At 49.2% G+C, this 71,247-nt stretch overlaps 2 protein-coding genes, 1 non-coding gene and 1 pseudogene across 5 annotated transcripts; 1 reads left to right on the top strand and 3 right to left on the bottom strand.

The window, feature by feature from the left end:
• The first annotated feature begins 31,805 nt into the window (after window positions 1-31,805).
• LOC123098874 (protein NLP1) lies at window positions 31,806-37,359 on the top strand. 2 transcript variants are annotated; one of them, XM_044520951.1, is made up of 6 exons: window positions 31,806-32,115; window positions 32,704-33,585; window positions 33,815-33,862; window positions 33,959-34,991; window positions 35,491-36,873; window positions 36,981-37,359. In XM_044520951.1, the coding sequence occupies exons 2-5, from the start codon at window positions 32,827-32,829 to the stop codon at window positions 36,360-36,362; spliced, it is 2,712 nt and encodes a 903-aa protein (XP_044376886.1). In that variant the 5' UTR covers window positions 31,806-32,115; window positions 32,704-32,826; the 3' UTR covers window positions 36,363-36,873; window positions 36,981-37,359. The 2 variants fall into 2 exon arrangements, with proteins under 2 accessions (XP_044376886.1, XP_044376887.1); XM_044520952.1 differs by lacking the exon at window positions 31,806-32,115 and having other exon boundaries at window positions 32,141-33,585.
• A 143-nt stretch (window positions 37,360-37,502) lies between these two features.
• On the bottom strand, window positions 37,503-41,083 carry LOC123098875 (uncharacterized; annotated as a pseudogene).
• A 557-nt stretch (window positions 41,084-41,640) lies between these two features.
• Window positions 41,641-41,721, bottom strand: TRNAL-AAG (transfer RNA leucine (anticodon AAG)). Its single transcript has one exon. It is a non-coding gene; the product is annotated as a tRNA-Leu (tRNA).
• Window positions 41,722-43,607: 1,886 nt separating this feature from the next.
• On the bottom strand, window positions 43,608-49,269 carry LOC123098872 (probable serine/threonine-protein kinase PBL21). 2 transcript variants are annotated; one of them, XM_044520949.1, is made up of 5 exons: window positions 48,493-49,269; window positions 48,206-48,375; window positions 47,900-48,107; window positions 44,555-44,946; window positions 43,608-44,231 (listed from the first exon to the last, which is right to left on the bottom strand). In XM_044520949.1, the coding sequence occupies exons 1-5, from the start codon at window positions 48,587-48,589 to the stop codon at window positions 43,920-43,922; spliced, it is 1,179 nt and encodes a 392-aa protein (XP_044376884.1). In that variant the 5' UTR covers window positions 48,590-49,269; the 3' UTR covers window positions 43,608-43,919. The 2 variants fall into 2 exon arrangements, with proteins under 2 accessions (XP_044376884.1, XP_044376885.1); XM_044520950.1 differs by having other exon boundaries at window positions 47,900-48,089.
• Between the last annotated feature and the right edge of the window lie 21,978 nt (window positions 49,270-71,247).

Below are 71,247 nucleotides of genomic sequence, written 5' to 3'. Positions count from 1 at the left end.
CTTGCCTCCCAAGTCAGGTGGAGGCGCCCCACCTCCCCAAGCAACGTGGGAAAGGGTGTGGGGGCGCACAGCCCCTTAGTGGGCTGGTTTCCCCCTCCCCTTGGCCCATGAGGCCCTGCAACACTTGCCGGGGGCCCCGAAACACCTTTCGGTCATGCTGGCAATAGCCTGGTACCCCCGGAACAATTCCGGACTCCAATACCCTTTGTCCAATATATCGATCTTCGCCTCCGGACCATTCCAGAGTTCCTCGTGATGTCCGGGATCTCATCCGGGACTCCGAACTACCTTCGGTGACCACATACTATTTCCCATAACAACTCTAGCGTCACCGAACCTCAAGTGTGTAGACCCTACGGGTTCGGGAACCATGCAGACATGACCGAGATACCTCTCCGGCGAATAACCAATAACGGGATCTGGATGCCCATATTGGCTCCCACATGTTCCACAATGATCTCATCGGATGAAGCATGATGTCGGGGATTCAATCAATCCTGTATACAATTCCCTTTGTCTATCGGTATGTTACTTGCCCGAGATTCGATCGTCGGTATTCCTATACCTTGTTCAATCTCGTTACCGGCAAGTCTCTTTACTCGTTCCGTAACGCATGATCCCGTGGCTAACTCCTTAGTCACATTGAGCTCATTATGATGATGCATTACCGAGTGGGCCCAGAGATACCTCTCCATCACACGGAGTGACAAATCCCAGTCTCGATTCGTGCCAACCCAACAGACACTTTCAAAGATACATGTAGTGCACCTTTATAGTCACCCAGTTACGTTGTGACGTTTGATACACCCAAAGCATTCCTACGGTATCCGGGAGTTGCACAATCTCATGGTCTAAGGAAACGATACTTGACATTAGAAAAGCTCTAGCAAACGAACTACACGATCTTGTGCTATACTTAGGATTGTGTCTTGTCCATCACATCATTCTCCTAATGATGTGATCCCGTTATCAATGACATCCAATGTCCATGGTCAGGAAACCACAACCATCTATTGATCAACGAGCTAGTCTACTAGAGGCTTACTAGGGACATATTATGGTCTATGTATTCACACATGTATTACGGTTTCCGGTTAATACAATTATAGCATGAACAACAGACAATTATCATGAACAAGGAAATATAATAATAACCATTTTATTATTGCCTCTAGGGCATATTCCAACACTGGCCCCCTGCAAGAGGGATCTGACAAAGTAAACCGGGTGCTGCATCATCTTCTTCTTCTGCACCACTTCATTTGGTTGCGTCACTTCTGCTCTAGTGGCGTCGGATTCTGTCGGGCACTCTGCCTCGCCATTGGCCAGCTCTGCCGTTGCTACTACTTCCGCATTGACCTCCCTCTACGCCACTAGCACAACACTGACCACTTGGTTTGTTGCCACTAAATACAGCAGCAATGGCTCTTGTGGTTTAGGCGCAACCAGTATTGGCGTAGAGGAGAGGTATTTCTTCAAATCCTGTAGCGCTGCTTCGGCCTCTGGGGTCCATTCCATTGGGCCCGCCTTTTTCAAGATTTTGAAAAAGGGAAGGGCGCGCTCAGCAGACTTGGAGATGAATCTGCTCATGCGCAACACAGCCAGCAAGCCGACGCACATCCTTGATCCGCCTAGGTGCCTCAATCTGCTCAATGGCTTTGATCTTGTCTGGATTCGCCTCGATCCCATGCTGTGACACAAAGAACCCGAGAAGTTTGCAGGACGGAACGCCGAAGACACACTTCTCAGGGTTCAGCTTGAGGTTGATCTTGCGCAAATTTGAAAACGTTTCTTCTAAGTCTTGTATGAGTGTTGCCCTGTCCTTGGTTTTGACCACTATGTCATCCATATAAGCTTCCATATTTCTATGTAGCTGAGGCTCAAAATCAATCTGGAATGCTCTTGCAAATGTTGAACCCGCACTCTTCAACCCGAAAGGCATTCGTATAAAACAATACGTACCACATTGGGTGATGAATGATGTCTTCTCTTCATCTTCTCTCGTCATGAAGATCTGGTGGTATCCTGAGTAAGCGTCAAGGAATGGCAGCAGGTCACACCCGGCCGTGGAGTCTACAATCTGGTCGATGCGCGTCAACGGGAAAGGATCCTTCGGACAAGCCTTATTGATGTCTGTGTAATCAATACACAGCCTCCACTTTCCATTTGCCTTGCGCACCACCATCGGATTGGCCAACCACGTCGGGTGGAGTACTCCTCTGACCAAACCTGCCGCTTCCAACTTCCTGATCTCCTCTGTGATGAATTCTTGTCGTTCCAAAGCTTGCTTCCTGACCTTCTGCTTGATGGGTCGCGCATGAGGGTAGACAGCAAGATGGTGCTCAATCACCTCCCTGGGGACGCCGGGGATGTCGGATGCTTGCCATGCAAACACATCGACATTCGCCCGCAGGAAGGTGACGAGCACCCCTTCCTATTTGCTGTCGAGGGTGGAGCTTATGGTGAAAGCTCCTCCCGTGCCATCCTCCTTGACGGATACCTTCTTGGTCTCTGGTGGTGCAGCTCTGGACTTCTTGCTCTTGCCGGTGGAGCGCTCTGGCACGTCCTCGATGGGAGCACAGCACTCTGAAGAGGCGCGCTTGCCAGAGTGGGTGCGAGAGGTCTTGTCGGTCTTCTTCCCTCCCGGTGCTTCGATGGCAGGAGCAAGTGCCTTGGTGGCAGTTGCTGCAACTGCCTCTCGGTAAAGCTGGTCGGAGCAGATCAGTGCATCCTTCTTGTCGGAGGGGACGGTGATGATGCTGGACAGCTCGTATTACGTTCGGCATCCCCATGGTGGCCAGCTTCGTGGTGATCCTGCCGGCGACATCGATGAGGCGGCTGATCCAACAGTCTATGCCCTCCTTGTACTCCTTGAGCTCGACGGCATCATTCTTCCGCAGCTGCCTCTCGTCCTCCAGGACTTTGTTCAGAGTCTCCTCACGAGCCCCGGCCTCCGAAAGCTTCCCCTCCAAGCCGTCCAGCTTCAACTTCAGATCGTTGATGGAGTCGTTGGCCTTGGAGAGTAGCTCGGCCTTGTTGAGGACCGCGGCCTGCGCATCTGCCAAGGCGCCGTTGGCCGTGTCCCTCTCCTTAGTCAGCTCCGAGGCCACCTTCTTCAGCTCCTCCCGCTCCAGCTCGAGCTCCTTCACCTTGTCGGCATGTACCAGATCCGGAGCATTGAGTGCCTCCTTGTGCCTCTGCTCCAGCTCTTGGGTCCGCTGTGCAACGAGCTTCTCGATCTCCTCATCCTTGCCGCGGAGTGTGGCGGCAAGCGCCTCCTCACGGGCGGCAAGGTCCTCCTCCTGAGAGTTCAGCAGAGCCTGGTGCTGTTGTCGAGCGGCCTCATCTTTGGCGGCCTGCTCCTTCGCCAGCTCTTGAGCCTTCTCGATGTCAGCTTGCTTCAGGATGAGTTCTTGTTTGCGCTCGGCCAGCTCGCCCTGGATAGCCTTCAGTTCTTGGTGGGCATCGCAGAACCAGGCCTGCGTCTCAGTGACACGCTCCTCAAGATCTGCCCCCGCTTTGTCCACCGCTGCCATCCTGGACTTTGCCTTGTCTAGGAGAGCACGGTGGAGCACCTGGAGCTTCTAGAAGTTTGCGCTCATGGCCCGGAGAAGTTGCTCCTCTTGGGAGCCGCCATTGCCAGGGCTCGGCTCGTCAACGACTTGAAGCCCAGCGGTGGCGAGCACCTCGTCCTCAAAAACCTCTCCCTCAGCCGGCGCCCTGATGCTCGCCGCCCATGGGAGGTGGATGAACAAGCCATTGCCCACCTTCAAGTACTTGCCCGGGGCGGGCCGGAGGGGAGGGAGGTTGGTTGTTGGCTACCTCCTCCTCGGCGACAGCCTTACCGGCCTCCCCAGCGGCGGCCTCGCCGGCCCCTTCAGCAGCAGTCTTGCCGGCCTCCCCGGCAGGCCCCTTGGCTGCCTCCTTAGCAGTAGTCTTGGCGGCCTCCTCGGCAGCGATCCTATCGGCCTCGGCCTCGGCATCCTTGGCGACCCCGTCGATGACGAGGTCGATATCTTCCTGGTCCATCAAGGAAGGATCTAAAGACCAGGAGAAAAGATGGAACAAGGTCAAGATCAAAACACAGAGAGGGAAAAGAAGAAAAGACAAGGACAGGAAGCCGGCCACTTATCCGTGCTGAGCTGGGAAGAAGTGTTCCCCTCTACACCAAAGTCCGTTGCCGGGATGGAGCCACCCAAGTTCGCCTCCTCCTCCTCCATGCGCATGGGTTCGGTGCTTGGTGCCCTTGCCGGGGACGCCCCTCGAGGCGACGTGGTCGATGGGGGCCGCGTGCTAGGGGTGGCCCTGAGCGGCTCCTCTTGCTGCCGTCCTCCTCCTGCAACCACGGCAAGGTCAGCACCAAAAAATCATACCCCGGCGCCTATCGACGAAAAGTGAGTAATGAACTCATGCCGGGGGCTGAAGCGGGGGCTGCGTCGGGGGCTACTATCCGAGCTGCTCTCCACCAACACCGGCGTATGCGGAGTGCCCGCCGGGGGCTTGTCGCCCGTCGAGGCTTTGATCCTCTTCGCCGCCCTCTGCGCCAGCGTCTCCGTATCCCTGTGAAGACAACGTCAAGTCAAAATAGGACAGCACAAGCGTGAGGTCAGGGGATGACGGGGGCGGAAAGCTTACTCGTCCTACACCTCCTCTTCCACTGTCCTCCTCCTCCTCTTTGGGCTGAAAGACCCAGGATCGAAGTCGGCCTCCAGGTCAACATCTGCGGAAGGAGGGGAGGGGATGGGGTCCGGCGATGTTTGGACAAAGAAGAGGCAGTCGCCTTCTTCTTCGCCACCATGACCTTCATCGCCTTCTTCGCTGTCGCGGCCCTTGTCTGGCGCACGGACTCCTCTTGGACATGCTGCCGCGGCACGGTCCTGCCGGGCCGGACCGGCTCGCCGGAACCCGCCCTGCACAAGACGCGTCTCTTCCCTGTGGCCGGGGGATCGTCGGCCTCGGCCTCCTCTTCGGTCGACTCCTCGACCACATCTTCGATGAGGGGAGCCCCAGCACCGGCACTGCTGGCTTCCCTAGCAGACTCTGCCCATCCGGCAAGCTCCTTGTCCTCTGCGGCCGCGCCGGCCTCATCCAGCACGGCGCCAGCGCTGCCGGCGTCCGCGGTGAGCGCCGCTTCCGCCGCCCTGGCAGCAATGTAATCCAGCTCTCCTTGGTGGTGTCCTGGATAAGTAGTGGCTCGTCACGGACGTACCTCTCTGACAGGTTGTCGAAGAACTCCTGCACCTGCTCCGCTTCCGGCTCGGCCTAGCTTGGGTCAAGGCCGTGCACGTTGAAGTCACGCATCATAGCAATGATGTCAGTCTGGCAAGATTTGTTGCTCAGCGGGACCACTCCCGCCGGCAACCCAAACAGGGGCCCCTTGACGGCCTTGCCGGCCTTCGCGGCCCTCCCGGACCTCTCGACCTTGCCACCATCGTCCACATTAAGATGGAAGAGCCTTTGGCAAAAGTGGGCATGCCCCATCACAGTGAAATTGTGATTCAGGCATGGGCGGAGCCTCATGATGTCAGCCGCGTTCCTGTAATCCCAGGCCGCTTCCCCTTGTTATGCAATGGGGCAATCCGGCGACGGATAAAATCAGCCCCAATCATTTTGAGAGTGAGCCCGGCCTTGGTGAGGCGAAGGATCCTGGTGGTGGCGATCGTGAGCTTCTCGTCATGGGCATCGACATCACCCCAGTCATTTCTGCGGACCGGCGGCGCCCGACGGACCCGGCAAAACTCCTGCGGATCCTTTTCTTCAATCCACCACCACCGCCCCCGCCACTCTTCCCACCTCTCCTTCTGAGCGCCATCCGGATATGCGCCCTTCTCCAGGCTCCTTGCGATCCAGGCGATACAGCCGGAGATGGCGCCTCCTGGCTGGATGCGAGGATAGAAATAGTGGCGGAAGAGCGCCGTGTTGGGATGCACTCCGGCGAAGCCCTCACAGAGATGGGCGAAGAGGGCCATGCACGCCACAGCATTTGGTGTCAAATCCATAAGGTGGAAGCCATAGGTGTGCATGACATCATTGAAGAAATCGGAGAAAGGGGGGCAGAGCCCACAAGAAAAGTAGTCAACGAAAAAGGGATACCGATTCAGGCCAGCCTTGGCAAAATCAGCAGGGACGATGCGCGTGGCGGGGTGCCCCGTCGTCTTGCACCCCCACAAAGGCTTGAAGTTGTCCCTAAGATAAACCGCATCGACCGTGGAGGGGAAGTAGGCGTGCTGCGTCCGGAGCGCCGCCAACACACTCTCGGGCGCCTCTTTCTCTCAAGCGTCCTTGGCCGCTTCCTTGCCCCTGCTTGTCTTGGGTGCCATAGCGACTGGGGAAGAAGGTGAGGAATCAAGAACAATGGAAGCGCGATGGCGGCGAGCAGAGGCGAGAGCTTCGATTTTTCGTTGGAGGAAGAAGAGGGGGACGGCGGTTCCGAGATTGGAAGAGGCGCAGAGGGTAAATGAGCAGCGTGCCCACGGTTTTCCTTGTTTTATGGGGAAGGCGTGGGCCGCATCTTTACCATTTACTGCGATGTGACACAGGCGTGCAGCAACCGCCCCACGCACGACCCCCACGTCACGCATTCAACGCAGATCATGGGGAAGCGCAACCAGCGGAGAAGTTACCGCGGTAGAAATTCGGCCCCGAATGCCCGCTCACCGTTCTGGGCCTAGCCCAACAACGCGTTGTGCTTATGTGTGGCCCAGGCCCGGGGGCTCCTGTCGGTGTACGAAAGTAGGGGTTCTCCTTTGTACCCCTTTACTTGTGCACGGGCAGTCAGAACCACGCCTGCGACCACACTTAGCAGGGCAGAGGAGGGAAGCAAAAGTGCAAGGCTACCAGAGCAGCACTCCAACCAAGGGCGCAGAAGACAAAACAACTAGATGGGCTTTCCCCCGGCAAGACCCTTGCCGGGGCGGCCTACACACCCCCGGCAAGAGCCTTGCCGGGGCAGGTCGCCCAACGCCAGCATCGCAGCCGCCCTTGAGCCTGAGAGTTCCGACACCATCGACAGCGCTGGAACCAAGGCTCGGGAAGTGCCTGCATGGTGGCATGCAGATCTTTGTGAAGACAAAGAGCCTACAAGTCCTAGATGAGAACCAGAAGACAAGACGACCGCAAGGCTCCTTGCCGAGGATGCCCACGAGGCCCCGGCAAGGCTCCTTGCCGAAGATACCCCCGAAGCCCCGGCAAGCCTCTTGCCGAGGGCGCTCACAAGGCCCCGGCAAGACCCTTGATGGGAATATACGCAAGACCATGGCAAGACCTTGCCGCCCCGTCGTCGCCCCAGCTCAGCGGCCGTCCCACCAGCAAAAGCAAGTACCCACGTGGCAGTACGTTGTTCCTAATCCAACTAGTCAAGCACCTGCGTGGTGGCATGCAGATCTTCGTGAAGACCCTGCCACCACGCCATCTCAGCAGCCTGTCATCCTACATGGAGATGCATGCCTTGTTGGCCTGGACGCGTGTCACAGCAAGACGGAGCGGCGACGGACGGGACGGGCCTCGTTACCGTCCCCGATAAAACTAGACCAGATTTCCATGCGTGCTTTATCGGGGACGGTAACGAGGCCCGTCCTGTCTGTCACCGCTCCGTCTTGCTGCGACACACGTCAAGGACAAAGAGGCATGCAGCGCCATGTAGGCTGGCAGGCTGCTGAGATGGCGTGGTTGCAGGGTCTTCACGAAGATCTGCATGCCACCACGCAGGTGCTTGACTAGTTGGATTAGGAACCACGTACTGCCACGTGGGTACTTGCTTTAGCTGGTGGGTCAGCCGCTGAGCTGGGGCGACGACGGGGCGGCAAGGTCTTGCCACGGTCTTATGTATATTCCCGGCAAGGGTCTTGCCGGGGCCTTGTGAGTGCCCTCGGCAAGAGGCTTACCGGGGCTTCGGGGATATCTTTGGCAAGGAGCCTTGCCGGGGCCTCGTGGGCATCCTCGGCAAGGAGCCTTGCAGTCGTCTTGTCTTCTGGTTCTCATCTAGGATTTGTAGGCTCTTTGTCTTCACAAAGATCTGCATGCCACCATGCAGGCACTTCCCGAGCCTTGGTTCGAACGCTGCCGATGGTGTCGGAACTCTTAGGCTCAAGGGCGGTTGCGATGCTGGCGTTGGGCGAGCTGCCCCGGCAAGGGTCTTGCCGGGGAAAAGCCTATCTAGTTGTTCTGTCTTCTGCGCCCTTGGTTGGAGTGCTGCTCTGGTAGCCTTGCACTTCTGCTTCCCTCCTCTGCCCAGCTAAGTGTTGACACAGGCGTGGTTGTGACTGCCCGTGCACAAGTAAAGGGGTACAAAGGAGAGCCCCTACTTTCGTACACCGACAGGAGCCCCCGGGCCTGGGCCACACATAAGCGCAACGCGTTGTTGGGCTAGGCCCAGAACAGTGCGCGGGCATTCGGGGCCGAATTTTTACCGTGCTAACTTCTCCGCTGGTTGCGCTTCCCCACGATCTGTGTTGAATGTGTGACGTGGGGGTCGTGCGTGGGGCGGTTGCTGCACGCTTGTGTCACATCGCGGTAAATGGTAAAGAGGCGGCCCACGCCTTCCCCATAAAACAGGGAAAATCATGGGCGCGCTGCTCATTTACCCTCTGGGCCTCTTCCAATCTCGGAACCGTCGTCCCCCTCTTCTTCCTCCAGCGAAAAATCGAAGCTATCGCCTCTGCTCGCCGTCGTCGTGCCTCCATTGTTCTTGATCCCTCACCTTCTTCCCCAGTCGCTATGGCGCCCAAGACAAGAAGGGGCAAGGAAGCGGCCAAGGACGCTTGAGAGAAAGAGGCGCCGGAGAGTGTGTTGACGGCGCTTCGGACGCAGCACGCCTACTTCCCCTCCACGGTCGATGCGGTTCATCTCAGGGACAACTTCAAGCCTTTGTGGGGGTAAAAGACGACGGGGCACCCCGCCACGCGCATCGTCCCTGCTGATTTTGCCAAGGCTGGCCCGAATCGGTATCCCTTTTTTGTTGACTACTTTTCTTGTGGGCTCTGCCCCCCTTTCTCCGATTTCTTCAATGATGTCATGGACACCTATGGCTTCCACCTTATGGATTTCACGCCGAATGCTGTGGCGTGCATGGCCCTCTTCGCCCATCTCTGTGAGGGCTTCGCCGGAGTGCATCCCAACACGGCGCTCTTCCGCCACTATTTCTATCCTCGCATATAGCTAGGAGGCGCCATCTCCGGCTGTATCGCCAGGATCCCAAGGAGCCAGGAGAAGGGCGCATATCCGGAGGGTGCTCAGAAGGAGAAGTGGGAAGAGTGGCGGGGCGGTGGTGGTGGATTGAAGAAAAGGATCCGCAGGATTTTTGCCGGGTTCGTCGGGTGCCGCAGGTCCGCAGAAATGACTGGGGTGATGTCGACGCCCATGAAGAGAAGCTCACGATCGCCACCACCAGGATCCTTCGCCTCACCAAGGCCGGGCTCACCCTCGAAATGATTGGGGCTGATTTTATCCATCGTCGGATTGCCCCATTGCATAACAAGGGGAGGCCGGCTTGGGATTACAGGAATGCGGGTGACATCATGACGCTCCGCCCTGGCCAGAATCACAATTTCATGGTGATGGGGCATGCCCACTTTTGCCAAAGGCTCTTCCAGCTTAATATGGACGATGGCGGCAAGGTCGAGAGGTCCGGGAGGGCCGGGAAGGCCGGCAAGGCTGTCAAGGGGCCCCTGTTTGGGTTGTCGGCGGGAGTGGTCTCGCTGAGCAACAATTCTCGCCAGACTGACATCATTGCTATGATGCCGGACTTCAACGCGCACGGCCTTGACCCAAGCTGGGCTGAGCCGGAAGCGGAGCGGGTGCAGGAGTTCTTCGACAACCTGTCGGAGAGGTACGTCCGTGATGAGCCACTGCTTATCCAGGACACCACCAAGGAGGAGCTGGATTACATTGCTGCCAGGGCGGCGGAAGCGGCGCTCGCCGCGGAGGCCGGCAGCGCTGGCGCCGTGCTAGACGAGGCTGGCGCGGCCACGGATGACAAGGAGCTTGCCGGATGGGCAGAGTCTGCTGGGAAGGCCAGCAGTGCCGGTGCTGGGGCTCCCCTCATCGAAGATGTGGTCGAGGAGTCGACCGAAGAGGAGGCCGAGGCCGATGATCCACCGGCCACAGGGAAGACACGCGTCTTGTGCCGGGCGGGCTCCAATGACGGACGGGACGGGCCTCGTTACCGTCCCCGATAAAGCACACATGGAAATATGGTCTAGTTTTATCGGGGACGGTAACGAGGCCCGTCCCGTCCGTCGTCACTCCGTCTTGCTGCGACACGCGTCTAGGCCAACAAGGCATGCAGCGCCATGTAGTCTGGCAGGCTGCTGAGATGGCGTGGTGGCAGGGTCTTCAAGAAGATCTGCATGCCACCACGCAGGTGCTTGACTAGTTGGATTAGGAACCGCGTACTGCCACGTGGGTACTTGCTTTAGCTGGTGGGTCGGCCGCTGAGCTCGGGCGACGACGGGGCGGCAAGGTCTTGCCGCGGTCTTGTGAGCGCCCTCGGCAAGAGGCTTGCCGGGTCTTTGGGGGTATCTTTGGCAAGGAGCCTTGCCGGGGCCTCATGGGCATCCTCGGCAAGGGGCTTTGCGGTCGTCTTATCTTCTGGTTCTCATCTAGGATTTGTAGGCTCTTTGTCTTCACAAAGATCTGCATGCCACCATGCAGGCACTTCCCGAGCCTTGGTTCCAATGCTGCCAATGGTGTCGGAACTCTTAGGCTCAAGGGTGGCTGCGATGCTGGCGTTGGGCGAGCTGCCCCGGCAAGGGTCTTGCCGGGGCTGTGTAGGCCGCCCCGGCAAGGGTCTTGCCGGGGGAAAGCCCATCTAGTTGTTCTGTCTTCTGCGCCCTTGGTTGGAGTGCTGCTCTGGTAGCCTTGCACTTCTACTTCCCTCCTCTGCCCTGCTAAGTGTTGTCGCAGGCGTGGTTCTGACTTCCCGTGCAAAAGTAAAGGGGTACAAAGGAGAGCCCCTTCTTTCGTACACCGACAGGAGCCCCCGGGCCTGGTCCACTCATAAGCGCAACGCGTTGTTGGGCTAGGCCCCGAACGGTGCGCGGGCATACGGGAACGAATTTTTACCGTGGTAACTTCTCCACTGGTTGCGCTTCCCCACGATCTGCGTTGAATGCGTGATGTGGGGGTCATGCGTGGGGCGGTTGCTGCACGCCTGTGTCACATCGCAGTAAATGGTAAAGAGGCGGCCCACGCCTTCCTGATAAAACAGGGAAAACAGTGGGCGCGCTGCTCATTTACCCTCTCCTCCTCTTCCAATCTCGGAACCACCGTCCCCCTCTTCTTCCTCCAGCGAAAAATCGAAGCTCTCACCTTTGCTCGCTGTCGTCGCACCTCCATTGTTCTTGATCCCTCACCTTCTTCCCTAGTCGCTATGGCACCCAAGACAAGCAGGGGCAAGGAAGCGGCCAAGGACGCTAGAGAGAAAGAGGCACCGGAGAGTGTGTTGGCGACGCTTCGGACGCAGCACGCCTACTTCCCCTCCACGGTCGATGCGATTCATCTTAGGGACAACTTCAAGCCTTTGTGGGGGTGCAAGACGACGGGGCACCCCGCCACGCGCATCGTCCCTGCTGATTTTGCCAAGGCTGGCCCGAATCGGTATCCCTTTTTTGTTGACTACTTTTCTTGTGGGCTCTGCCCCCCTTTCTCCGATTTCTTCAATGATGTCATGCACACCTATGGCTTCCACCTTCTGGATTTCACGCCGAATGTTGTGGCGTGCATGGCCCTCTTCGCCCATCTCTGTGAGGGCTTCGCCGGAGTGCATCCCAACACGGCGCTCTTCCACCACTATTTCTATCCTCGCATCCAGCCAGGAGGCGCCATCTCCGGCTGTATCACCTGGATCTCCTGGAGAAGGGCGCATATCCGGAGGGCGCTCAGAAGGAGAAGTGGGAAGAGTGGCGGGGGCGGTGGTGCTGGATTGAAAAAAAGGATCCGCAGGAGTTTTGTCGGGTTCGTCGGGCGCCGCCGGTCCGCAGAAATGACTGGGGTGATGTCGACGCCCATGAAGAGAAGATCACGATCGCCACCACCAGGATCCTTCGCCTCACCAAGGCCGGGCTCACCCTCGAAATGATTGGGGCTGATTTTATCCGTCGCCGGATTGCCCCATTGCATAACAAGGGGAGGCCGTCTTGGGATTACAGGAATGCGGCTGACATCATGAGGCTCCGCCCTGGCCGAGATCACAATTTCACGATGATGGGGCATGCCCACTTTTGCCAAAGGCTCTTGCCGCTTAATGTGGACAATGGCGGCAAGGTCGAGAGGTCCGGGAGGGCCGGGAAGGCCGGCAAGGCCGTCAAGGGGGCCCTATTTGGGTTGCCGGCGGGAGTGGTCCCGCTGAGCAAAAATTCTCGCCAGACTGACATCATTTCTATGATGCCGGACTTCAACACGCACGGCCTTGACCCAAGCTGGGCCGAGCCGGAAGCAGAGCGGGTGCAGGAGTTCTTCGACAACCTGTCGGAGAGGTACATCCGTGACGAGCCACTGCTTATCCAGGACACCACCAAGGAGGAGCTGGATTACATTGTTGCCAGGGCGGCGGAAGCGGCGCTCGCCGCGGAGGCCGGCAGCGCTGGCGCCGTGCCGGACGAGGCCGGCGCGGCCGCGGAGGAGAAGGAGCTTGCCGGATGGGCAGAGTCTGCTGGGAAGGCCAGCAGTGCCGATGCTGGGGCTCCCCTCATTGAAGATGTGGTCGAGGATTCGACCGAAGAGGAGGCCGAGGCCGACGATCCCCCGGCCACAGGGAAGAGACGCGTCTTGTGCCGGGCGGGCTCCGATGACGGACGGGACGGGCCTCGTTACCGTCCCCGATAAAGCACGCATGGAAATCTGGTCTAGTTTTATCGGGGATGGTAACGAGGCCCGTCCCGTCCATCGTCGCTCCGTCTTGCTGCGACACCGTCCAGGCCAACGAGGCATGCAGCGCCATGTAGGCTGGCAGGCTGTTGAGATGGCGTGGTGGCAGGGTCTTCACGAAGATTTGCATGCCGCCATGCAGGTGCTTGACTAGTTGTATTAGGAACCACGTACTGCCATGTGGGTACTTGCTTTAGCTGGTGGGTCGGCCGCTGAGCTGGGGCGACGACGGGGCGGCAAGGTCTTGCCGCGGTCTTGCGTATATTCCCGGCAAGGGTCTTGCCGGGGCCTTGTGAGCGCCCTCGGCAAGAGGCTTGCCGGGGCTTCTGGGGTATCTTCGGCAAGGAGCCTTGCCGGGGCCTCGTGGGCATCCTCGGCAAGGAGCCTTGCAGTCGTCTTGTCTTCTGGTTCTCATCTAGAATTTATAGGCTCTTTGTCTTCACAAAAATCTGCATGCCACCATGCAGGCACTTCCCAAGCCTTGGTTCCAATGCTATCGATGGTGTCGGAACTCGCAGGCTCAAGGGCGGCTGCGATGCTAGCGTTGGGCAAGCTGCCCCGGCAACGCTCTTGCCGGGGCTGTGTAGGCCGCCCCGGCAAGGGTCTTGCCGGGGGAAAGCCCATCTAGTTGTTATGTCTTCTGCGCCCTTGGTTGGAGTGCTGCTTTGGTAGCCTTGCACTTCTGCTTCCCTCCTCTGCCCTGCTAAGTGTGGTCGCGGGCGTGGTTTTGACTGCCCGTGCACAAGTAAAGGGGTACAAAGGAGAGCCCCTACTTTCGTACACCGACACCTTTCAATAGTGTTGGCACCTCAATGTAATTTTTATTATGTTTGAGGTGTTCTGTACTTCGGTGATTATTTATGATATATCTGATATTTTTGCAAATAAAGTTTTAAATAGTGTTGGCACCTCGCTCGTTATATTTTTACCCATTTACCCTTTCCTTTTCTTTTCTTTAGCTAGCCTTGTACTTATTGTAAATACCTTTTTTATTAACCAAAGTACCCAATATGAGGAAATTGTCCTGAACAGGATACAAACCCTAACAAATTAAAACTCAAAGAACATCTTAAAAACAAAGCCCCCCACCCTACGCAGGCAAGGGTCGGGATTCACCGTGCCCAATGGCCCTAAAGCCACAGGAGACGAGGCAAATCGGCGGCGGCACCGGCAGAGGTAGAAACCATAGCTGCCTTTTCCCTTGGGAGGAGAGATATATGTGTGGTCCTCACTCTTTGATACCGGACAAAGTGGCTCCACATCTTTTCAAACCAGACAACTTAATATGGTCTAACAAAAGTGGTTTGTGTGACATGGTTTTTGACAAGAGTTGGAACTTTGTTATCCATCAAAATTATGCAGTTCGGTAACTCACCTCTCCTATGAAAATTCATAACGCTCGTCATAGTGAGGAGCAAATTAGGCTAGTAATATGCATATGTTACTACTTCTATAATGGGTAGTAACACAAGTGTAGTGTCATGCAAGACTTCATTTTTTATATGTACATTCATTTTGCCTCGGGGTGCGTTATATAATGGTAACATATTATTTTACTACAGTAGTCTCTCTCATTAACTACATCACGTAAGCAAATTTGGATTGGGTGCGTTATATTACTACTCCCTCCGTTCCAAAATAGATGACCCAACTTTGTACTAACTTTAGTACAAAGTTGGGTCATCTATTTTGAAACGGAGGGAATAGGTACGTTACCCCCACTATGACCAGCCTAACTGTACCCATGCATCAAGTGATGCACATAACCAGCTCTTTATGAAGCTAGACCACCTGGAGAAACGTATTGGTGAAGGAAATATGCCCTAGAGGCAATAATAAAGTTATTATTTATTTCCTTATATCATGATAAATGTTTATTATTCATGCTAGAATTGTATTAACCGGAAACATAATACATGTGTGAATACATAGACAAACAGAGTGTCACTAGTATGCCTCTACTTGACTAGCTCGTTAATCAAAGATGGTTATGTTTCCTAGCCATAGACATAAGTTGTCATTTGATTAACGAGATCACCTCATTAGGAGAATGACGTGATTGACTTGACCCATTCCGTTAGCTTAGCACCCGATCATTTAGTATGTTGCTATTGCTTTCTTCATGACTTATACATGTTCCTCTGACTATGAGATTATGCAACTCCCGTTTACCGGAGGAACACTTTTGTGTGCTACCAAACGTCACAACGTAAATGGGTGATTATAAAGGTGCTCTACAGGTGTCTCCAAAGGTACTTGTTGGGTTGGCGTATTTCGAGATTAGGATTTGTCACTCTGATTGTCGGAGAGGTATCTCTGGGCCCACTCGGTAATGCACATCACTATAAGCCTTGCAAGCATTGTGACTAATAAGTTAGTTGCGGGATGATGTGTTACAGAACGAGTAAAGAGACTTGCCGGTAACGAGATTGAACTAGGTATCGAGATACCGACGATCGAATCTCGGGCAAGTAACATACTGATACAAAGGGAACAACGTATGTTGTTATGCGGTCTGACCGATAAAGATCTTCGTAGAATATGTGGGAGCCAATATGGGCATCCAGGTCCCGCTATTGGTTATTGACCGGAGACGTGTCTCGGTCACGTCTACATAGTTCTCGAACCCGTAGGGTCCGCACGCTTAAAGTTACGATGACAGTTTTATTATGAGTTTATGTATGTTGATGTACCGAAGGAGTTCGGAGTCCCGGATGAGATCGGGGACATGACGAGGAGTCTCGAAATGGTCGAGACGTAAAGATCGATATATTGGACGACTAGGCCTTCTTTGGTTCATAAAACAGGAAAGTCGTAGAAAAAGGAAAGTAATAGCAAATGAGATGACATGTATCTGAGTTCCTATAGGAAAGAGATGTCAGTTGGTTCATAGGATAGGAATTTTGCCATTAGATCTGAGCTAATGTTTTCTTTTCTTTGAAATGTGAAGGATAGGATCCTACACATGAATAGGAATTAATTCCTCCAAACCAAAGAGCTCTACTGGAAAATTTCCTTTAGAAATCCTATCCGCTACCTACCCTCTAGAAATGCGGGGACAACCACGCTCATTACTCTCACTCCGATAAAACTAGAACATACCACGCATCGCTCACTTGAGCGACATGTGTGGTGGCTTGCTCATCCGCCGTCGGCTCTGTCTACTCTCCCCACTTTGCCGTCATCGAAGGAGCCCGCCGACGAAAGGTCACGCGGCTAACGATGGAGGCAGTGCTTTTCTTGGTTGTGGTGGCTGGTGCAGTGCGTTGGACGATGGCGGGATCACTGATTCGAAGATGCTCGGAGGCCAGCGGGCTTTCGTTGCTTTGTCACGCGATGCAAGGGCAGCAGTCCCACAACGTTTGGGATCGGCAGCGCGTCTCCCACTAGCAGCTGAGCTACACACGCATGGTTGGGCTCGTGCCGGGAGGCGTGGCGGCTTCGGTGGAAGGTGGCATCCGGCTCGGGCGGTTAGATGTGGTTGGTTCTCTGCCAAGATCTTCTGCTCTTTGCTGGAAGGTGGACCACGGTGCCGTGGTGCTGGCCTTCTGCGAGGGTGGTGGCCGGTCAGCGGTGCTATGATCCACAGCTTGGTGGCGATGATCCACACCCAATCGGCCAGGTGGGGATTGACTGCAAACTGTGGTGCAGTGACCTCCTATGGCTGCACGACAGCGGTGGTCACAAGAAGATATTCAGGAGTGTACATCTCTCAAGATCCAGATGTTGACTTCGGCGGTGAGATGCAAATTATGGACGACGGCTGGACACAAAGGGATGGTTGTACAGCGACAACGGTAACATCGCATGTAGCTGTTGGGATCGCAGAAAAGCGATGGCAACAACATTTGAATGACTTCGACGGTGGTGCTACTGGAGCACCTGGTCTCAAGCTGTGAGGTGAAAGCCTAGGTTTGACCCAACCTGATTATACCTAGCAATGTCGATGTTTCTTTTACGTCGTTAACTTGTTGAAGGCATTGCTCGGATATGCTCGGATTGGTTCTTCCGGGTGAAAACCTAGATTCTGCCCTTCATGGTTGGATTCGATGACGGCGCTTTAGCATCGCTCCCTTCTTGAAGGCGTTGCTTTGAAAAAATATCGTCATTTGTGTGGTGTCATGAGATGGTTCGTGCGGATATGGCCATTGCTGCAATTTGCCAATCGCGCATCGGTTTAGGGATTTTTTTCTTTTTTCTCGCCTACCCATAGTTTTGGTCTTATATGACTTTGCTAGTTGTCGGAATGTTTTCGTGCATGTGTGTTGGATTGGCTGTGTGCATCCTAACTATGCAGTGACTATGTGTGTGCTCATTGTGTTATGTTCTCTTTACGTGTCATTTTGAGTCAATAAAATCCACCCTTTGTCCAAAAATCCTCTAGAATTCCTATAATATTTATACAAACCAAAAGGAGGCCCAAGACGCTAGTTGCTTGCGCACCGGTGTCACTAGCTCGTGGTATTCTACTAGATGAATTGTAGACAAGGTGCGAAGTCAATGTATAACAGTATATAGTATGCTACATCATGACCCACGTTCCTGTTAGAATTTATGTGATTTGATCATTGCGTAAAATAGACGGAGTAGACAATATTTGTTAACAAGGTTCATCAAACATCATCACGTCACCGGCCATGATTGTTGGGAGAATATGGTGCACCGGTGCTTGTGGTGTATCCGGTGCACCGACCTTCCATAACATATTTTTAAATGTTTGGAAAATTCTTAAAAAGGTTAGCACATCACACAACATCAATGAATGTTGTCACAAAATATGAAATGAAAATTTGAAACATAGCCCAAAACACACAAAAATAGGAAATTCATAATTGAATAGTACATAACTTAAATTGGCTTTAGATTTGGCCCATTAATTATGACAATGATGTCAAATTTGTCATTTTTGTATCTTGTGAAATATTTTGAATTTTGATTTGAAATTTGTGTGGCAACATACGTTGTGAAAGGAAATATGCCCTAGAGGCAATAATAAAGTTATTATTTATTTCCTTATATCATGATAAATGTTTATTATTCATGCTAGAATTGTATTAACCGGAAACATAATACATGTGTGAATACATAGACAAACAGAGTGTCACTAGTATGCCTCTACTTGACTAGCTCGTTGATCAAAGATGGTTAAGTTTCCTAGCCATTGACATGGGTTGTCATTTGATTAACGGGATCACATCATTAGGAGAATGATGTGATTGACTTGACCCATTCCGTTAGCTTAGCACTCGATCGTTTACTATGTGTCTCGGTCATATCTACATAGTTCTCGAACCCATAGGGTCCGCACGCTTAAAGTTTCGATGACAGTTATATTATGAGTTTATATGTTTTGATGTACCGAAGGTTGTTCGGAGTCCCGGATGTGATCACGGACATGACGAGGAGTCTCGAAATGGTCGAGACATGAAGATTGATATATTCGAAGCCTATGTTTGGATATCGGAAGTGTTCCGGGTGAAATCGGAATTTTACCGGAGTACCGGGAGGTTACCGGAACCCCCCGGGGGCTTAATGGGCCATAGTGGGCCTTAGTGGAAGAGAGGAGAGGCGGCTAGGGCAGGGCCGCGCGCCCCTCCCCCCAAGTCCGAATAGGACAAGGAGAGGGGGGCGGCCCCCCCTTTCCTTCCTCTCTCCCTCCTCTTTCCCCCTCCACTCCTAGTCCAACAAGGAAAAGGGAGGGAGTCCTACTCCCGGTGGGAGTAGGACTCCTCCTGGCGCGCCCCTCCTAGCCGGCCTCACCTCTCCCCCTTGCTCCTTTATATACGGGGGCAGGGGGCACCCTAGAGACACAACAATTGATCGTTTGATCTTTTAGCCGTGTGCGGTGCCCCCCTCCACCATAGTCCACCTCGATAATACTGTAGCGGTGCTTAGGCGAAGCCCTACGTCGGTAGAACATCATCATCGTCACCACGCCATCGTGCTGACGAAACTCTCCCTCAACACTTGGCTGGATCGGAATTCGAGGGACGTCATCGGGCTGAGCGTGTGCTGAACTCGGAGGTGCCCGTGCGTTCGGTACTTGATCGGTCGGATCATGAAGAGGTACTACTACATCAACCGCGTTGTGCTAACGCTTCCGCTTTCGGTCTACGGGGGTACGTGGACAACACTCTCCCCTCTCGTTTCTATGCATCACCATGATCTTGCGTGTGCGTTGGAATTTTTTTGAAATTACTACGTTCCCCAACAGTGGTATCCGAGCCTGGTTTTATGCGTAGATGTCATATGCACGAGTAGAACACAAGTGAGTTGTGGGCGATACAAGTCATACTGCTTACCAGCATGTCATACTTTGGTTCGGCGGTATTGTTGGATGAAGCGGCCCGGACCGACATTACGCGTACGCTTACGCGACACTGGTTCTACCGACGTGCTTTGCACATAGGTGGCTGGCGGGTGTCATTTTCTCCAACTTTAGTTGAACCGAGTGTGGCTACGCCCGGTCCTTGCGAAGGTTAAAACAGCACCAACTTGACAAACTATCGTTGTGGTTTTGATGCGTAGGTAAGAACGGTTCTTGCTCAACCCGTAGCAGCCACGTAAAACTTGCAACAACAAAGTAGAGGATGTCTAACTTGTTTTTGCAGGGCATGTTGTTGATGTGATATGGTCAAGACGTGATGAGATATAAGTTGTTGTATGAGATGATCATGTTTTGTTGAAGTTATCGGCAACTGGCAGAAGCCTTATGGTTGTCTCTTTATTGCATAATATGCAAGCGCCAAATAATTGCTTTACTTTATCGCTATGCGATAGCAATAGTTGCAAGAGCAATAGTTGGCGAGACGACCATGTGACGACACATTGATATAGATCAAGATGATGGAGACCATGGTGTCATGCCGGTGACGATGGAGATCATGATGATGCTTTGGAGATGGAGATCAAAGGCACAAGATGATGATGGCCATATCATGTCACATATTATGATTGCATGTGATGTTTATCTTTTATACATCTTATCTTGCTTTGATTGACGGTAGCATTATAAGATGATCTCTCACTAAATTATCAATGTATAAGTGTTCTCCCTGAGTATGCACTGTTGCGAAAGTTCTTCGTACTGAGACACCACGTGATGATCGGGTGTGATAGGCTCTACGTTCAAATACAACGGGTGCAAAACAGTTGCACACGCGGAATACTCAGGTTAAACTTGACGAGCCTAGCATATAACAGATATGGCCTCGGAACACTGAGACCGCAAGGTCGAGCGTGAATCATATAGTAGATATGATTAACATAAATGATGTTCACCATTGAAACTACTCCATCTCACGTGATGATCGGACATGGTTTAGTTGATATGGACCACGTGATCACTTAGATGATTAGAGGGATGTCTATCTAAGTGGGAGTTCTTAAGTAATATGATTAATTGAACTTTAATTTATCATGAACTTAGTCCTGGTAGTATTAGCATATCTATGTTGTAGATCAATAGCTCGCGATGTTGCTCCCCGTTTAATTTTTATATGTTCCTAGAGAAAACTAAGTTGAAAGATGTTAGTAGCAATGATGCGGATTGGATCCGTGATCTGAGGTTTATCCTCATTGCTGCACAGAAGAATTATGTCCTTGATGCACCGCTAGGTGACAGACCTATTGCAGGAGTAGATGCAGACGTTATGAACGTTTGGCTAGCTCAATATGATGACTACTTGATAGTTTAGTGCACCATGCTTAACGGCTTAGAATCGGGACCTCAAAGATGTTTTGAACATCATGGACCATATGAGATGTTCCAGGAGTTGAAGTTAATATTTCAAGCAAATACCCGAGTTGAGAGATATGAAGTCTCCAACAAGTTCTATAGCTAAAAGATGGAGGAGAATAGCTCAAGCAGTGAACATGTGCTCAGATTGTCTGGGTACTACAATCGCTTGAATCAAGTGGGAGTTAATCTTCCAGATAAAATAGTGATTGATAGAATTCTCTAGTCACCATCACCAAGTTAGTAGAACTTCGTGATGAACTATAATATGCAAGGGATGACGAAAGTAATTCCCGAGCTCTTCGCGATGCTGAGATCGGCGAAGGTAGAAATCAAGAAAAGAGCATCAAGTGTTGATGGTTAACAAGACCACTAGTTTCAAGAAAAGGGCAAAGGGAAGAAGGGGAACTTCAAGAAGAATGGCAAGCAAGTTGCTGCTCAAGTGAAGAAGCCCAAGTCTGGACCTAAGCCTGAGACTGAGTGCTTCTACTGCAAAGGAACTGGTCACTGGAAGCATGGCAAAGTGAACAAAGGTATATTTGATATACAGATTATTGATGTGTATTTTACTAGTGTTCGTAGCAACCCCTCGGTATTTGATATTGGTTCAGTTGCTAAAAAGTAGTAACTCGAAACGGGAGTTCCATAATGAATAGAAACTAGTTAAGGATGAAGTGACGATGTGAGTTGGAAGTGGTTCCAAGATTGATATGATCATCATTGCACACTCCCTATACTTTCGGGATAAGTGTTGAACCTAAATAAGTGTTATTTGGTGTTTGCGTTGAGCATGAATATGATTTGATCATGTTTATTGCAATACGGTTATTCATTAAAGTTAGAGAATAATTGTTGTTCTGTTTACATGAATAAAACCTTATATGGTTACACACCCAATGAAAATGGTTCGTTGGATCTCGATCGTAGTGATACACATATTCATAATATTGAAGCCAAAAGATGCAAAGTTAATAATGATAGTGCAACTTATTTGTGGCACTGCCGTTTAGGTCATATTGGTGTAAAGCGCATGAAGAAACTCCATGCTGATGGGCTTTTGGAATCACTTGATTATGAATCACTTGATGCTTGCGAACCATGCCTTATGAGCAAGATGACTAAGACTCCGTTCTCCGGAACAATGGTGCGAGCAACTGACTTATTGGAAATAATACATACTGATGTATGCGATCCGATGACTGTTGAGGCTCGCAGCGGATATCGTTATTTTCTGACCTTCACAGATGATTTGAACAGATATGGGTATATCTACTTGATGAAACACAAGTCTGAAACATTTGAAAAGTTCAAAGAATTTCAGAGTGAAGTGGAGAATCATCGTAACAAAAATAAAAGTTTCTACGATATGATCGCAGAGGTAAAATATTTGAGTTACGAGTTTGGCCTTCAATTAAAACAATGTGGAATAGTTTCACAAACTCATGCCACCTGGAACACCACAGCATAATGGTGTGTCCGAACGTCATAACTGTACTTTATTGAATATAGTACAATCTATGATGTCTCTTACCGATTTACCACTATCGTTTTGGGGTTATGCATTAGAGACAGCTGCATTCACGTTAAAACGGCACCATCTAAATCCGTTGAGACGACACCATATGAACTGTGGTTTGGCAAGAAACCAAAGTTGTCGTTTCTTAAAGTTTGGGGTTGCGATGCTTATGTGAAAAAGTTTCATCCTGATAAGCTCAAACCCAAATCGGAGAAATGTGTCTTCATAGGATACCCAAAGGAGACAGTTGGGTACACCTTCTATCACAGGTCCGAAGGCAAGACATTCGTTGCTAAGAATGGATCCTTTCTAGAGAAGGAGTTTCTCTCGAAAGAAGTGAGTGGGAGAAAAGTAGAACTTGATGAGGTAACTATACCTGCTCCCTTATTGGAAAGTAGTTCATCACAGAAACCGGTTCCTGTGACACCTACACCAATTAGTGAGGAAGCTAATGATGATGATCATGAAACTTCAGATCAAGTTACTACCGAACCTCGTAGGTCAACTAGAGTAAGATCCGCACCAGAGTGGTACGGTAATCCTGTTCTGGAGATCATGTTACTTGACCATGACGAACCTACGAACTATGAGGAAGCGATGATGAGCCCAGGTTCCGCGAAATGGTTTGAGGCCATGAAATCTGAGATGGGATGCATGTACGAGAACAAAGTATGGACTTTGATTGACTTGCCCAATGATCGGCAAGCCATTGAGATTAAATGGATCTTCAAGAGGAAGACGGATACTGATAGTAGTGTTACTATCTACAAAGCTAGAATTGTCGCAAAAGGTTTTCGACAAGTTCAAGGTGTTGACTGCGATGAGAGTTTCTCACTCGTATCTATGCTTAAGTCTGTCCGAATCATGTTAGCGATTGCCGCATTTTATGAAATCTGGCAAATGGATAAACAAAACTGCATTCCTTAATGGATTTATTAAAGAAGAGTTGTATATGATGCAACCAGAAGGTTTTGTCGATCCTAAAGGTGTTAACAAAATGTGCAAGCACCAGCGATCCATCTATGGACTGGTGCAAGCATCTCGGAGTTGGAATATACGCTTTGATGAGTTGATCAAAGCATATAGTTTTATACAGACTTGCGGTGAAGCCTGTATTTATAAGAAAGTGAGTGGGAGTACTACAACATTTCTGATAAGTATATGTGAATGACATATTGTTGATCAGAAATAATGTAGAATTATTCTGCAAAGCATAAAGGAGTGTTTGAAAGGGGTTTTCAAAGAAAGACCTCGGTGAAGCTGCTTACATATTGAGCATCAAGATCTATAGAGATAGATCAAGACGCTTGATAAGTTTTTCAATGAGTGCATACCTTGACAAGATTTTGAAGTAGTTCAAAATAGAACAGTGAAAGAAAGAGTTCTTGCCTGTGTTACAAGGTGTGAAATTGAGTCAGACTCAAAGCCCGACCACGGCAGAAGATAGAAAGAGAATGAAAGTCATTCCCTATGCCTTGGCCATAGGTTCTGTAAAGAATGCCATGCTATGTACCAGATCTATTGTATACCCTACAATGATTTTGGCAAGGGAGTACAATAGTGATCTAGGAGTAGATCACTGGATAGCGGTCAAAATTATCCTTAGTGGAATAAGGATATGTTTCTCGATTATGGAAATGACAAAAGGTTCGTCGTAAAGGGTTACGTCGATGCAAGTTTTGACACTAATCTAGATGACTCTAAGTCTCGGTCTAGATACATATTGAAAGTGGGAGCAATTAGCTAGAGTGGCTCCGTGCAGAGCATTGTAGACATAGAAATTTGCAAAATACTTACGGATCTGAATGTGACAGACCCATTGACTAAAATTATCTCACAAGCAAAACATGATCACACCTTAGTACTCTTTGGGTGTTAATCACATAGCGATGTGAACTAGATTATTGACTCTAGTAAACCCTTTGGGTGTTGGTCACATGACGATGTGAACTATGGGTGTTAATCACATGGTGATGTGAACTATTGATGTTAAATCACATGGCGATGTGAACTAGATTATTGACTCTAGTGCAAGTGGGAGACTGAAAGGATATATGCCCTAGAGGCAATAATAAAGTTATTATTTATTTCCTTATATCATGATAAATGTTTATTATTCATGCTAGAATTGTATTAACCGGAAACATAATACATGTGTGAATACATAGACAAACAGAGTGTCACTAGTATGCCTCTTCTTGACTAGCTCGTTGATCAAAGATGGTTAAGTTTCCTAGCCATTGACATGGGTTGTCATTTGATTAACGGCGAATGATGTGATTGATTTGACCCATTCCGTTAGCTTAGCACTCGATCGTTTACTATGTTGCTATTGCTTTCTTCATGACTTTTACATGTTCCTATGACTATGAGATTATGCAACTCCCGTTTACCGGAGGAACACTTTGTGTGCTACCAAACGTCACAACGTAACTGGGTGATTATAAAGGTGCTCTACAGGTGTCTCCGAAGGTACTTGTTGGGTTGGCGTATTTCGAGATTAGGATTTGTCACTCCGATTGTCGGAGAGGTATCTCTGGGACCTCTTGGTAATGCACATCACTTAAGCCTTGCAAGCATTGCAACTAATGAGTTTGTTGCGGGATGATGTATTACGGAACGAGTAAAGAGACTTGCCGGTAACGAGATTGAACTAGGTATTGAGATACCGACGATCGAATCTAGGACAAGTAACATACCGATGACAAAGGGAACAACGTATGTTGTTATGCGGTCTGACCGATAAAGATCTTCGTAGAATATGTGGGAGCCAATATGAGCATCCAAGTTCCGCTATTGGTTATTGACCGGAGACGTGTCTCGGTCATGTCTACATAGTTCTCGAACCCGTAGGGTCCGCACGCTTAAAGTTTCGATGACAATTATATTATGAGTTTATATGTTTTGATGTACCGAAGGTTGTTCGGAGTCCCGGATGTGATCACGGACATGACGAGGAGTCTCGAAATGGTCGAGACATGAAGATTGATATATTGGATGCCTATGTTTGGATATCGGAAGTGTTCCGGGTGAAATCGGAATTTTACCGGAGTACCGGGAGGTTACCGGAACCCCCCGGGGGCTTAATGGGCCATAGTGGGCCTTAGTGGAAGAGAGGAGAGGCGGCCAGGGCAGGGTCGCGCCCCCTCCCCCCCCCCCTAGTCCGAATAGGACAAGGAGAGGGGGCGGCGCCCCCCCTCCCCCTTTCCTTCCTCTCTCCCTCCTCTTTCCCCCTCCACTCCTAGTCCAACAAGGAAAAGGGAGGGAGTCCTACTCCCGGTGGGAGTAGGACTCCTCCTGGCGCGCCCCTCCTGGCCGGCCGCACCTCTCCCCCTTGCTCCTTTATATACGGGGGCAGGGGGCACCCTAGAGACACAACAATTGATCGTTTGATCTTTTAGCCGTGTGCGGTGCCCCCCTCCACCATAGTCCACCTCGATAATACTGTAGCGGTGCTTAGGCGAAGCCCTGCTTCGGTAGAACATCATCATCGTCACCACGCCGTCGTGCTGACGAAACTCTCCCTCAACACTCGGCTGGATCGGAGTTCGAGGGACGTCATCGGGCTGAACGTGTGCTGAACTCGGAGGTGCCGTGCGTTCGGTACTTGATCGGTCGGATCGTGAAGACGTACGACTACATCAACCGCTTTGTGCTAACGCTTCCGCTTTCGGTCTACGAGGGTACGTGGACAACACTCTCCCCTCTCGTTGCTATGCATCACCATGATCTTGCGTGTGCGTAGGAAATTTTTTGAAATTACTACGTTCCCCAATACGTTCATGGTGTGTCAATGTGCTAGATGTTTCTAAATTTTTCAAAAATTTGAAAATATGCTACGGCATACTGTCCATCGGTAGCACCACAAGGTGGGTGCACCAGATACATTCCCATGATTGTAAGCGCTCGTCCAGTGCACTAAATCGACATACAACAGACCAAGACAAGCCTGTCAAGCTCATCAGACGCATCTCAACCATCGTGCCAAGGTCGGTCGGGTCACCCCTGCCATGAGCACGCAGGTCGTTCCCTTTGCAATTTCGTGTCTGGCCTATCATCTTGGTCTAGTCTATTTTACCTACCACACAATGCTTTTACATAATAGGGTCGTACTACACTTGTATGACTTACACACCTAACCCTCCATATACACCAAGTATAATTGTAGTTTTATACACATATTCAATACTAATTTCAACACATATCCTGACAATGGACGCAAATTTAGTGACATAGCGTCACCTGACTTTGCGCAACTAACATGTGGGCTGTTTGTGACCCAAAGTCATGTGGCATTATGTGACTGAATCCTAATCTCCACACAAATAATCCATGTCATCGTGACATTACCTTGTGTGGTCGTCACAAAGACATGTGTGTGCGGGCTACATGACAAAAGTGCGACTACAAGCCAATCATCCTGTGAGATCAAATTCCTCACATCACACAATATTAAAGCCAGCTGGATATATAAATCAGCCATGTCCTCAAAAGCTAGTTTTATTTGTTACTAGTATACTAGCTATTTGCACATGCGTTGTAACGGGGCATAAATATTATAGTGGTTCAACATCAATCATATCAGGCGTATACCTTACACTCACCGTATTTTAGATTTTGATAAGATTTAATTTGATTTGAGTACGGGTAGGGGAACACAAAGAAATGTTTGATTTAGTTGAGGTTTTGTTAAGATTTGATTTAATTTGGGTATGAGTGAGGAAGGCAAGAAAAGTTTTGATTGAGTTGAGATTTTGGTTAATTTATTTTATTGAGTTAATGCATGACGTGGTTTTGGAAAGTACCAATTTTGTATTGATTATTTCAAGTTACTCTATTTACTTTGGTTTTATTTTGTATGGCATCTGTTGAGATTATTCAAAAAACCAAAATAAAACCAAAGTGGAGAGGGAGGCATGGAGAGGAAAAAACAAGGGAGGAGGTGGAGGCAACGCTACCAACCCCCCTTTAATAGTAGAGATTTAATAATGCAGATAAAAGAGTTGGTTACAATGTTGGATATTTAGTTAGTATACAAACCGCTTTCTCTTTTCTCTTTTCTCTTCATCAACATTTTTATCTAGGAGTACGCGCATAGATTGGCTCTTACATGAGAGCTCACTCTTCGATTTCATTGTCTCTCCTTCACATAAGCAAAAATGCCAAGTGTACTTATAGCCTACTACTATACTTGTTTTTATAGGTACGTATTGCTTTATTAATATTTAATTAACCTTGTTCTCTCACAAAAAAACTGAAAATCGTGTTGTAGCTTGCTCTTAAGAGCAAGTATAATAAGACAATGTAAGCAGGCTATAAAAATTTAAATATTACATTTTTGTTGAATTCGAGAAGAGAGAAGAGGAGGGCGAGAAGAATTAGGATGTAGGTTAAGAGTTGGATGCAGCAAGGGCTTCAAGAAACTTGTGCGGAGATGAGGTGGGTCAGGCATTTATAGCTAACTACTCCCTCCGTTCCACAATGTAGTGCGTATAAATATTTTGAAAGTCAAACTTTACTAACTTTGACCAAGTTTGTAGAGAAAAACATATACATCTAGAGTACCAAATACATTTCATTAGATACATCACAATATGTACTTTCATATTGTATACAACTTTTGTGTTGTAGATATAAATACTTTTCTTTATAAATTTGGTCAAAGTTTACAAAATTTGAATTTTCAAAAAATCTATATGCACTACATTATGGAACGGAGGGAGTAATATAGAAGTTGGCAATAAGGTTGGGTTGTAGATCACATGGCAATAAGATATAGCCAACAGTTGGCTTCATTATTATTCATTCTCTTAATTATAACCCGCTTACATGACACTTACAATGCAAAAAAGAGAGAAGAGTGAGCGCTCATGCAAGAGTCAATTTCTACACGTATCCCTATGCAAAAGGAGTAAATTAATGAAAGGAAGGAGAAATGTAGAAAGTGAAAAAAAGACTAACCTAATAGCCAATCAAATTATATGTTATGGCACGGTAGTTATATATGAAGTAGTAGTTGGCTATATTATGATGAGTAATCCTAGACCTACGAAGACTAACGCAAGTTTTTACGTAAATTTCCATCAATACTTTTCTCCCCCTGAGTTTAAGTGGGATGGGGCCGTCTTCTCCCTAAACAGAGTCATAACATGCTAGCTGTCTAATCTCTACTACTTAGGAAAAACATAAGGTTCTCATTCCACCTTTCTTCCTACAACCCCTTTGTCCAACCTTCCATGTAGTATATGATTAATTATCACCTTAATTTACATATCTTCTGAACCAATTCCACTTTAATTTACTTACCAAACTTCTAACCAAAATATAAGGTAATTCACGGTCAGAATTTGATGAACATTAATTTACACAATCGCATTATTTTTGACAGGTAATCACAAGCTAACGTATTAGAATATTTATATTCCGTTGCAACGCACGGGCATTGTTCTAGTCACGTAAGAATTATGTAAACCCCTTTGTGGGTGTAGCATTACTCTATTATTATTATTTATTTATTTTTGCTCTAATCTACAACATGCTTTTGTTCTCTCCCATATTTTCTTTTTTCCAACTCATCAGAAATACAATAGACAACTTTTATAGTTTGCTTATATCACCTTGACGCACGTCCTACAACGACTGAAAATAAAGAAACTGGACTTCAATTTTTCTTTTCAAAGTCACACATTTCGAAACAGTGGTGGCAACAGCTACGTATGGAAACTGTTGTAGTCTTGTAGAGATATTTCGCTGCCACCCACGTATTATACGACAGCTACGATAAGTCCAAAGCGCCAGCCCGGCGGTATCTGAATCTCTTCCCATCAAGCAAACAAATACGTACGTCACTGTCGACAACAGCAGGCACCACGATTCCAAATCCATCCGTATCTCGACCCTCTCCGCTGCCAGCTTAGCCTCTTTGCTTCGATCATTACCTAGCCTCTCGTGTATATTATACGCGGACGAATCAAGTTGATCGCCGGGAGAGTTGAATCGCGAACATGTCTCGAGATCCACGACAGCTAATCATAGAGCAAAAACAAACCCGCCCAACAGGCAACAGCCAGCACCGCGCACGAATCTCATACACGGCGGCGTATTATACGTACGCACGGCACCTCGCCGGAGTTTTGTAGTAGTACTGCTGCTCGATGACGCCACCGGGTTGATGTGACAGTACCGGTGTTCATATTTGTCCTGTGCGTCGACGTATCCGGGCCGGCTGGATCCCGATGAACAGCGGCTAGATTCCAGTACGTACATACCGCAAATAGTCAGAGCATAATATCGGCCAGGAAACCCTATGTAAACTGTTACCGTCTCGATCAAAGACTCTGCAGGCTAGCTAGGTGACAAGAACGCATCAGAGTTTTATAGGCGGGAACTTACTTAAGTGAGTGAGTGCTGTCTGTACACCACCTCCTACAATCATGGAGCTAGCGTGAGAGTTATAAACTCCTCCTACCCAGTCCCCGTCAAAAATAAAAATAAAAACTCATGCTACCCAGTTAGGGGAGGACAGTGGCTTGCCTCCGTACGCGTTGGTACATTTTTCTGGTGAAAAGTATGTATCATGCATCCATCTCACCGCCTGTGATGACTAAGAAATGACAGACCAGTTACAGAAGTACACCAGCGTGAGCTCCTCTCGTCACCATCGCCCACCTCGTAGTAGTTCACACGATGGAACCATGGAAGGGAACCCGCGGTGTTCGCCTCGTTGTTTTATAGGTGAAGAACGGTCTCAGCTCTTTCTTCCTTCACCTCGTCCCTCTCTGGGGCTGGAATTCAAGTTGAGTCGAGCTTTAGAGCTCGTTATCTTAGCTAGCTGAGATTCAAAGTAGGTTTGATTGTCAACAAGGTCAGATTCAAACTTGTCTCCGACTCCGGTAACTCGCGAGCTAGCTCATTTAACTCGTTAAGCTCGTTATAAATTGAATAACAAAATATACGTATCATGTATGCTATTAATCTAAAAAAAGTTGTAGACACATAATTTTTTCTTCACAAATTACGACAATCAACAATTTGCATTACAGGAACAGTTGGTGCACTCCACAGATGACGGCAATCAACAACGATATGGAACTTATCGCATGTCATTTGTGATAAATGAGCTAAATGAGTAACTCGCTAGCTCTGTTCGTTAAACTTGTTTTGTTAACACATTCAAATCAAAACTCAACTCGACTCATTAGTCATCGAGTTCGAGTCGAGTTGAGCCGAGTCACATGCTACTCGTTTTCGTGAGTTTCGAGTTTAAATTCCAGCCCTATCCCTCTCAATACCTTTTCTTTTTTGCGGGAACCCTCACTATACCTTGGCCGTCTCCTTCCTCGCATGTTTTTCCTACTGGTCTTCTTTATTTATCTCATTTCATCCATTGTTAGGCACCATTCACCTATTGTTGTCGACTATTGGCCACCTTTGTCAATAGCGAGCCGAGGAGTTGGTGAGCTCGTCTAGCCACCTCTAGTGCACCCCTAATGTTTTCACTATTCGAAATCGGTCATATTCCTACTTTCTCCGCAACACTCTCCTTAATCCTTTACGCATCCACACGCAACAATCGCCTACTCCTTCTGATAAATCAACGATGGGTGAGTGATAGTTCCCTAAGACCAACAGGTGAATGTTCACGCATTAGTTTATTCATTACATAATGTAGGTATTGTTGTGAAGGACTTTGAGGAGGAAAGACGTAATGCGTGGCCATGACACACCTATCAATGACACAAGAATAACAACAATTGCGTACTAATTAATTGTATAACTCGCACATCAGGGAAGGAGCAACTAATAAAGGAGCGCTCCTTCGGAAGCCTCCCCAAGGGTCATTTGCGGTGGGCTGAGAGTGCGCCGTGTCGCGCTCTGGACGGTCCCTCCGGATTTTTTTTTAATGTTTTTTCTCACGCATTTTCGGCTTTCTAGATGGTTTTTTCTTCGAACTTTTTCGGTTTTCCATCAGTCTTTCTTAACTTTCAGACAAAAAGATTGCGCGAAAAACGCGTTTTCTTTTTTCCCCTTCTGCGAGAGGCACGAGTTTGCTTCCGCGAGAGGCACGGGCACGAAGTATGCCGCTTGTCGCAACTTAGGAGATGGGAGTGACATTTGCAAAAAGTGCTCCTTAATTAGTGATTTCGTATAGAAAAAGCACCTTCCAAAACACCAAACATGTACTCCCTCCGCAAAGAAATGTAACAGCGTTTAGATCACTACTTTAGTGATCTAAATGCTTATATTTCTTTATCGAGGGAGTAGCTTTTTCTGGTTTGACGCTGTCTAGCAAGCAAGCAATCTCATTTTGCTATTTGAAGAAGTTCAATCAAAGGCCGTTTCGTCAAAAAGAGAAAAAGGAAGTTTAATCCGAGGGAGAATCTTTCTTTCACCCACGGAATCACGGCTCACGCCTCACGGGTTCGCGGTCACAGCCACGGGCGGGGCCCAATAGATGCACGTTCTGCCCACGTCAGCCGCACGAGGAGGAATTCCCCGTCCTGCCCCTCGCGCCACGCCCAAGCCCGGTTGACTTCGGGCCTCCACCCAGGCCCATTCCGGTCAACTCACCCTCCCTCCCCGCTCGAAGATTCCGTCGCCGTCGTCATCGTGCGGATGCACAAACAAAGATGCAGCCGAGGAGCGCATGTCATGTCATGCCACTGCAGCAGCTCGTCGCCGGAGGAGGAGTAGAAATTGAGAGCGCACTCCGAGGAGGATAGCCAGAGGCAGAGGCTACTTGCGCGCCGTCCTCAAGTACAAATCCACCACCCCCACCCCGGCCAGTCCACCAACCCACATCCTCCCGTACGTACCCTCCCCACTCAAGCGCGCGCGGCTAACTTTATTCCTGGCGGCGGCATCCGTCTGGTACCGCACCGCGCAGTCCTAGTGCGTGCCCGAGAGGAACGGGACAGTGATCCGGAGCCGCTCATCGACTAACTGCTTGTCGGGCCCTATCGCCATGGGAGATCGCCTCCGCGCGCCGCCGAGCTAGGTGAGCTGGGTTCGTCGACCGACCGGTCCTCGGCGCCCCGATCTGATCTGAGCTGCTCTGGTTTCCTTGTCGTTTTCTTCGTCTCCTTCGTCGGCAGCGCCCCACCTCCTCCTCCGTCTCCGACTCTCCGTGGGGAAGAGGAAACGCCATGGCCATGGCTATGGCTATATAGCTAGGAGCCTAGGAGAGCACTAGCGCGCGCTAGTCGGCCGGCGGCCAGCTAGCTGCACGACCACGACAACGTGGTGGGGGTTCACCGGGGAGGGAGGCTACCTGCGGCTGTCTACCGTCTCGTCTCTCTCCCTTCACTTTCTTCCCATGGCGTGGCTGGGGCGGGGCGGGGCTAGCTGACGGCGATGTGTCCCGCTTTAGTTTCCATCATGGATGGGGATGGGGATGTCTCGTCCGCTACCGCTACTTGCTCCTGCCTGCCAATGGAGTGGTGCGGCCGGGAACGGCTGCCCGCGAGCTAGTGGCGTCCGTCGTGGCAGCCATGCGCATCAAATCCTATTGCCTGCCTGCTGCTAGATTCCTTGGATTGCATCGTGACGAGATTTTTCCTCTCCTCTCTTTTTCCCTTGTGCCCAGCGAGGAGTTGATCCGAGGTTCGTGGCTCCCGTCGCTCCGCCCCGTCCCCGTCGCCGGCCGGTTCGTTGGTTGGTGCGTATGCGGCGGAGGGTCTGAGGATTGCCGAGCGAGCTGGTTGTGGCCATGGAGCATCCGATGCAAAGGAGCGACGAGGGCGGCCCGCGCGGCATCATGCGTGCCGACATGGACGAGCTGGATCTCATGGAGGAGTTCCTGCTCGCGTCGCCCGTGCACGACTTCCCCGAGTTCCTGCACCCCGGCGGCGCGTCGCCGAGCCCCTTCTCCCCGCTGTTCGACCTCGGCAGCACCATCACCGCCGCCACTCCCCCCGCCCCGGCCGCCGGCGACGACGACGACGGGGGTGAGTCCCGCCGCGCGTGGCTGATCCAGCCGCAGGAGGCGCCGGCCTCGGTGAAGGAACGGCTGCAGCGCGCGCTGCAGGGCATCGCGTCGCGGTCGCGCGGCGCGGCGGGCGAGCTGCTGGTCCAGGTCTGGGTGCCCACGCGCATCGGCGACCGCCAGGTGCTCACCACCTGCGGCCAGCCCTTCTGGCTCGACCGCCGCAGCGACCGCCTGGAGAGCTACCGCACCGTGTCCGTCAAGTACCAGTTCTCCGCCGACGAGACCTCCTGCGCCGAGCTGGGGCTCCCCGGCCGCGTCTTCGTCGGCCGCGTCCCCGAGTGGACGCCCGACGTGCGCCTCTTCACGGACAACGAGTACCCGCGCGTCCGCTACGCGCAGCACTTCGACATCCGCGGCAGCGTCGCCATGCCGGTCTTCGAGCGCCGCACCGGCGCGTGCCTCGGCGTCGTCGAGCTCGTCATGACCACCCAGAAGATCAACTACAACGCCGAGATCGACAACATCTGCAACGCTCTCAAGGTAGAGATTGTGGCTCATTGCGAATCCCTTCTCGTTCCTTTCCATTCTCCAAACCCATGTATGTACCGTGCGTATCATGTTATGCGCTTAACCTGTTCGATGAAATGCCCTTAGGGGGAAGATGTGATAACTACCGGGCACGCCGATCCCCGAAGTAATCAGCCTTTTCGCCCCTCTTTCCTTGATCATTTCCTTGTGTTCTAAAACTACATCTGTGAAAATTTTGCAGGAGGTTGATCTTAGAGGTTCTGATGTCTCGAGCGATCCTCGCGCACAGGTGCGCTGAAACATACCAAGTTCATGGTTCTTTTGCGGTAGAATGCCGAAATGCCGGTATCGCTAACATACGCTCTGCTTGCTTCGTTGTTGTCAGGTGGTCGATACTTCGTACCGAGCAATTGTACCAGAGATCGCGCATGTTCTCAAAGCTGTTTGTGAGACCCATAAGTTGCCACTGGCCCAGACATGGATACCCTGCGTCTGCCAGGCCAAAAGGGCGAGCCGCCACTCCGACGAAAAATACAAGTACTGTGTCTCCACCGTGGACGAGGCGTGTTATGTCCGCGATGCCGCCATGACTGGCTTTCACCAGGCTTGCTCTGAGCATCATCTGTTCAGGGGCGAGGGTGTTGTCGGCACGGCGCTCGGGACAAATGAGCCGTGTTTCTGCCCGGACATAACTGCCTACAGCAAGGTCCAATACCCTCTCTCACATTATGCAAAACTTTTCGGCTTAAGGGCCGCGGTGGCAATTCGGCTGCGAAGTGTCAAGACTGGGAGTATGGATCTTATCTTGGAGTTTTTCTTGCCAAACAACTGCATAAATAGTGAAGAGCAAGGGAACATGCTCAATTCTCTGTCCAATACCATACAACAAGCCTCCTGTACACTGCGAGTTGTCGGCGTGAAAGAACTGGCGAATGATGGATCGCCTGAAACTAGCTCGCCAACCCCACCAGAAGTTTGTGACAAGCCTGCTGAAATCTTGGATGAGCTCCATACTAGTGGCATTAATGTTCCTGCAAGGACAACATCAGTGGATGCTTCTGAGGAGGTATCTTCATGGATTGCAAGCCTTGTGGATGTTCAGAATAATGGGGTACAGGGAGAAACAGATTGTGGCCTGCCATTTGGCTTCAGGAAACAAGAGGATGAAGGGTTTAGTGTAACAGCTGGCTGGCCAACTTCACCGGTGCTAGTACCTGAAGATAAAAGTTTCTTTCCAGGGTTTAAGAAGCATGAAGAATATGAGGCCAAGGGTTCACCTTTTTCCAGTGATCGAAGCCTCTCAAACTCAGACAAAGCAATAGAGAAGCGGCGAACCAAAATCGAGAAAACTGTGAGCCTGCAAGAACTTCGGAAGCATTTTGCTGGTAGTTTGAAAGAAGCTGCAAAGAATTTAGGAGGTAACTTATGACTCTCTCAAAGTTTCTCTATTGTTCTTTACCTTTCTTTTTGTTGGTTGACTTGCATTTTCTCGGTTTGGATGAGTAGTCAGTAGACTTAGACAACTCTCTAAAAACCTGGCATCGCTATTCCTTCCTAATACCCGTATCTTTACTTGAGCGGCTCAAATAGGAGTGTGTATTCGGGCTGTGAGCATCTTGCTATGCAGAGCCCGGATTTTGTACGCATTGCAGTTGTATTGCCTCGATGCGACGTCTGAGTAAATATTATTCCCTTTACCAAAAAGGGAAGTGTATAATCACTTAATTAGGCAGGGACTCTTAAACAGACTTATACTCTAATAAAGTTAGTTCTCAATAATTCAGCTGATGCTGTTCTTGTAACAATTTGCAACTGAAAGACACACTGGTCTAGATTCTTCATTGACTGTTTGCATACATACAACTGCCATTGTCTATAATTGACTATAACTTATTGTCTTTATACCATTCGTTCCAGTGTGCCCTACTACATTGAAGAGAATATGCAGACATCATGGAATTGATCGTTGGCCATCAAGGAAGATCAAGAAAGTTGGGCACTCCCTAAAGAAATTGCAAATGGTCATTGATTCGGTACATGGAGCTGAAGGAACAGTTCGGCTGAGTTCACTCTATGAGAATTTCACCAAGACTACATGGTCAGAAAGAGAGTTGCAGGGAGATCTGAGTTATCCAGCATCAGAGCAAAAGGTTCAGCTGGAGCCTTCAGTTCCTGATCGACAGTGCGAGAGCAGATTCAGTCCGCGTACCTCCGGCTCTAATTCCCTCTCCCCCACCTACAGCCAGAGCTCAAATTCTAGCCTTGGCTGCTCCAGCGATCCAAAGCCTCAACAACAGCAAAGCAGCGCTCCTCAGCTTGCGGTGAAGCAGGAATTTTTCATGGAGGAGAATCAGAGTTCGACACAGATGAAAGCTGCGAGCCACGACGAACTGCAGTTATTTACTGAAGAGAAACCTGTCACCCTTTGCAGGTCTCAGAGTCACATGCTATTCAGTGAACACAAACCAATGGAAAACATGTCAGGCATGCAAGAAGCTAAGCCTGATTCTCTCAAGATAAAAGCCATGTATGGGGAGGAAAGATGCATATTCCGGCTTCAGCCGAGTTGGGGCTTTGAAAAGCTAAAAGAAGAAATCGCAAAGCGGTTCGGCATTTCTTGGGAAGTTTATGACCTCAAGTACTTGGATGATGAGTCGGAGTGGGTTCTTTTGACATGTGATGCAGACCTTCTGGAGTGTATCGATGTATACAAGTCATCAAGTGCTAAAACAGTTAGGATCTCGGTGAATCCTGCAGTTCAACCGGTACTCCGTGGTTCTTTCGGTTAATCCTGACACTGCTTCTTCAACATTGAAAACAACCACCCCTTCTTCCAAGTTTTCAGTTATGGTACAGACCACCTTTGTAAATATTTGGAGTCTGTGGACTGTGGTCCATCCAGTAGTCATATGCTTGGTGAATTATCTGTCAGCCTGGTCTGTGATAACTGAATATGACACTTTGTACTTGTAGACTAGGTCATATTCAGCCATAGGGAAACTCGTTTACCGCAGTTACCAAACTAGTGTACAGAATAGGAAAGAATAGGAATTTGTCGAAAATGAAGCTTCGCATTAGGTCTAGAACTCATGTTCAGGTTACCTGGCAAATGTAAGTTCTTTCTGGGCTTGTTTGATCCGTCTTGCAATTCTGAAGCACCTTCAAGGTTTCAACATTGAAAGCTTTCTTGAAGGCATCCATGCGCTGTGTGATTGAACAATTATGTTTCATGCCTTCACGCGTCAGTGTGAGCGGTACGAAGATGAATCCTTTACGGTGCTGAAATGCCTTCTCTCTTGTGTAAGTATTGCTGGACTGAATTTTCTTTTCAGAAATAGTATAAATCATTTCCCTTGTAAAATTCGATGGCATGGTTAACTGATCTTACTTGCATCCACATATTGCAGATGAGTATGATATGAGCACTCGGATTGTTTAGCTGACAGTAAGAATGCACTCATCGATCAAACTCATCTCTCATGTCGAAAATGCAATCCTGCTTGTTCCAGATCAGTGAAGGCTTTTTCACAGCGTTGGTCATGTGTAAGGCAGGGAGCCGTCTAGACTCCTAGACAGCCTCTGGCCAACGATGGTGCATACATAATAGGATGATATGAGATGTTTTATTTTCCTCCTTTTTTTTTGTTTGAGAACAATGGAATGCTAGAGTTTTTTGGTGGTAATCTTTTTGTATAATTATACTCTCAGGATTACACCTGTATACCTTGCTTCAGAAATCCATAACCTGTATGCAACAGTCTGCGATTGCTTATAGGCTGATGTTTCTTCTTCTTTTTTCTCTGAATGTGCATTGGAATATGCCTGCTATTTTGTGTTACTAGACAAAGTACACAAGAATACAAAGCCACAAGTGCGGCAGTGACTTAGTAATTCAAAATCAAGTAGTATAAAGCAAAACAAAACTGCCTAACTGACAAAGAAATTCAGAAACTAATGAAAGACCGTTCGTTAACTGATGGAATTATCAGTTCGTCGTCAGGCCGGCTTGGAGTTGGAGGAACCGCGGTACGGCGACCTTTGTGCTGCCGCCGGGACGGGCCGCGGCCTCGGCGGGAGCGAGTCCGCGGCTCCCTCTGGCGTCGATCTCCTCGAGCTTGGCGACGACGTCGTCCATGGAGGGCCGGGCCTTGGGGTCGCCGCAGAGGCAGCGGTGCGCGAGCCTGGCGGCCCGGAGCGCCGCCTTGGGCGGGTACTGGCCGGCAAGCCTCTGATCCATGAGCCCGGTGAGCTTCCTGCCGCCGGCGATGTAGGGGCGCGCCCACTCGACGAGGTTGGCCTGGTGGGTGGGCCGGTTGGGGTCGTGCGCGCGGAGCCCCGTGAGCAGCTCCAGCAGCACCACGCCGAAGCCGTAGACGTCGCTCTTGACGTAGAGGTGGCCCGTGGCGACGTACTCGGGCGCCGCGTAGCCGTAGCTGCCCATGACCCGCGTGGTGACGTGCGACCGCCCCGCCGCCGGCCCGCTCTTGGCCAGCCCGAAGTCGGACAGCTTGGGGGCGAAGTCGTGGTCGAGGAGGATGTTGGACGCCTTGAAGTCCCGGTAGATGATCTGCGTCTCCGGCGAGTGCAGGAACGCCAGCCCCCGCGCCGCGCCCGCGGCGATCTTCAGCCTCGTCGCCCACGACAGCGGCTCGAACGAGCCGCCCCCTGCGCCATGCATGGGTCGAGGAGAGGTCAGCGAAGAGCAAAGTGCAGCGTGTGGATGGATCGATGAATGGCGATGGATGCATGCATGGTGGAGTGGATTGCGTACTTCGGAAGAGGTGGTTCTCGAGGCTGCCCTTGGGCATGAACTCGTAGACGAGGAGGAGGTCGCGGTCCTCGCCGTCGCCGCAGTAGCCCAGCAGCCTCACCAGGTTCGGGTGCTGCAGCCGCCCCAGGAAGTTCACCTCCGACTGCACTTGTGCCATACAAAAGAAAACAAGTTGCCACGTTAGCACAGCACGCCGGTGAGGTTTTCAATTTCAGTGAAATTCCAATGAAATTCACTGAATTTCATAATTTCAGCAGACACTCAAATAGTTACCTTTCGACCCAAATATTTCAGTAGTACACATGAATTAAAATATTTTTCAAAATAGTTTACAAATTTCAAACATTTAACTCAAGCATTGGCCAGAATCACTGAATTTCGATGATTTCCGTTGGTGCTGAAATTTTTCTTTTTAAACTAAAAGTGAAACCCAGCTCATGCGCTGGCCAGTAGTGCCAAAGAGCACACAACCCAAATGAACATGGACAGCTGGGACGACGACGAGCTAGGGACGGCATGGATTAGAAGCAAATTAACCAGCAAATGGATGGGGTTGAAAAATGCAGCTTGTTCCTTGCTGGCATTAATTGGCACGCTTACTAATTGTCAACTATAGGGGGTTGACCAGAATTGTACACACACCGATAGGCCATAGGCCAAGACAACGACTAGCTGGAAAGGGGTGAACCCGCAGGGAAATGTTCTCCATTGACATTATCATGTACTCCCTCCGTTCCAAAATAGATGATCCAACTTTGTACTAACTTTGTACAAAGTTGAGTCATCTATTTTGAAATAGAGGGAGTACGTAGTAACAGTAACAGAAAGGGATGGATTTTTGTTTGGCTTTTGCATCCCGGGCTCCATGAGAGCTGGATTTTTGAAAAATACAAAAAAGAAAATAAAATTGATGTTTAAAAAATAAAAAATAAAATACGCACGAATCTAGGAATGTATACTACATCTACATAAATTTCCATGGTGAAATACATTTTCATTCAAGGTACGCAAAAAACAAATCATGTCTTTCTAGCACATGCACTACTCACTATAAAAGTTTATTCTTTTATGCAGCTCACACAAAAGTGTATTGATCATGAAACGATCTTATATTTCTTTACAGAGGGAGTACAACTCCATGTTCATATGTATTTTTTTCAGAGTTTTATGAAACTTTAAAATATGACTTTGTTTGTTTATTTTCCGAAATATGCCATGGAGCCCAGGAGCAAGAAATCCACTCATGAAAATCGACTTAGTCCATGTGTAATTTTTATATGTTTATGCTACTTTTACAAAAGTAGCAGTATTTTGGTGCAAACAAAGTTATTGAAGTGCAAATTGAGCAGGAAAACGAATCAACCAACCCAAGCGTACGAGAAAAGGGATTTTCAGGCATTGCATGTTTTGTCCCAATCATAGCCAAGGTACATACATACTAGCACCTACAATTCAAAATACAAGCTATAGTTTGACTGTCCAAAATCGTGTTTTTTCGTCAAATACTCAAATATAATCATGGATTTTTTTTTTGCGGGATTAGAATCATAGATTTAGACAGTTGGTATGAATTTAGAAGCAGCATGTTGGAAGCAAACCAACAAGCACATGGAGCTGGAAAGTGCAGCCTGTTGCTTCTTTGGCATTGGCACGCGAATTACTTATCAGCTAGGTTACACACAGGGTTGACTAGACTTGTACACCGACAGGCCAAGACAACGACTAGCTGAAGCGCGGCGAGTAGAAAGGGATGTGATTTTTCTTCCCTGCCAGCGCATTTGATCATGAAACTTTACACAAATTTAGTATACACTTCAATGTTCGTGTGTATTTTTTTCAAAATTTTATGAGACTTCAAAATGTGTGCTGACGGGGTGTTCATAGGTGTAGGTTGTACAGCGTGTGTTCATAGATGTGAATGCATGTGCGTGTATGTAGTAAGCATTTGAGATTGTACCGCACGTGTTAAAAAGAATCACGGATTTAAACAGTAGTATGGGTTTAGAAGCATGTTGGAAGCAGACCATGGATGGAATGGAGTTGAAAAATGCAGCTCGTTGCTTGGTGGCAATGGCACGCGAATTACTTATCAGCTAGGTACATGCAGGGTTGACCAGACTAGTACACCGATGACACTTGACAGGCCACGACAAGGAGTAGCTCAAGAGTGGTGAGCCGCAGGGAAATATTCCGCAGGGAAAGGGATGGGTTTCTCCTTCCCTGTTGCTATTGCAACTCGGAGACAAAATTAATCAACTGCAAATTGACCAGTAAAAATGCCATGGATGGGACGAGAGAGGCTGACTGGATCAACTCGGAAGGGAAATGGAGCCGAGAGAGGCAGGCAAGGCAAGCAACAGAAACCGGCGGCCGGGGGATGAGATGAGCTCACCTGCCACTCCTGCAGGCCCTGGACGCTCTCGGCGTTGAGCCTCTTGACGGCGACGACGACGCCGGCGGAGCTCTTGGCCGGGTGGAGGGTGCGGTCGTCGACCCAGCCCTTGTAGACCCGCCCGAAGCCGCCCTCCCCGAGCACCATCTCCGGCTTGAACCCGCGCGTCACCGCCCGCAGCTCCGCCAGCGTGAACACCCGCAGCCTCGGCGCGTCCAGGACACGCCCGCCCGAGCCCGCGCTCGGCCACCCGCGGTACGACGCCAACGACTCCTCCTCCCTCCCGCCGCCGCCGCCGCTCTCCCTGGTGGCCGGTGGACTTGGGGGCTTGCCGCCGGACCGCAGGCAGTTCCCCATGCTAGCCGATCTAGCTTGCCTCCTCTTCTTCTTCTTCTGGCTGTTTCCGTGCGCGCGCGCGTGTGTGCACTGGTGTTAGGTGATCGTGTGCGCGCGTTTGCTTATGTATATGCAGTTGGGCTGTGGCCGACGTTGACAAGGCGAGGACGCGAGGTCGATGGCGCCAGGGAAGTGAACTGGTCGTGGCCGAGGACATGCAGTAGGGGCCAAGTGAGTTCACCGCCGCAGCCGTGTTCAGACGGGAGGGAGGAGGGTCGAGGGGCAATTCCCGGCCGGTGACGTGCGCATTGGAGGGAACACCTGGCGCTGACGGGCGGTCGGGCGCGTTGGCTGGTCAGTGCAAGTGTGCAAGTGCTCCTGGCTGCTGCTTCGATGTGCCTCGTGGGGTTGGTGGTGGTGATCGCGCTGGTTGCTTCGTCTCGTGTGCATGCATGGAAATTGAAAAACCATGGCTAAGTCAAACTCCATCAACTTAAGATACATATACTGTATATGGTTGTGCGTTTCTTTTTCTTTTTTTCCTTTTTTTTAGAAAAAAAAGGAAATTTGACCAGAGTGGGATTTGAACCCACGCCCTTTCGGACCAGAGCCTTAATCTGGCGCCTTAGACCAACTCGGCCATCTGATCAACTGATGCTTTTACCATTTTTACAAGCTACTTGAACACGCATGTTCATTCTCCCGTAACCGGGAGAAGATACTACATAAGTGCTTCTTAGCGGATCTATTAGTTACTGTCTCTTGGCGTTTAATCCCTGCCTTCTGCTGTCTTAAAATCGTGAAGTAGCGTGGATAGCCGTTTGGTTGCCTGAAGTTGACAGCAATATTTGAATACCATCACCTTCCACATGTATACACGCCGTGCTTGCTTATTGTATCTCCGGCGTTTATTACATTGCCTAGTACTCCCTCTGTAAGCTAATATAAGAGTGTTTAGATCACTACTTTAGTATTCTAAATGCTTTTATATTAATTTATGGAGGGAGTACTACACTTGTAAAAAAAGCAGTAAATGTTCAAAAAGAATGAAACTGCTCTGCACACGGCAGTCCACGAACGAAATCTGAACGATGCCTATCTTCAACGGTGCTGATTTTGACCCCGCCAAGAAAAAAACGGTGCTTATTTTGAAAATGATCCAATCTAAGGGATGATTTGATCAATCGTTCACAATCGGGTGCAGGGGTGTCGTCCGTATAGCACTGCTCTAAAAAAATGCAAGGCACAAACTATTTAAGACCTTATCTTAGAAATAAATACAGAATTAATAAATCGCAGTCTCTAATGCTTGCTCATTCCGCGGGGCTTGTGAGAGCAGCACACACCTTCTTCCTCGCTGCCCCTTGCTCCAGCCTCTCTGGACGAGCTGGGAAGCTTATATAATGGGTCTCCGGACAACCTGGAAGACGTTTGGAGGGGAACTCTCAGCCACAAAGTGCGTTCAATCGTGATAATTGATATTCTTTGGAATTCCTGGAAACGTCGTAATGCCAAAGTTTTTCACAATGAAACCCTAGGCATCACAACATTGCCATGGCCGCGGCGGACGACCTTGCGCTTTGGTCTCATCGATGCGGCCACACTCTTCTCCGTGACTGTGGCGCTATGTTGTCTCACCTAGCTGCAAGATTATAGCCCCCGTGTAATCCCTTTTTTTTTCCTGCTTTCTTTCTTTTCCCTACACCACCCCCTGCAAAGTTGTAACTCTACTCTCTGTAATGACCTTGGTTTCGGTAATATAAGTTCAGGCCAGCGTAAGCCCACCGTTGACGCGTCAAAAAAATGGATAATTAAGATAACACGCCACAATGATTTTGGGCACATTCCTGTTTCACCACCACTCGACATGGCGCATGTTCCAAGGTCCATTTATTTTTGCGGATGTCCAAGAAAACGACGATCTATTTTTAGTTTTGCGGTTGTACTAGCTATTTACTACGAGATTGCTAAATCTCAATCGACTAAGACCAAGTGACAAAGAATACGAAAAAGAAAAAAGTCGATTTGGTTAATTCTTAGTCGATTGAGACCTAGTCACACCTATTTCATCAACCCTTTTGTCCCTTCCCTTGTGTAGATTTGGTCCGTCATCTCTATATATGTCTTGCGTCACACGGAGTATTTGTCAGTCTGAAGAAACTCTGCCCACATGTGCAAGCACAATATCTTCCACTGGATCATCGACATTGATACTTTTTCTCTTGTTTGGAAGCAGAAATCCTATTCCTACGCAATACTTTTACTTAAATCTTATGTGTTGTGACATGTGAGAGTCGCAACAAACTAGAACAAATCGGGCTAATAACCGTCGCCCAAGTGAACTAATACGTACTAGGTTTTATGTAAAACACGGTAACACCTACGTAATAATAGCATTGCTCTTTTGAAGAAAAAACTTACTTCCTCTGTCCCATAATATAAGAACGTTTCTCAAACTATGTTAGCTTGAAAAACATTCTTATATTATGAAACGGAGGGAGTAATACGCATGACTTAATGATGACAATAACAACCTGACCAAAAATCCAAACAGCAAATACATTGCTGTTTCCCTGTCATCCCAGGAGTGACCAATACGCATGACTGATCATATGTACAAAATCGCCACACAATTTATGAAGCTGCTAGAACCAACCGACAACACGAAAAAACGAAAAAAACCAACAGTCACACACACAGTCAGCTGCAACTCTATGACATTTCAACAGTTTCTCTCTCATACAGCCCTCTGCCGCGACTCTATGACATTTCGACAGTTTCAGGTTGTTCAACGACCTACCGACCGCACTCATCTCTCTCGCCAGGCCCAGTGAGGCCTATAGGAGGCTAGGACGCGTACTGCGAGACCCTCCTGCTGCCGCCGCCGCCTCCTCGCCGCCTGGACGGCGTGCGGCTGTACTGCGGTGAGCCGCTGTATGCCGGGGAGCCCATGGAGGCCAGGGAAGCATAGGGCTGGCTGGCGACATGGTTCAGGCCTATCGCGACGTCTGCGATAATGGGGCGGACGTGGGGCTGGTCCTGCAGGCACATGATGCTGATCACCACCAGCTGGTTGAGCGCCGACGGCGGGTAGCTGCCGCGGAGCGCTGGGTCGGCCAGCCGGTGGAATTTCCTCTTGTCATGCATAAATGGTCTTGACTGCAGAAAGATAAATACCAATGAAGGTGTTAATAAGCCTCCAGTGCTTTACAGAACCAAATTTGATGATACTCAAATTAACCGTTCCGAATTTTATGTTCAATGGCGGCAATGATGCAATGCGGGTAAAAATGTATGTTTTTTTTCCTTTGCCAAGGAACAGAGAAACTCATGTGAACATCATCTAAATAGAAGGAAAATTAACATGTCTATGAAAACGGAGTACTGTCAAGATATAATTGGATTCTAAGAAAAGACAGCTATTCTGCAGACAGATTCTGAGAGGATGCATATAAAGTATGGAACGAGGTAGAACTGCTTACCCATGTTAGCAAACTCTGCTCTGGCTTAGGCCTCGAAGCATCATAGATCCTCCTCCCGGTGATCAGCTCCAACAGAAGAACACCAAAGCTGTAGATGTCGGATTTCATGGTAAGCTTGCCACTCACCACGTAATCAGGAGCGCAGTATCCATAGGTGCCCATGACCCTGGTAGACACATGAGTCCTGTCACCAACGGGCCCAACTTTTGCCAGTCCAAAATCGGAGAGCTTCGGGCTGAAGTCCTCATCCAGCAGAATGTTGGCAGCTTTCATGTCGCGGTAAATGATCGGTGGGTCTGCCACGTTGTGCAGGTATGAGAGCCCTTCTGCTACCCCAACAGCTATCTTCACTCGTGTATTCCAGTCGAGTGGTGGCTTGCCATGAGGCACATCTGTTCAAAAGTGAAAATTTCTATCAGTGAATGAAGTGTACATGATGTTTAGATGAGACAAGAAACAGAAAGTACGCGAACGGTTAGATAAAAAAAATCAAGTCGAGTTAAGAGTTACGAAAACACATTTTTGGAAGACTGGAAGTATTGGCCTAAGTTTAGCAAGAGCACATCACTGAAACAGATTACATGTTAGGAAAATAAAGGAACTTTGCAGAAAAGTTCAGATGGTTCACATCATGCCCATCACCTAGTACTGCTATCATTGTGCAGACCATGTGATGTTGAGGCATGAGACAAAGCACGAGGACCTGAGAGCTTCAATAATTTCCGTGGGGACAATTCTGGCTAACCTTAGGCATTACGTGCTCAATAATTTTGGCATGTAGGAAAATGATCAATCATCAAAAAGGTTGCTTTTCAGGTAAGAAACTCATAAGCGAGTATGACAAAGTTTTTGTGCGGATTGCACGCTGAAACCAGTTTATTTTGTAGTTTTCCAGAATACACCAGAATGGATGGTTCACACTTCACACTACCCAACTAAGTGATTAGCCAATAATACTTACCAACTTACTAACTATACACACACACAAAAAAAAAACTCAACCCTCACGTGGGATGGTGTCGCTGTGCGTGCCATCGAGAGGGAATTTTTTTATGCAAGACTCAGGCTTCGAACTCGGGTCAGTCGCTCCAGTACAGGAGGCGTTACCATCACACTCAATACTTAATAGTGTTTGTAAATGGACATGAACATAAATGACAATAACAAACTACATTGTCCCCTGACTTTCATCCCTTGAAAGAGGAGACAGCATACCCATAGTTTCAGAAATCTTGCCAAGTATTCAGCTTTACAAGCAAACAAATCAGGAAGACAAAGGCGATGGCAGAGGACATATGGGGAATGCAAAGTAGTACTGCAGTATATTTTAAACGGTGGGGAGCTATTGCCCCTATTATTCTCGAACATTATAGTGCATGGATATACTATACTATGTCTGACCTTTTTTAACTTATATCTTTGTCCCAACTTTGACTTTCTTAAATACAAAATCCGGATTGCAATCAAGTACTAAAAAACACAAAATTCCAATCTGAATCCATGCACTAAGAAACGGAGGTGGAAGGTTGGTTGATTCACCAACAATTAATACAGAAAAAATACCTGCCATATTGTTTCTTCATGATTTTTGTAGAAATAGAAACTTCAACATATAAAAGATAGACCTGAATTCTATTAAAGCAGAAAATGAAAGCGACATAGAAAAAGAACCGAGCAACGCTCGATTGTCTAGGTGCACCGACAATTCATAGAGAAAAAATACCAACCCTATTGTTTCTTCACGATTTTTGAAGAAATGAAAACTTCAACATATAAAAGATATATAGCATCCTGGATTCTATTAAAGCAGATAATAAAAACGACATAGAAAGAGAACCGAGCATAGCCCGATTGGCTAGGACAGGTCTGCGTGCTCGTTGCTCACCGACCCGCGTTCGAGGACCAGTGTCAGCAGGGTGCTAAAGATTGGTTGATGCACGAACAATTAATACAGAAAAAAGATCTGCCTTATTGTTTCTTCATGATTTTTGTAGGAATGAATACTTCGAGATATAGAAGAATAGATAGCATCCTAATTCTAGTAAAGCAGATAATAAAAAAGACAAAGAAAGAGAACCGACCAACGCTCGATTGGCTAGGAGCGCGGGTCTGCGTAATTATCTGTCTAATTGTTTCTTCACAATTTTTGAAGAAATGAATACTTCGACATACAGAAGAATAGATAGCACCCTGAGTTCTATTAAAGTAGAGAATAAGAGAGACAAACAAAGAGAGAACCAAACACTGCTCGTTTGGCTAGGAGCGTGGGTCTGCGCACTCGTTGTTCGCCAACCCACGTTCAAGGCCCAGCATCAGCAGGGTGCTCAAGGGTGGTTTATGCACCAACAGTTGATACAGATAAAATATCTGCCTATTGTTTCTTCACGATTTTTGTAGAAATGAATACTTCAACATGTAGAAGAATAGGCATTCTGAATTCTATTAAAGCAGATAATAAAAGCTAAAAAGAAAGAGAACTGAGCATCGCTCGCCTGGCTAGGAGCGCGAGTCTGCGCGCTTGCTGCTCGCCCACCCGCGTTCGAGGCCTGGCGTCAGCAGGGTGCTCGGTTCTTCTTAATATAATTTATTCTCTGGGTGCTATTGCCCATATCTCAAAGCATACATCAGTTGAATGAACCTTATGTCCTCCACATAATGGATGACAACAGGTAATGTCCTAATAACACAACAGGAAATCTTGATGAGGGTGAATGGACCACCACCAACCCAGATCTTTATAAGAGTAGGTTGGGTATAAAGACAACTAAATATTTGTTTTCTTATGAACTGAGTAACCCGGTCAAAATACGATCTGTTTCATAGTTAAAGGAAAAAAAACCATGATCCTGAGAAAGTGAAACTCCAATAAATCCTCATATCGGTGCACCGGACAAGAAGAATCTTCGAACAGTTGGCGTACGGCCTTCTATTTTCTCGACAAAAGTACAACCTTCTATTTTGTTTGGTGATAGTAACTGGACTTTTTATTTTCCACCTCTATCAGAAGTTATCATAGACTAACAGACAGCAGCACAACCATGGATGGTTCCCAAAAGTGAATCCCAAAAAAGCAAATTCTCAAAGCCACCTCTTTCCCAGAACTGAGAAAGGGGAACCAAACCATAGATGGTTTCTTTTCCCCTTTGATTTCCTGAATCCACACGAATTACTTTCGAGAGAGCGTGTGCCGGTAGTGCGAAGGTTTACCACACAAACAGAACTACCATAGCGCACATTATGCTTACTTCACCAAAAACAGAGACCGATACATATTAACTGCATTGCAGAGATGAACTGAACCAAAAACAGAGAGCAAGTCTGAAGAATTCTGAGAAGAGGTATTACCAAAGAGGTGGCTCTCGAGGCTGCCGAAGGGCATGTACTCGTAGACCAGCAGCCGCTCGTCCCCCTGCGCGCAGAAGCCGACGAGGCTGACGAGGTTGGGGTGGCTGAGCACCGTGAGCATCAGCACCTCCACCAGGAACTCCTTCCTGCCCTGCACGCTCTCCCGCGCCAGCTGCTTCACCGCCACCATCTGCGCATCGGAAGCGCCCTGTGAGAAGGAGGAAAACAATCACTCGAATCTTTCACCGGAAACCAGGGCCGCCGGAGGAACAGAGGTGGAACAGGGGAGGAAGAGTGGGGACTCGCCTGCGAGTTGGTCTTGGAGATCTTGCCCTTGTACACCTTGCCGAAGCCGCCCTCGCCGATGAAATTGGCCTCGTTGAAGTAGCCGGTGGCGACGAGCAGATCCTTGAAGGTGAAGCTGTGCGCGCAGCCGCTCCCCACGTCCGGCGCCACCTTCCTCTGCGCGTCCGCGACTGCTCCGAGACCCAACAACACAACACGGATAAGAAAGATGAGAAACAAAGAAGAGCGCTTTGCACCAGGCGGGGGCGTGGCGGCGGGGACGGGCAGAAATCGGTCAAGAAGATGACCTGAGTCGTCGTCGGTGCAGTGGTGGGCGAGCTTGGAGGGCTTGAGGTCGCCGGCCCCTCGGCGCGCCGCCGGGGCGAAGCACCCGAAGCAGCCCATCCCCCCCAAATCAGCGCGCCTGTCAGATACTTGCGGCGCGAGGGCAGGGAGGAGGATCAATCTCGCTCGCCCAGGGAGCGAGGAGGGGAGGGAGGGGGGCTATAAATGCGCGACCAAACCCGTCGGCATGGGCCCCGTCCCGGGGGAACTCCAATCCAGGGGCCGGGATTGACTGACCGACCGACCGACCGATCGAGCGGCGGCCGACGAGCGGGCGATGGATTGCGGCCTTGCGGGGCTAGCAGGCAACAGCGCGCCGGGGGGCTGCGCAAATTAGGCAAGAAGTAATCGCCGGCAGTGGGGAGGAGGACAGCGGCGGCCCCAGCGGTGGCGAGGCGGACGAGCAATTCGGGAAAGCATTAACCAGCGGGACGAAACGAAATCCACACAGACTCTGGTCTGGCTGGCGGCCCGTCAGCTCCGCTAGGCTCCTGCAGGAAACAAGAATCAAGATCGAATCCCGGTTTGGAAGCCGGCCGGCCGTCAGTCTCGCGGCCTTGTTCGCTCTTGCTCCGTCCGGACGGACGGAGAGGGAGAGAGAGAGAGAGAGAGAGAGAGAGAGAGAGTGAGGGAGAGGGAGAGAGACTCGTGGCCGGTTTCTTGGGCTGGCTGGGTTTCCCGCGAGATGAGGATGGGGGAGTGGAGAGTGAGCGTGACTGCTGCGTGCGTACGGTTTTCCTGGCGTGGACTGTGCTGGCTTAATTGCTCGGTGGCGGAGGGAGGAGTAGATCTGATGACCGAGCGCCGCTCTCCCTCGTGCTCCTACTCGTAGGACACGATGATGATATTTGTCCACCCTTCCCCTCCCCCCTCTCGTGGGTTTCCCTTTGCCATGTGTTTTTGACGATGATGATGATGATGAAAAATGACATTGGATGTTTGCTACAAAGCATTGCAGATATTTGCCATAACTTTATTTCCTTACAGATTATTTAATAGCAATCATCGAGGACCCATTGTTTTAAAAAGTTATTATAAACTCTGTATTTGAGATAAAGGGTGGTAGATTGCGTCTCTCTTTTCGATGTGGTCATTGTTGAAATCTGATTAGATGTGCTCTCGACAATAATATTTGTCCACCCCCTCTCTCCGTCAATGGTGAGATGTTTCGTTACTTTGCTTTGGCATATGTGAGAGAATCCAATCAGACCCGCATGTCACTCTCGATTCCTATTACAGAAGCCTTTGGCATGTTGTTTTAGTGCATTCCACAAGACGTCAAGACCCTTCTTTATGTATTGAGTGACTCTTATGTATTCAGCGTGTATATATTGTTGTAACTGGAAATGCAATTGAACTTTTGCTATCCCATCGCGGCGATATTTGGCAGAGCCATATCTTGATGATCTTCAAAGGCTTCTGTAATAGGAATCAGCCGGACGGCCTATTGTCTTAAAAAGGATGCCTGAAATAGTATGTGTTGAGATAATGGGTGGTATCCCGCAAAAAAGAAGAGATAATGGGTGGTAGATTCCGCCTCTCTTTTCGCCACGGTTATTGTTGCTCTCAGATGAGCTGCACTCCCTATAATATTTGTCCACCCTCCCTCTTGACGGTGAGATGCATTGTTGATTTGATTTGTCACGGGTGAGATAATCTAGCAGCGGGCTCACATGTCACTCTGGTTTTTACACGTGCCTTTCCGGTGCATTTCCCAAAAAAAAATCTCTGGGGTATTTGAATTACATTTGTCTTGGCCACTTTAATCCGGCAAAATATTTTTGATAAAGCATTATGTACATACAGTGTTTGATGACCGGAGTGTTTGATGACCGGTGCGCCTATGCTGCTTAGCCGACATCGCGATGGTTGTTTATTGCAAGAAATGTTATTGTAATTGGAAATCTAGTTGGATTTTTCCGACAAAGCCACGGCGGTTTTTGGCATAACCTGTATCTGGGTAATCTTGGGCGGTTTCTTTAATAGAAATCGGCGGGAGAGCCTGTTAGAAGGGAGAGAGATTGTTGCGGAATATGATCGATGTATTATTGAGCCTCGAGGGCGAGTATATATTGAGTATAAGGCTTGGAGGGCAAGACGCCTCTCCTAGAGATAAGGTAGGAGATGGATTACAAATCCTAGACTACCAAACATATGTAACCCAAATATATCTCTAACATCCCCCCGCAGTCGTAGCGGTAGCGTTGCGAACAACAGGAGCGACGCGGATGGTCAGACTGGAGAGAATAGCAGCCGACGGACTGACATCCCCCCGCAGTCGTAGCGGTAGCGTTGCGAACAACAGGAGCGACGCGGACGGTCAGACTGTAGAGAATAGCAGCCGACGGACTGACATCCCCCCGCAGTCCTATCGGAAGCATCGTGGACGGTGTCGCGTCACGGACGCGTTGACTGTAGAGGAAGCCGACGTGTTTGCTCAAGCGGATGATAACCCTTTGTGCCAATGTTGATGTAGCCGAGAGCGTGGGTGGTGGAGCCGTGGTCGAGGTAGCCGTACGAAGAATGCCGTGGTCGATGTCGAGTCGGGATGGCCGGTGTCGAGGAAGTCGTCGTGGAGCCGCGGGCGCAAGAGGGTGCCGAGTTAGCTTGGGCGCAGTGGTGTCAAAGTAGGGGTGCGCCGGGAAGAAAATGTTGTTGACGACGCGTCACGACGGGTTTGCCAAGCCCGGACACATCATGGGCGAAGGCACGCACCGGTGTTGCCAGCACCTGACATGCGTAGACGGACGAAGACGAAGTTGACGAAGCGCCGACCAGGCTTGCCAGGTTCGGGGACACGTCGTGGATGAAGGCATGCATCGGTGGTGCCAGCACCGGGCATGCGTAGACGAGGGACCTGCACGAGCTGTACGCCATGTCGGAGAAGTCGGAGGGGCTAGCAGAGAAGAACTCGACGACGATTGCGGTGTCCATCGGCGCGGGGCCGACGTCACCAACGGTGGTCGGAGTAGACGAAGTGGTCGGGGTAGATGACGGCGACGCTGGCGACGGGCTGGTGCTTGGACGAAGACGAAGTGGGGTGGACGGGCAGCGGCGGCAGCTACGGAGGTAGCCGCGGCGGCGGCCAAAGAAGAGCGGCGCGGCGGCCTGACGGCGGCGGCGGCTTGGTTAGGAGTGCGGCGGCGGTGCTCGAAGTAGGCGAATGTGACGCCCGGATAATTAAGCTACAGTAACCCTCTATTAATGATGCCATGTCACCTCGGTTATTGTTGTTAATCTCACGTTAGTTCGAAACCGATTCTAATTCAAATCCAAAATCAAGCAAACAATAAAAGTTTTCAAATATTAAAATTAAATTGTTCGGAGTGAACCAAATATTGCATAGATAATTATGGTGGAGAAACCACACCTTTATAAAATGTTTAAATAATATGAGATGAATAAAACAGCAGCAAAATAATTATTTAAAAAACCTTTTGTAATTAATAAAATGTCAAACTAATTTATTGAGGACTGGACTTTTGAGTATGGACTAATTTGAAATACTAATTTATAAACAAAGTATATATTTTACTAAAACTAAAATAATAGGATGCAAAACTATAACAGAAAAGGAAAATAAATAAAAGGGTAAAAGATTAAAAAAAAGAAAAAAGCAAAGAGAGAGAGAGAGCAACCCCCCTCCCTGGACCGAACCCACCTGGGCCGGCCCACCTAACCCACCCGAGCCAGCCCAGTGCCCCCTCGCAGCGGTCTCTCCCCCCCCCCCCGCCCTGTTCCTCGGTCTCAGACCGCAACAGGGGCGTCGCCGCCGAACCACCTTGCCGGCCACGCTGCTACAAGCGCCGAGGGGACGATAAGGACGCCAGCGACGGCCCCCTTCCCCACGAGCTGCTACTTGCCCTCTCCGCCTCTCCCATTCCCCACCGCATCCGAGCGCTGCCGTGGCCCTGCCGCGTAACACACGCGGTCCCCGACACCGCCTCGCCTCTCCTCCGCGCCAAGAAGGACCGCCTCGACCTCCTCTTCCTCCCCGACGAATCACCCGAGCAGGAGCGCCTCTGCATCATCCCCTACATTGCCGTCTTCCTCCTCTTCTCTGACGAGCTTCGCCGTCGATTCCGCCGCACCGAGCCCTCCTCGAGCATGCTTGAGCACATCTGCAGGAGCACTGTGAGCCTGCGCTTCTTTCCCCTCTCTCTCCCGAGCTTTCCGACGCCCGTAGCCCCGTTCCCGTAGCTCGCCCGAAGAACCTCGCCGCCGACGAGCTCGGCGTCGTGGCCATGGTCGCCTTCACATGCGGCCGAGCGCCGCATCGTGCTCCTAGGGTTCCTAGTGGCCCAACGCGCGCGTCTGCTGCTCTCGCCGTGCCCCGTAGCCCCCTGTTCGCCGCTCACCGGAAACCCACCACCACCTGACTCGCCGCCGGCGACGTTCCCGGCCGTCCCCAGCCACGCCACCACCTCCATTCGACGCGGTGTGGACTGGCCGTTCGAATGGGCCAAACCACAGCCCCGGGGATGCCCTGTGGGCGAAACCCGAAGCTCACCCGCGCCTCGCCGCCGCATTGGAGCTCGCCGGAGCCCCTCTCCGGTGCCCTGCCGACGTGGCCGGCCGGGCCCCACCCCTGGCTCACTGCCAGTGGGCCCCACGGGCCCCAGTTGACTGGGTTGACCCAGTCAACTGCTGACTGGGCAGGCCCCAGCCACTGACTGGTGGGCCCAGGAGCCCCACTTTGACCAGTTGACTGAGGTCAACGCTGACTGGGCCGGCTTCTGTCACAGACATGTGGGCCCCCGCTCTGATAATTAGTTTAATAAACGTTTTTAAAAAAACAAGTAACTATACTAGCCTAAACACTCACTGACATATGGGGCCCACCCCTCTAATTAGACTGTTAGTTTAGTTTAAATTACTGTTAGACTAACAGAGGCTGACATGTGGGTCCCACTGGACCCACCTGTCTGGTTTGATTGGTCAGCCGACCTGTTGACCTGCTGACGTGAGCGTTACCTCATGCTGACATCATAATTCATTTTTGCTAAATTCAAATAATTCCAGAAATTCAAATAATCTTTGAAAATTCATATCTTTTAAACCGTAACTCGGATGAAAATGTTTTCTACATGAAAGTTGCTCAGAACGACGAGACGAACCCGGATACGCAGCCCGTTCGTCCGCCACACCTCCCTAACCTATTGAACTCGCAACTTTCCCCCCTCCGGTACCTCTGTCCGAAAACGCGAAACTCCGGGAATACCTTCCCGGATGTTTCCCTCCCCCCTTCGTCGGTATCACCTATTACCGCGTTAGGGCACACCTAGCACCGTGTATTGTCATGTTACGCTTTGTGTTGCTTTGATTGCTCTGTTATTTATTGTGTTCCCCCTCCGTTACTTCTTTCCGGTAGACCCCGAGACTACTGATGACCCCAGTTCGACTACGGAGTTGACGACCCCTCCTACTTGCCAGAGCAACCAGGCAAGCCCCCCCCCCCTTGATCACCAGATATCGCCTAGTCTTCTCTATACTGCTTGCATTAGAGTAGTGTAGCATGTTACTGCTTTCCGTTAATCCTATCCTGATGCATAGCCTGTCATTGTTGCTACAGTTGATACCCTTACCTGCTACCCTACTGCTTAGTATAGGATGCTAGTGTTCCATCAGTGGCCCTACACTCTTGTCCGTCTGCCATGCTATACTACTGGGCCGTGATCACTTTGGGAGGTGATCACGGGTATATACTATATACATTATATACGTGACACATGTGGTGACTAAAGTCGGGTCGGCTCGTTGAGTACCCGCAAGTGATTCTGATGAGGGGGCTGAAAGGACAGGTGGCTCCACCCCGGTAGAGGTGGGCCTGGGTTCCCGACGGCCCCCGACTGTTACTTTATGGCGGAGCGACAGGGCAGGTTGAGACCACCCAGGAGAGAGGTGGGCCTGGCCCTGGTCGGCGTTCGCGGATACTTAACACGCTTAACGAGTTCTGGGTATTTGATCTGAGTCTGGCCATTTGGTCTATACGCACTAACCATCTACGCGGGAGTAGTTATGGGTATCCCGGCGTCGTGGTATCAGCCGAAGCCTTCGTGACGTCAGCGACTGAGTGGCGCGCACCGGATTGGACTGGAACGCCACTAGGCTAGGTCTGCTTCCGGCCGTGTACGCAACGTGCAGGTGTGCATAGGGCGATGGGCCCAGACCCCTGTGCGCATAGGGTTAGACCGGCGTGCTGACCTCTCTGTTGTGCTTAGGTGGGGCTGCGACGTGTTGATCTTCCGAGGCCGGGCATGACCCAGAAAAGTGTGTCCGGCCAAATGGGATCGAGCGTGTTGGGTTATGTGGTGCACCCCTGCAGGGAAGTTTATCTATTCGAATAGACGTGTCCCTCGGTAAAAGGACGACCCGGAGTTGTACCTTGACCTTATGACAACTAGAACTGGATACTGAATAAAATACACCCTTCCAAGTGCCAGATATAACCCGGTGATCGCTCTCTAACAGGGCGACGAGGAGGGGATCGCCGGGTAGGATTATGCTATGCGATGCTACTTGGAGGACTTCAATCTACTCTCTTCTACATGCTGCAAGATGGAGATGACCAGAAGCGTAGTCTTCGACAGGACTAGCTATCCCCCTCTTATTCTGGCATTCTGCAGTTCAGTCCACTGATATGCCCCTTTACACATATACCCATGCATATGTAGTGTAGCTCCTTGCTTGCGAGTACTTTGGATGAGTACTCACGGTTGCTTCTCTCCCTCTTTTCCCCCTTGCCTTTCTATCTGGTTGTCGCAACCAGATGTTGGAGTCCAGGAGCCAGACGCCACCGTCGACGACGACACCTACGACACTGGAGGTGCCTACTACTACGTGCAGCCCGCTGACGACGACCAGGAGTAGTTAGGAGGATCCCAGGCAGGAGGCCTGCGCCTCGTTCGATCTGTATCCCAGTTTGTGCTAGCCTTCTTAAGGCAAACTTGTTTAACTTATGTCTGTACTCAGATATTGTTGCTTTCGCTGACTCGTCTATGATCGAGCACTTGTATTCGAGCCCTCGAGGCCCCTGGCTTGTATTATGATGCTTCTATGACTTATTTATGTTGTAGAGTTGTGTTGTGATATCTTCCCGTGAGTCCCTGATCTTGATCGTACACATTTGCGTGCATGATTAGTGTACGGTCAAATTGGGGGCGTCACAGCGAAGAACCCTGACAGCGTGACGAAGACCGGCGCGGACGGTGGCGTTCCCGCGCCAAGCGAGACAGCGCGGCGCATACCACGGAAAGTCAATGCGCGTGGACGACGAAGTGGACCGTGGACCGCCGCGCTACGGCCCGAAGGGGCGACGCAGCGGCGGCAGGCGGGTCGGGGCGACGGCAGGGACCGCGGGCCGCGGCGCGATAGCCCGAAGGGGCGGCGCGGCGGAGGAGCGCAGGTCAGTGCAACCACGGGGACGGCCTCTGGACGGCGGCGTGGACCGCGTGCCATGCTCGCTACGGCCCGACGGGGCGACGCAGTGGCGGCGCGAGGGTCGGTGCTGCCACAGGGACGACCTGGAGCGGACGGCCTCTAGGCGGCGGTGGACCGCGGGCCGCGGTACTACGGCCCGAAGGGGCGACGTAGCGGTGACGCGGGTCGGTGCAGCCGAGAAAAGAACCATGGGGCGGCGGCGCTGCGGCCCGACGGGGCGACGTAGCGGCAGCCCGTTGCTCGATCGGTAGAGGGGCACGCTGAACTCGGGACGGTCTTCACGGGGCCTGCGGAGGCGCGCGCAACCGACGGGCCAGGTCGGTCGCACGACGTAGATGAGGTGGATCGCGGCGGCGGGCGGGTGATCAATCCGATCGCGCGCGAGGTCGGGGACGCCGCTCGGTGGAGGCGCGGTGGCGGCGGAGTCCGAGATGAAGCCGGCGGCGGGGGGGGGGGGGGCGGTAGGACGACTATGATTGGCCGCCGCATGGCGCGTGGCCGCCGGGTTGGGGTGATGCAGGAGTCCCGGTCGGAGCAGGGCGGTGACGGCCGGCGTAGATCGACGGGCGGGCCGTCGCGTGAACGGCAGCGGTGAAGGGCCGCCGGGTCGGGGCGACCGGCGGGCCGACGCGCGGACGACGCGCGAGGCCGCCGAGTCGGGGCGACCGACGGGCAGACGCGCGGATGACGCGCGAGGCCGCCGGGTCGGTGAAGAAGCCAGCCAATCGCGCCGGTGTTGGAGTAGAGGCGCACGGGGTCGACGACGGCGGTGGGCGACGCAAACCGGATCACATAGACCGGAAAACCAAAAAGTAGACGCCGATCAAGGCGACCGGCGAGAGAGAGAAAATCCGGATCAAATGATCGGGAAAAAAGACTCTCTAGGGCAGCCGGCCAACACGGCCGGTGGACGAACCCTAGGTACGGGCGGCGCGGCCCCCAGCGGCGATCATGGAGACCGACCGCCCCGAGGGCAGCGCGGAGCGGAAGCGACGGCGCGGCTAGGGTTTGGATCGGTTAGGCTGATACCATGTTAGAAGGGAGAGAGATTGTTGCGGAATATGATGGATGTATTATTGAGCCTCGAGGGCGAGTATATATTGAGTACAAGACTTGGAGGGCAAGACACCTCTCCTAGAGATAGGGTAGGAGATGGATTACAAATCCTAGACTACCAAACATATATAACCCAAATATATCTCTAACAGAGCCCATCGTTATTCAAATAGATATCTGAATAATTTGCACCAAAAAGCAATGTTAACGGGTAGTAGATTTTGCCTCGTTTTCTTTTTGCCGTGGTTGGTTATTGTTGAAATTTCTAGCTTACCGTGTCTTTTTCTGTTCAGTTACACTACAGATGAAGAATCAAATGGTCAGCAAAAACTGAAGGCTTATCAATGTGCGTATGTGTCCTGCACTGACTGTACTGTAACACACAGTGCAGTGTATATCATCTGGCCATGTTCCCTCTGATTAAACGAGGGTGCAACGGGACTGACTGGCTGGTCGACAGGGAGTCATAGCTGAATTTTTGCAGATGCATTGTATTCATTCAGAGGAACGTGCATGCATGCATGCTTGGCTGCCGTCTGCGACTGTTGATGGACTCTGGAGTGAAACTGCAGAAGGTGCTCTGGATGCAACAACAGTACAGTACTGCCCTGAAACTGTTTCAGAAGTAATCATGGAAGATGCTGGTGCTGATGCATGCATGCATGCATGGTCAGAGCACTGGCCGGGTGCATGACTATGCATATAGATATACAGATATATCTCACATGGTCACTATGAGCCAAAAATGTGCTTGTATTTGGTGCTGCAAGATTGGCACTTCTTATGCTCTCTCAGAAAAGAAAAGAATGGGGATGATGCTTTGCTGCATGATACTGTATTATATACTACACATAAGCCTGGTTATATGTATTGTTTTCTTGTTGGAGACTTCAACGTAGTGATAAGGGAGGGTTGGTCCATGATGCATTGCATAGTGAGTAGTGAACATGTTGTGTACTCTTCAAGGAAGACAAAGTGCATCTTCCAAAGCATTCCTGAATGGATGGATGGATGGAGTAGGCAACAAGAGAGCCGGGCACAACTCCAATGCTCAAGTCACCAAGGACAAACTTGAAGCAGACACAATGGAACAATTGGTAGTTTACTAGTATATCCAATGGAAACTAGTAAGGTGACAAGCGAGGGTCGGTTAACCCAGCTGCCACCATTGACAGTTGGGAATAAAAGAGATTCTGTTGGGAGGCCTTTCTTAAACATTTGGCAAGACAGAAAAAGAAAGAATCTGTCGGTGCCATGCATCCTGATCGATCTGCCTCTCCCTGCACCCTGTTCCTCGGTTGCTCTAGGAGAACAGTTCCCGGCCTGTGGTCTGCTCCGCTGGGCCAGGTCAGGGGAAAGTGTTCCCTGGAATGCAATGCCTGCCCAAGCCCTTGATTGATTGGTGTGCGCGGAGCCGAAATTGCCACTGTGTTACCAAACTCTTGGTCCATAATCATGCATGCCGCTGCCGCCGCTTGGCCTGCCCCGCGCACCCACACACTTTGCAAGTCAAGCACATGTGCATGCCCATATGGCCGGGACGTCGTACAATGGCGCATGCTGTCGATTAGCATCGAAGCATTGATCGGATGCCGTTTCTGGTTGCATTTCCCTCGATCTGGCTGCACCATCGGTACGGCAACTACGCAAACGACACGATGATGATGCATTACTGCGACTTTGTCCACCCCTGCCCTGTTAACACTGACCGACATGGACACTCCTATGAATGAATGAATGGATGGATGAATGAGTGAACGAATGGTGCATGGAGAGGACATGTGTATGCATGCATGATTGCAACGTGGACGCGCGCATTTCTACCACCCACCCTGGTTAGAACCAAGCAAGTAGTCGTACGAGTGGTTGTTGGAGCGGCATGGATTGCGCGGCATGGGCCGGGCATGACATGACATGGTGCACGGCGGGATCAGGCCGGCCGGACAGACAGGGGTTGCCCGCTCTACAACGGGTGCAATGCAATGGTGGCTTTGGGACCAGACCAGTTCGGCACTGGTACGTGTGTGCTGGTACAGTGGTTAGTGGTGTACTGCGTAGATCAAGACTAGTCCTAGCTAGTGTACTACAGTGGTTAGTGGTGTAGATGAAGATTAGTCCTACTGTCCTACGAGTAGTAGCTAGGGAGCGGCGATCTGGCTGGTGCTACGTTCGTAGTACCGCGTGCGTAGAATGTAGGGGCCATCGATCGATCCAGCTGCACCGGCCGGTTTTCCATGCATGCATGTGAGGTTGCTTCGCGACGTGTGGTGTGGATCACATGCGTGTGATGTGATGAGCGAGCAATTTGGTCTTAGTTATTAGTGGAGTGCTCCTGGATCACGGCCACTTGTGTGTGGAATGGTGTTTTTTCTTTTCTTGATAAAAGTGTGTGGAATGGTGTTCTTTTTTTCTTGATAAAAGTGTGTGGAATGGTGTGGCGCACTGGTTAGTTGATTGATTGATTCCTAGGACATGGCGTGATTAATGAGGTGTGCCGTGCATGGACCCGACAAAAGACCAGCTAGCTACTACTCCTAGCTTGCTAGGCTTCCTTGTGAACCACTCCACTGCGTTGACGCTGACAATTACTCCCTCACTTCCAAATTACTCGTCGTGGTTTTAATTTAAATTCTTTGCTCGGATCTACTCTCTCTCTACATCGCCATGTATATAAGGGCAGCTCTGATCGAATCAAACCCCAAAACTTTGGGCATGTCCAACACTGACCAGTAAACGGGCACCGCAAATGTGCGCATGATGCGGGAGGGAGTCATGCAACGGTATTCATAAATTAATCCGGTCGGGAAAACAGAGGGTAGAGAGAGGACCGAATCCCGCATAGCTCCCCCAGTTTTACATGTGATGGGATATTGTGGCATGGTGTTTGGTTGGGATGAGAGAGAGGACCGGAGTCCCGCATAGCTCCCCCAGTTTTGCTTCGGTTTGCGGAAAACCGAACGTCCAGACCACTTCGCGAACCGATAGGAGTCCTCATTGAATGACAAAAGTTGACACAAATGGCCCGGACATCATAATCTGGACATATACCGAAGATGCCCTTAACTTCCAAAAAATCAGCCCAAAACCTAACTCCCAAAAAGAACTAGGTATTGGGTGGTCTGTTTCTAATCGATCATCGTTTAGGGATGACATGAGGTGATGCACCTATGTGTACGACTGCAACGTGGATGCATGCGTCATGCAGATTTCTACCACCGCCACCCTGGTTAACAAAGCACAGGTCCATGCGTGGGCGGTCGAGAACCGAAACAGATTGCAGCTTGGGCCGTCCATGACATGATCGCCTGTCTGCCTGCCTGCGTGCTCTACGACGAGTGCAAAGGTGAAGGATCAACGGTGTTCACTAGGAAGGAGCTAGCGGCGATCTAGTGATAGAGTAGACCGTGGAGTGTGGTGGTTATCAAAGGCACCAATTGTCCACGCATGTGAAGTTGTTTCGTGTCACATGTGTGAGGAAGAGTGGATTAACGAGCTGCTCGTGCTCGTTAAGGCTTGGCTCGTTAAGCTCGTTAAGATTAACAAGCAGAAAACCCTGCTCGGCTCGGTTCGTTTGAAGCTCGTGATCGCTCGTTAACAGATTCTAATGTGTTATGGTCTACACGATGAATATGTAGATGTGGCTTTTAAGAAGGAATATGGTGACTACAAAAGGAAATGCAGGAAACACACTAGTTTGTTGCATCCCATATAGATTAGATTGAATAGATGGGCTGAGATGCTACGAAAACTTTGCCATGTAAAATAGAAATATGTGTTTTTTTAGGATAATAAAACTATGTGTTGTGTTGTTACTAACGAGCTTAACGAGCTACTCGTGAAACTCGGTTGTTCCTTAAGCTCATTAAGCTTAACGAGCCGAAATCGTTGATAGGCCCTGTTCATTAAAAAGCGAGCCACAAGTTGAAGGGGCCAAATTATCGAACGCTCATTAAGCTCGTGAGCCACGGGCTTCTGGTCGAGCCCGAGATTATTGAAACCATTGCGTCCGTCCCGTCAGGGGAAGCCACTTGTGTGGCTGGCACGATGATTGATTGATTGCCTATTCCTAGGTTTCTCTGATGGGCCCGGCAAAATTAACATCAACTAGTTTGCTCGGCTAGCCATGCTTGTGAACAACTCCACTTCGCTGACGTTTCAATTTGATGTAATGCCATGGTTGTGAAAAAAATGTTTCAAACTGCTTCAGAAAGGATACCCGCTGGACGATTTATGCACGATATGTTAATCCACTGGTTGTGTTGTACCTGGTCCTTCGTATGGATGGTTTGATTTCCAGTAGATTTTTCTTGCCGAGTAGAAATAATAACTTAATAAGGGAGTGCCTTGGCCCCGAGGCCCGCATTAGGGGATGCTGGGTCCCCGGATCGAGCTCGGGAGCTTCCTAAGCTTAGAGTTAAATGACGCGTTTGGTTGCCCGCATATATCTCAGCCAGGCCCGCGCGGAAAGAAAATGGACCGTTTGATTACCCGCATTCACTGTTGGGCCTGCATAGCACGAACATTAAAGCACCTCTACGCCTGCATCCTTGGGAACGCTCAAATCGGTCGTTTTTCCTCAGCCAGGCCCGAGCGATGCAACCCTAGGCACGTGGGCGTGGGCGGTTGCATGCGTGGGTGCGGTCCCGAGACGTCGCGTTGTTTCCAGACGCGTCGTCATAAATTACCCTCACCTTCCCTTCCTCACCGCTCTCTCCCCTCTTCCCCACTCACACCGGCCGTGACCACCTGAGCTCTACTGCGAATCGATCCAAGACGACGGCGACAACCACCGGAGCGACTGCAGACCTCCACCGGAGCGCATCGGCCATGGCGGTAAGACCTCGTCCTCTCTGTACATTCACTGCTTTCGACTCGGGCTAGATTCGATTAGAGCATGCGATTGAAGAGTTAGGGAGGGGATTGAACACATCGGGGGGAGGGGGCACTAGTAGAAAAAGGAGCTTATGTGAGACACATTAGTCCCGGCTCGATTTTGTCCCGGTACTAATGGTACCATTAGTCCCGGTTCGAACGGCTATGCATTAGTGCCGGTTCGTGCCACGAACCGGTACTAAAGGGGTGGTGGCAGGCTGGCGTCAGGCCGGGGCCCCACGAGCCCCTTTAATCCCGGTTCGTGGCACAAACCGGTACTAAAGGGCTAACCTTTAGTACCGGTTCATGCCACGAACCGGGACTAAAGGGGTCTGACCTATAGTCCCGGTTGGAGACACAAACCGGGACTATAGGGCAATTTTCAAACTCTACCCCCCCCGGTGTATCGCCACTTCAAAACTTCAAAAATTAAAATCCTTCGAGATGTAGTTATGTTACTACATCTACAAGTTAGGAAAATTTAAAAACTTAAATTTGGACATGTTTTGCAAAAAGTGTGATGACAAAGTAAAACGACTATATCTTTTGCATACGATGTCGAAAAAAAGTATAATATATCAAAATGTTCAGAACGAAAATCCGCATCCGATTTTTACCGCCATAGGCCTGTTTGCAAAATTTTAGAATCCTCAAATTCTAAAAGGAAAAAAGATATGCTCAAATTTCAGTTTTTTTGAATTTTGGTCAAACTGTGGTCAAACTACTTATTCAAGAAATATTAGTGTTACTAAATAATTATTCAAGAATATTAATGTTACTAAATAATTATTCAAGAATATTAGTGTTACTAAATAATTATTTTAGTTTTTTGAATTTTGGTCAAATCTAGTCAAACTATGGTCAAACTGTGGTCAAACTATGGTCAAACTACTTATTCAAGAAATATTAGTGTTACTAAACAATTACTGTTTTTTAGAACAATAGTTTCAAACTCAAACGGTGAAACGTGTGACCTAATGCTCAAGCTAAACTCCTGAGGGTTAATATGATTGACAGCTTACATTTGTCAGGAAAACAACAAGTGCAGACTTGGAAAGTAGGGGAAATAGAACTCCGAAGTTAAGCGTGCTCAGGGTGGGGTGGTGAGAGGATGGGTGACCGGCCGGGAAGTTAGACGATTTGGAATGAGTGATCCACACTTGAGCAGTTAAGAGGGGTGATTAGAGACTATATCATCAAATAATTCAGAAAATTGAAAAAAAATCAATTTTTTTCCCAAAATTGAAAAAAAAACAAAAAAAACCTTTCGTACCGGTTACCAATCGGTACTAAAGGTCCCCCATACCACGGCGCGAGCTCACGCCACGTGGTGGGCCTTTAGTGGCGATTCGTGCCGAACCGGTACTAAAGGGGGGGCTTTAGTCTCCACCCTTTAGTGCATGTTGCAGAACCGGCACTAAAGGCCCTTACGAACCGGTAATAAAGCTCTGTTTTCTACTAGTGGGGAAGGATTGACATCAATCGATTCTGCATTTACGTCTCAAAGGTTATTTTTCGATTACATCGGTGGCGGGGATTGGATTGTCTAGCCGCGTCGACCCTGGAGTCGCGTCGAGCGGCGAGAGGGGGGATGTAGTCATCTTCTTTTCTTCCTCATCGTCTTCGTCAAGAACGATGGGTCTTGCACGGTCGCCTGCTGCCGGCACCCTGGCCACCATCTGCACCTCGTCGTTGTCAGACTCCTACGACCCATCTTGCACGCTGGTCTTGAGGCGCCTTGTACTAACTGTACTTGGCCCATCTTGCCCGCTGTCGAGCGTCGCAGAGTCTGCCTGCGGTCACCGAGCGAGCACCCAAGGAAGAAAGCCCTCCATTGCCGAGGAGAGGTGGTGAAACAGAGGGGGTTGGATTTGGAGTTCATGCCGAGGAGAGGTGGTGAAACAGAGGGGGTTTGAGTGCGGTGCTGGGTTAGTGGGCTGGGTTAATATAGGAGCATTAGCCCGATATGAATGAATGCTGACCATTGACATGTGTGATGTTCATAATGCAGATGGACAATGGCAAGGAGGTGGTGCCACCATTGGAGAAGGGCAAGGAGGTTGTGCCTCCATTGGACGAAGTGCATGTGCTGGATCACCCAAGCCCCAAGCGGAGGAACTATCGCCATTTCCATCAGGAGTCAGGACCAAACCACTTATGCAAGGTTATCCTTGCTTCTAAGCTGGAGAGTATGCCATTGCCTCTGGACTTCACAAAGCACTTCCCTGCCATCCCTACAGAGTACAAGCTGAAGACGAACACCAGCTGTGCATGGAGGGTGATGGTGAGGGTGATCGACGGCAGGGTCAACCTTGATCAGGGTTGGGCCACCTTCGCCGCCGTTCACCAGATCATGATCGGCTACATGCTGACGTTCAAGATGTTGTCCCCCGACACCATGAAGGTGATCGTCTTCAACGACGAGGGCGTGGAGGTGGTCACCAAGTGCAAGGAGCATGGCAATGCCTTCGCCGCGACCGCCTGGGCTCATGTGGTCCAATCCTTGGTTGTTCTTGCTTTAAGAGTTATTGTATTGTGTTCCAATCCTTGGTTTTTCTTGCTTTAGAACTTATCGTACTATGTTGGTTTAAAACTTGTTCTGCGTGGTTAAGACTTATGTTTGTGCCTAAGATTGTTTTGTTGGCTACTAAATTAGTTCTTACTAGTTCATGTGTGCCTTTGGTAACCTCATCACATCGAGTAGGAGGTTACCACACAAATGTAACCAAACAACTGGACTTGCGTTTCTCATCAAACAAGTCCGCAACCAAACATCGGCCCTTTCGTTTTAGCACATTTAGGTTAGAGGGGATGCAGATAACCAATCAACATACAGATGTTAGTTCTTAACCTGTATATGCTCAACCAGACCTAACTGAAACAAGTATGTAAAGTGGCAAAAAAGGTGCAGGTAACCAAACGCGCCTAAAATGAAAAAGGGCGGCATCGGTTGCATATGCCATGCCATGCAGGGAAGGCGCGGGACTGTTGGACACGGACACTGTCTGATCGAATGTAGCGACCCGACCTCAGATGGTCAAGTCTCTATGCTTAAGTGTCATCCCTGGATTGGTATGCTGACACACACAGTACTCGAGGATTTATAACAGAGGTAAATCACATGTATAAAGTAACGTAAATACTATTACCTCAATCCAAATAGCGGAAATAACAACAAGGTTGTGGGTTCCCATCAACACCAACGGCAAAATCGAGTGTAGAAATCGTAACCCTAACGCACCACTTACTCGGCGTAAGACTCCTGCAACATGAGACGTTGCAGCCACAAAGGGTCAGTACATTGAATGTACTGGCAAATTCACACCATTGGATAATGATGAATAATAACTATCACTACATGCATATATGGCCGGTGGAAAAGCTCTATGGTTATAATGTTTTTGCGAAAAGCCAATTTTTTCCTACTGCAAAGGAATATATTTATTTAACTACAAAGTTGGTTGAAAACATTGAGAATGGTAAATCCTCATCTCAATCCCAATTAAAAGGTAATTAATAACCCAACAAAATTAATTTATAGAGTGATGAGATCAATATGATAATCCAAGAACCAGATACTCAAGATGTCCATAACCGGGGACACGGCTAACCATGATTAGTTTGTACACTCTGCAGAGGTTTGCGCACTTTTCCCCACAAGACTCGATCGCCTCCGTTGGATTTCTCGCACTACAGGGTGTTTGAGAAATGGATGACCGAGACACAGTCTTTCAGAAACATTAACTCTTTACTCTGGGTGGACAGTTACACCTACTTTCCCCTACATCTGCTAGCCCACCACTGAAAGAGGTCACACAACGTACTCAACTATGCCAGAGCCCATAATGGCTTGTGGCTGCACACGGAAGTTCCTAGCATGAATAATCTTATGATCCCTTTGAGCCTGGGTGGCGGACCGTAGGATGATCGCACGGTATAACCCCGGGATATCCTAGGACAACACTGGATTCCCCAGGTGCCCAAAACAAACAATCCACCCAGATGTGTATTAAAGTTGCCACCTTAAGTTGAACCAGTAATTAACAATCTCACATCTGTCATGGATACACTCAAACCCAATCCACGTCTACGAGCATAGCATGGCAATATAAGCACAACGTAGAAGTAACTCCCAGGGTTTGAATGCAGGGCAATAGGTTCCTACCTCATCAACTACTTCCCAATACCCACATGTTATCAATCCTACTCATGCAATGTTTGAGGGTGAAACTAATGCATAAAAACTGGGTATGAAAGGGATATGATCAAAGTGTGAACTTGCCTGTACTGTTGATGAAGATGAATCGCACTCATAACTCCTGATAGTTCTACTCGTCACACTTCGGTCAATCTATCGTAAGCAAGCAATAGTAACCACACATAAGCAATCACTCAAAAGATCGGGAAGAACGAAGAAGACAATTCGGAAAACATTAAAACCAAGCAAATAACTCTTGCAACAGAAAACAATTTTTAACAGTACCAAAATTATGTGAATTTGGCCTTATCAGAAAGTTTAGGTGAAGAGCTTTAATTTGCAAAATGAATCAACTCAAACGGAGTTATGAAACTTAAGTTATGATCAAACTAAATTCAAATAGAAATCTGTTTAAATTCAAATTTTAAAACTTTCAAAAATATGTTTAAGTTGGTTTACTGGATAGTGGGGATCATAACGAAGAAGTGGGCGTTGGTTTCGTTGAATTTGGACTAATGAGTAAAAAGTAGTGATCGTTTGAAACAGAGGGACTAATCTATAAGAAAGATAATTACGAATAGGTCCCTGACGTAAATAAACAGAAAAAGAAAAGACTAAAAAGTGAACGTTCGTTTATAAGATCTAAACAACGGACGTTCGCTGTATAATAAAACTTAAAAAAACAGATCTAGGGTTTTCTAAAAAAATGAAAACAGAAAAAAAAAACCCGGACGGGTTGCGGTTTATACCGGCTCGGCGGTTTAGGCGGTTTTCACGAGAAAACCAGCGGCGGCGAGGACGAATTCCGGCGACGGTGAGACGGGCGAGGCGGCGTGGGGAGTTGCGGCGAGGGGCGGCGCGGCAGACGGCTTGCGGCGTCGCGCAGCGAGGCGGGCGGCGCGGCGGTTGGTGTCGGCGGCGGCGGCGGCGATGCGACGCGGCGGCGGCGCGATGCGAGGGGGCGGCGAGATGCGGCGCGGGAGGAGAGAGAGGCGGGGCCGGGCCTCGGGTTTTATAGGGGAGGGGCGGCGAACCTCGGGAAGCGGAGTCCCAAGCGCTCACGGCGGCGCGGCGGCTCTCCGAGCGGAGTCCCGCACTGGGACAACGGGCGAGGCGGCGCGAAGCTGGGCCGCGGCCTGCAGGGGCTGGGCCGGCCCAGTCGGGGAGAAGTTTTTTTTGAACAGAGACAGACAAAAATAATAAAACAAAAGAAAATAAAAATATTATAAAGGCATATGATATATCAAAATTTTCAGAAAGAGATTTCCTACAAGATGAACATTTTCCTGGCGTCAAATAAAATCCACAAAAATTCAAATAAATCAAACAGTACTACTGCTGAAATAAAACCTCATAAAAATCATTTTAAAAATACCAAAATGAGTTCACATTTATTTCTCTCCAATTTTCTGATGTAGGGAATCATGTTACCCTAATTTCCATATATTTTATTTTTGGAAAAAAATAATTTGAACAATACCCAAATAACTCGAAATTGAAAAAATAATTTTCAAAAGGACTTTAAATTGTTCCTTTTAAACTTCCAACTCATATTTCATATAATTTGAAGAAGTCATTTTATCTTCTCTCATGAAAATCATTGAGTTACATGAAGTTTATGAATTGGAAATATTTTCCGAATGAAATTCAAATGCTTTCAAAACCCTTTTCATTTATTTAAATGGAAGAAGTCATGTCATCTTCTCTCTAGGGTTTTATATTTGAAAAGAATTTGAATTCACGGAGATCCCAAATGCAAAATGAAAGTTTGGGAAAGTCCTTTTATTCCCTCTCATTTAACTTTCAAAAAGTTTCGAATTCACTCACTTTCAGTCAATCAATCACACAACAATCAAACAAACAATCAAATCTATCTATTTAATATAACATTCCAAAATTTAGAATTTTGGGATGTTACAAACCTACCACCCTTAAAATGAATCTCGTCCTCGAGATTCGGAGAGGCTAGCAAGAAATAGGTTAGGGTCGGGGTCTTCTCAAAATCCATCGATCATCTCCGGGGTCTCGGGTGCTACCACCCTTAGAAGCATGGTTATGGTTCCATCAAAACTCATATACTCCTATCCTTATTCTTGACAGTGTCTGTCTTCTCATATCCTCGAGAAAATTCCTTCTCTGGGCCCTTCCGGTAGTGGCATAACCTTTTTCCTCAATACTTCTGTCCGTTCATCTTGGTAGGATTCTTCCGAGACTGGGTCTTCTTAGCTGACAGGTATGGCGCCAATACTAAACAACTATCGATATCTCATGGTGGTCATCAGTTTATGGTTTCTCCTGCAGGAAATGGGTCTGGGCTTCATTCTCACCGTATAACCTACGGTTGGCAACGACTACCTTGTACAAGGGAAAATACTTATACCATTCTAAGGTTCAAACAAGGTTTAATATCGTCGTCTCTCTACTATAGGTAAGTCACTCAGATTTACCATCCCATATAGCAAGGCGAATAATAAGAGTAAGTCGGTATGGTGATCAATCCATCCCACACCCAAATCATTACCTTGTATTCGGTTTAGCGAATCTCGCATTCTAACACTCGGTCATCCTCACAAGCATTGCAGAATTTCTCTTGTCGACGAACTAAGTTCGGATAAATCCATTGATTCTGCAAGCCAAACAAAACATCTATCGTGCCTTCACAACTCTCAGGTTTTGCGTTACTCCTATAAGATCGTCTGTTGATAAAGGCATATCCTCTTCCAGGGTTTTTCCTTCAGCAAGAGTGTGCTTGCTTCTTGGCAGGTCCTGAGGCCTGTGGGTTATGGCCCATCTCATCACTTGTAAACCTTGAACTCATCCTCGGGGTAACTGATCATTATTCCAACATCCAACTTCCTAGCATTCTTAAATCCATCCAATGGCACTGTCTTTCTTCCTTCTATTGGTACCAAACTAAGACATGATTACTCAGACTCATCACGAGGTTACTATTGCTCCATATTACCAACATCATATCTCCTTTGTATCCAATAGTACTTCCTCCCTTCATACTCTTGGGGTATCCCACATATCGAGATAAAACTTATACTCATTTTGTCCAAGGTCCACTCCGTGGAACACCATTATCCTTTCCAGGGGTCAAATCTCCTCACAGGGTACTACCACCCTTAAAATGCTCCAATTCTTCCATAGACCATATTTCTCATATCCTCGAAAATGGTCAGCAATCTTTCTTCATAGAGTAACTACTCATCCAAATCAATACCAACGATGCTAACTTTATTGCTTCTCAAATTATTGCAATCTTCTGCATTTCCATTACATGCATCAACTTAACACCTCAGTATAAAAGAATTGTTTCCACTTCTACTATATTTCTCACAGAATCAACTGTTTAACACAAGTCTCCTTCTCCTTGTGACAATCTCTGGCAAAGTGCCCTGCTTCATTACAACGAAAACATATTACTTCTGACAAGTCTCGAGGTTTCCTTGTGATTATATAGCCTCCTTGGGTCCTTGGCTTCCTTTTTGGGCAACTGCTGAGGTAGTGCCCTGACTCCTTGCACCTATAATAGGTGATATGACTCAGGTCCTTCCTGTAATCCAATCTACTTCTCTTCCTGGACTTTTCCGTTCCAATCAGGGCTTCTATTTCCTGTGGATCATACTCTACTTCCTCTGTCGGGAATTCTACTAAATCTCCATTCAGACAATTCTGGGAGATGTGTCCTTCTTCTCCACATGAATAGCATGACTTAGTGCATGGTTTAATTGGGTCTTCTTCGGGTGTGTCCTCCACCTCTTCCTTCATCACGGGTTCTTCTAAAATTTTCATAAAAGCTCCTTTCATTGCTTCTTTCTTCTGCTGGACGGTTTCTTTGTACCATGGGGTAAATGTGACACTGAGCAGGGTAGTGGGTAGTTCCTTCACATAAGAAACAAGTAATCTGCCTAGTTAGGCATTCTTCAACTGGGTGACTTCATAATTAGGGCATTCATCCATGTGTTCGTTATGGTTGTGTCCTATTTCTCCACAGAGCTTGCATGCACAAGGTTTCTGCATATCACTTCCATCAGGATTCAATTTCTGGGACACATGCCGAGCTTTTGGCAGAGTCAACTTAAATTCCTCCCAAGTGGTTGCTCCTTGCCATCCATTGATGATTTGGTAGATCCTCCACCAAGTAGCACCTCTTTCAAAGTACTGAAGAGCATGTTGTGCCATATCCTTTTCGGCTAGAGTGTTATTCTCCATGTGATCCTCCATGTTCTGAATCCATCAGTCTGTCTCCAATTGACTCATCGGTCCAGAAAATACAAGCTCATCTCCATTCATCCTCTATTGGTTCTAAGGGTTTTGGGGTGAGATAAGAGAGATAGAGAGGGATGCACACAATACAAACAATAGTTTTGAAAAGACAGATTTTTATTGTGGTTGTCGGAAAAACATCAAACAAATGACAGCTCACAATCGTCGCATCTAACATAGATATATAACAGGGGTTTGGTCTTCTAAAGGTCAATAAATCTTCAACGTCGACAAACTCTTCAAGTATTGTTCATGTCTCCGATGGCTTCTTCCGATCATGCTTGTCCTTCTCAAGTTGTTTTTGTCAGATCCTCTCTGTTGACGCGAAGTCTCTCATGTCGTCCTTTAATATTCTAGAGTTGCGTTCCAAACTTCTGGGTTTCAACATCCTTGGCATGAACCATGGTCCTACTGTCCTTCAGTTCCTGACGAATCTCCGGTATCTCGAGGTTTTGCTTCTCCAGGTTGGCTACTTCCAGCTTCTGGGTCCTAAGTTCTTCATGAAATGCTCCTTGTCAAATATAGCTTCCTAAAGGTCCATCTTAAACTTTTTGATATAATACTCCAGATCCTGGCGATACACCAGCTAAGGTTAAAATTGCATTCTTTGCTGACAGATGCTCCATCAGCCTTCTACCATCCAATCCTTCCATGCATATGCATGCTTAACTCCGCACGGTGACAATAGCATAAGCGGGCAATAACACTATGGTTAGCCGTGTCTATGCCCATGTTACTGCCATGAGCTTTCATTCCATAACTGATATCTCCTGCCTTTAGGGTTTTGTTGACAAAACTTTGAGTTCTAATGCTCCATGTTCCAGTCTTTCTCCGATACACCTTGATCTCGGGTATTGACGGCTTCCATAGTCTGACAAAT

Source organism: Triticum aestivum, chromosome 4D (assembly GCF_018294505.1).
Source record: "Triticum aestivum cultivar Chinese Spring chromosome 4D, IWGSC CS RefSeq v2.1, whole genome shotgun sequence".
Taxonomy (NCBI): Eukaryota; Viridiplantae; Streptophyta; class Magnoliopsida; order Poales; family Poaceae; genus Triticum; species Triticum aestivum.
The sequence above is the reverse complement of the archived record's forward strand: the minus strand, read 5'-3'. Positions and strand labels throughout refer to the sequence as shown.

Bases quoted from the DNA above. Each gene is read 5' to 3' on its own strand.
- LOC123098872 (XM_044520949.1), bottom strand. From the start codon at position 48,589: ATGGGCTGCTTCGGGTGCTTCGCCCCGGCGGCGCGCCGAGGGGCCGGC. The intron at 48,108-48,205 runs GCGAGTCCCCAC...TCCTTCTCACAG, and splicing joins TCTCCAAGACCAACTCGCAG to GGCGCTTCCGATGCGCAGAT. The intron at 44,232-44,554 runs GTAAGCAGTTCT...ATCTTTCTGCAG, and splicing joins AGCAGAGTTTGCTAACATGG to TCAAGACCATTTATGCATGA.
- LOC123098874 (XM_044520951.1), top strand. From the start codon at position 32,827: ATGGAGCATCCGATGCAAAGGAGCGACGAGGGCGGCCCGCGCGGCATC. The intron at 33,586-33,814 runs GTAGAGATTGTG...AAAATTTTGCAG, and splicing joins ACATCTGCAACGCTCTCAAG to GAGGTTGATCTTAGAGGTTC. The intron at 34,992-35,490 runs GTAACTTATGAC...CATTCGTTCCAG, and splicing joins AGCTGCAAAGAATTTAGGAG to TGTGCCCTACTACATTGAAG.